Below are 72089 nucleotides of genomic sequence, written 5' to 3'. Positions count from 1 at the left end.
GATTGCTATGTGGGGCAACAAGTAGGGCCTACATGGGAGGGGGTGCCAGTGAGGAGCCAGAGTTGTGTTTGCTGTGTCTCCCCGAACAGCTGTCTTGCTTCTTTGTCCTTTGCTACATTCCTTTGTCCCCACGAAATACCTGTGGGCCCCCTTTTCTCCCTCTCAACCCTGTCTTCATCCAGGCCCTTTGTCGTCAGCTCTCTACAACAGCAAATTTCCTCCCCCACCAGTGTTATCCCTCCTGCACTAAAGCCAACCAGACCACTCTTCCCTGGGTGGTTGCTCCACCGGCAGGAGCTGGACTGGACTCCTGGCCTGTGGAGCCCTGCCGTGAGCTCCCCCATGCTGCCCCAAAGCCCTGTAAGACCTGGAGTGCAGGCCCGGCTCCCCCAGGGTGGTCCCTGCCCAGCCCTGCCTGATCCCCAGTAAAGCCTTACGCATCCTAAAAAAAAAAAAGAGTCATTTAATCAGACCAGGTGCTAATATCTAGGTATTGTAGCTTATTTTCAGTCTAGGTCAGAGAAAAAGTGATGGTGTTCTGGTGGGAGGGTGAAGGGAAGAAGTTGTAATTATCACTACAAATGCCCTCTGCATCCAACAATTATGTATATATCACAGTAATTTCCTGGATATTTATGTATATGAATATATAAATTATCTGGTAAACAGGTAAATTTCAAATTGTTCATACCTAAAATCATTTGCTTCTTAAGTGCTTCTTACCTGGATTCTCAGTGTCATGGACTTTGCTCTTTTGTTTTGTAGGCACAGCCAGTCATGAGAGACCTACCTTCCATAGAGTTTCAGTCAAAATACAATTATTTGTAAGGATGTTTGGATAGCATTTGGTTAATGGCAAAAAACCTTATAATTGCATTGTAAAGAAATTTTTATAATTTTTATTTTTTTTATTTATTTTTTATTTTTTTAATTTTATTTATTTATTCATGAGAGACAGAGAGAGAGAGAGAGAAGCAGAGGGAGAAGCAGGCTCCCAAGGAGCAGGGAGCCTGATGTGGGACTCGATCCCAGGACCCTGGGATCATGACCTGAGCTGAAGGCAGACGCTTAACCATCTGAGCCACCCAGGCACCCTAGAAATTTTTATAATTTTTAATTTAATAGTTTATTTTCAAAATAGTAAAAAAAAAGAACAGTCACTTATACAGGTAGCCCATACTTTTCAAAATTATAGTTGTTATAATATTGTTCGGATGTCTACAACATTAATATCCTTTGCCTCTGAATTGCTTTTCTTCCTCCATTTGAGATCTTAGCAATGCAGAGCTGTGCTTCAATATTTGTCTTATCCACAGATGCCCATAGTCATGGACAAGAACTTCTGAAGTACAAATAATCTTTAATCTGGGCTTAATCCCAAAATTTCATATTTTCCAAACTCAATCTTCTTAGAAAAATAATTTATTTGATGTGATAAACTGAGTAATGCTCCCCACCCACCCCAATATATTCACATCCTAATCCTGGAAACTTGTGAACTATACAAGGCTAAAGGCACTTGGATATGTGATTAAATTAAGGATTTTGAGATGGGGAAATTATGCTGGGTTATCTGGGTTGGCTCTGTATGTAATCACAGGTGACCTTGTAAGAGGGAAGCAGGGGGAGATTTGCCTATAATGGAAAGGGCAATGAAACAGAAATTGAAATCTGGTGCACTGAAGACAGAAGAAAGTGCTATAAGCCAAGGAATAGGGACGGCCACTATAAGTTGAAAAAGACAAGGAAATAGATTTTTTTTCCTGGAACCTCCAGAGGAAAAGAGCCCTACTCATACATTGATATTAACTCCAAAAGAGGGTAAATTCATGTTGTTTATATATCTAAGCTTTTCTGGTAATATGTTACAGCGGCAATAAAAATTTAGTGTACTTATTTTCCACAGGATTATTGCTCTCCATATTTACCTTGATAATGCACAAACAGAAAAACCCGCATTTTGAAATGTGTCAACATTTACTATTTATACAATGAAAGTCAACGTGTCAGTCCAGTTCTACTGGGAAGCAGACACCAAGATTAAGTCAGGAATGGAAGAGATTTATTGGGCAGAAGTCTGAAAGATAAAGGAGAGAAGGAGTCATAGTAGGGAGAATCTTCAAATCTGTGATGTGGGTTTGATACCTATGGAATTACAGAAGTAAAGAAGAAATATCGGATAGGAAGAGTTAGTTACTGATGCTGTTCTGAGACAGTCTCATTCATGCCAACAGGGAGCCTCAAAGAGACAGCCTGTTTGAGAAGCTCTATGTTGGGCAGAAACAACACAGCCCTAGCACTGCCCCTCACCCAGTCATTAGCGTGAACTCCCCAGGGGGAGTGTGTTCTTGGGCTAAAAACCTTTTGCAGATTCTAAGCGTATTATAATTGCAATTGCCAGCTGATTGCAATCCTGGTAGCAGTTTTCTTTTGCAGGGATATCCAAGTGGCCCACATCCAGTGGTGCCACAGTCAATCTGGCAGTTAACTGAAGCTCATTCTTACTGTCTCTCAAATAAGAAGTGTTGGGTCTTGCAGATCACAGAGAAGGAAGGGATGAACATAAAGTGTCTTAGAAGGTACACATATTTATTTAGGGTAAGAACCAATTCTGGTATCCAATAATTTGCAAAGTTGTTGTGTATCAACCAAATGTTTACATTATCAATTTTTATTAATCAGGTATTGCTTTTCTTCCTTTACTTCGAAAACTTAACTAATGTAGCTGTGCTTCAGATTCTCTGTCTTATCCATGGATGTACATTGTCCCAGGCAAGAACCTCTGAGGTTTGAGTTCTCTTCAACTTGGGTCTTACCTAGAGTCTTCAAGTTTCCCAGACTGTATTTTCTTGGGATATACCTCCCTACACCTTATTTTAGTGCTAGGAACGCTGTCTAAAACTTAAAAGATGAATGTAAATGCTATCATGACTTTTTTTAAATTGTAAATATATTCTGTTTATGGTTTCCTTGATTTAATGTTAAGGTTTAGGGGACACTATTATATTGTCAATAATTTCCGGGGTGAATGTCATGTCAAATAAAATAAAACCATGTGAGAAGAACAGCTGATTCTTTTCTTCCACCAGTTATTCAATTCTTGCACCAATACTCAATTGTCATGCTTCCGTTTCTTTTGTCCCCCTCTTTCACTATAGCAAACAAGCCAAATTTCTATCCACCGGTACAATATAACCTATTATGTTACTAAATGTGGATGACTAATGGTTGATCAAAAAAAGTTATGAGGGGCACCTGGGTGGCTCAGTCATTAAGCGTCTGCCTTCAGCTCAGGTCATGATCTCAGGGTCCTGGGATTGAGCCCTACAAGGGGGGGGGAAGGCCTCCTTGCTCAGCCGGAAGCCTGCTTCTCCTTCTCCCTCTGTCTCCTGGTTTTTGTCTCTCTCTGTCAGATAAATAAATAAAATCTTTAAAAAATATTTTGAACATTCCAAATTTAAATCTTAATTATTTCTCATAAGCATGTTTAAAAGTCTGGAAAACCATAGACTCAATGGCTGATATAAATACTTCTTTGAGAAATCTGAAATTATTTGACACATTGGTTCTCAAAAAATTCAATCTACCTTCAAATTTATTTGCACCATTGTTCATCTTTATTTTTTTTTCTCCATTCCTAAAATAAGGTAATGTTCTCTGTTTCAAGGCCAGTGCATCTAACTGGGCATTAATCTTCTGTCTTTTTCACTTATCTTCTTTTATATAGGACTTCACTTCGAACAAATGAAATCAAACAAAAAGCCTCATTTAATTCCATGTCTCCTAACAGCTACTGTCTGACATCTCTCTCCATCTTCTGTACTAAATTTCTTGAAGGAATTGTCTAAATTCACTTCTCACAAACAATGGGGTAGGGTTTTCATTGACAAAAAGCTACTCTAACTTTTCTCTCTGAGGATGCTCTCTGTTGCCACCTTTGACATGTGTATCTACCTTTCTCTTGCCTTAAATATCACTGGTTGCTCTCCTCTTCCTTTCCTTCCATGAGAACACAGTTTTTTTTTTTTTTTTTCATACATTCACCATTGTTCTATTATCTGCTTTTACTCTGCCTACAACTTTTCTTTTCTTTCTTTTTTTTTTTAAAGATTTTTATTTTATTATTTGAGAAAGAGAGAATGAGAAATAGAGAGCACGAGAGGGAAGAGGGTCAGAGGGAGAAGCAGACTCCCTGCTGAGCAGGGAGCCTGATGTGGGACTCGAACCCGGGACTCCTGGATCATGACCTGAGCCGAAGGCAGTCGCTTAACCAACTGAGCCACCCAGGCGCCCTAACTTTTCTTTTCTTTCTTTTTTTTTCCTTCAAAAAATTCCATTCTCACGCCATTATTGTGGTCCCAGGATTCTTGGCCACAGGAGGCACAAGAAGCATCTTTCACTCTTTCCTCCCAATAATGACAGATAGATGAAAGACTAAGATATTTATATTCTTAGTCCAAACTTCTTCCTGGCTTAAGTAACTATTATTTATCTTCTTGACAAATGTTCCACAGAAAACTCAAATCGAAAATTTTCAAATTTGAACACACTATCTTCTCTTGTTAAATCTATTCCTCCATTTGTGTTCTCTATCTGATTTGATAACCCCACCAGTTATTCCAACAATCGTGGATATTTTTGACTTGCTTCTCTTTATCCCACACACCAATTGTTTGCTAAATCTTGCTGCCATCATCTTTTACATATTTACTGTATTTGTGTTCTCTTTATTTCTACTGGCACCTAAACACATGACCAAAAATAAAGTCCTAATTTTCTTTTCCAAATTTTCTCTTCTATTTATCTGGAAACACATTGTCCAGTCCAGTGCCAGCACTAGTGTTAGAGTAGGCAGCTAGTTAGGTTTTAACAGGATGCCTAGAGGCCAGCAAAGGGGGAATCAGGGTCAGCTCTCAGGAAAGTTAAAAACTTGTCCTGGCAGCACACTCAAAACAAAGCCATAAGAAGCTGCATCAAACCAGACAAGCTGAAGGCAAAGCGGGCTATAGACCATGACTAAGTAAGGAAGAAATGGCTTAAAATCTTGCTTCCAAGAAATCCCCACCTTAAGTAATGAAGTCCTTGTTAACAACTGTCAATAAAAGATAGAGACCCAAACCCCAGGGGCAGGGTGCTTGCTTGTGCTCATTCTCTCTCTCTCTCTGGACCTCAGAGCTTACCTACTGTCACATCTCAAGAATTTACTTTCACTTAATAAACTGCTTGTGTCACTAATCCACCGTGTTGTGTCTGTCCTTGAATTCTTTCTTGTGAGGCCAAAAGGCTTCCGCACATCTTTGGGACTGGTTGGGCAGAGGCATTGGGCTAGGGGGTCTCCCCAGTTCACCTGGTAACACTAGAATAGAATAATTATTCTTTTTTTCTTACCTAATGCATCTTCTAAGTTACCAAGGCTTGCCATTTTTTCCCCCCAGTGGCAGGATGGTGAGGTGTGACTTGGCTTAGTCCAGTGTTTCTCAAACTTGTATAGTATTTAGACTTCATAAAGGAATATATTTCTCTTATACCCCAGAGTTGATTGAAATCGTTTTCCTAACTATGTTGAAACCAACACTGAGTATAAACCCTAATGTTTACCCCTATTATATGATTATCAAGCCAAAAGAGATGGACAAATTAATTACAAAGAACAAATATAAAACTATATCATTAAAAATAACAATATCAATGTAATGGCATGAGTGATTTTTTTTCCTGATGAAATAATATTATCTGAATTGCTATGAATCTTTTGAGATTAGCATGTCAATACTGCTTTGTGCTAAATGATTATTCAATTCTTCCACCACCTACATTTCTTTTTTTCTTTCTTTCTTTCTTTCTTTCTTTCTTTCTTTCTTTCTTTCTTTCTTTCTTTCTTTCTTTCTTTCTTTCTTTCTTTCTTTCTTTCTTCTTTCTTTCTTTCTTTCTTTCTTTCTTTCTTTCTTTCTTTCTTTCTTTCTTTCATCTTTCTTTCTTTCTTTCTTCTTTCTTCTTCTTCATGAAATGAGTGAGTATCTTCATTATGTGAAGTAAAAACAGTAAGAAAAAGTAATAGAAAATGTCATGGCCACTGTCTTACTGACCCTGGATTAACAACATATAGCTTACAAAGCAGAAGTATTTCTCAATGCAGTAATTTCTTCAAGAGAAGAATACAGTCTCTGAGCATAAGGTTGGGTGGTTCATTTCTATTCCAGCCTGAGCCAGGACAATTATAATGGTATTGATAATATTAGCTTCATTGGGAAAAAAGAACTGCATTTTGTGTTATAGACATATTTTGTAGATGAGAAAACATATTTTGGGATGAGAAAACAGACTCAGGGAAGTCTAGTAAATGTCACATTTTTCTTCACCTTCTTTACTAAATTTCTTGAAATGGTTGTCTAAATTCACTGCCTTTCTATCTCTCTCTCTCTTTTTATTTTAATCTCACTCACAGATTTCTCCCAACTCTCCTACCCCCCAGACTTTGGCAACCACCAATCCTGTGTTCTCTGTTTTCTGGTATATGAGAGCTTGCTTTTTTTTTTTTTTCTTAGATTCCACATATATAAGAGAGATCATACAGTATTATTCTCTGTCTGATTTATTTCATTTTGCATAGTGCCCTCAGAGTCTATCCATGTCATCACAAATGGGAAGATTTCATTTTTGTGGCTTAAAATATTCCATTATATATATATATATATATACATATACATACATATACATATCACAAGTTATTCATTCATCCATCAATGGTAAGTTCATGTTTTCAGTTTCTTTGGATAAATACCCAGAAGTGGAATTGCTGGATCATATGGTAATTATATTTTTAATTTTTGGAAGAAGCTTCATAGTGTTTTGTGTTGTGGCTGCACGAATTTACATTCCCACCAACAGTGCATAAGTGCTCCCTTTCCTCTACACGGCACCAACAGTTTTTACTTCTTGTCTTTTTGATAATAGCCATTCTAATAGATGTGAGGTGATAAGGCGTTGACCTGCTTTTCCCTGATGATTAATGATGTTGAGCATCTTTCCAAGTATCTGTTGGTCATCTGTGTTTTCTTTGGAAAAATGTCTATTCAGATCCTATGCCCATTTTTAAATTAAATTTAATTTATTTTTGCTGTTGATTTGTATGAGTTTTTTATATTTTTGGATATTAACCCCTTATCAGATATCTATATCTATGTCTATATGAGAGAGAGAAAGAGAGAAAGATACATATATATATGTGAGAGAGAGATTTTAAGTTTAAGGAATTGGTTCATGCCATTGTGTGGGCTGACAGATCTGAAATCTGTAGGACAAGCTGGTAGGCTGGAAATTCAGGTAAGAGTTGATGTTACATTTTTTTAATTCAGATGTTGGAAACAGGCAGAATTTCTATGTTGCAGTCTGGAGGCAGAATTCCTTCTTGTTCAAAAAAAAAATCTGTCTTTGCACTTCAGATCTGCAACTGTTTGAATGGGACTCATGCACATTATGGAGGGTAGTCTTTACTAAAAATCACCTAATTTTTAAAATTAATCACATCTAAAAAAAATACCTTTACAGCAATATCTAGACAAGTGTATGAACAAACTACTGGTTACCACAGTCTAACAGAGTGTACACATTAAAATTAGTCATCACTTGTGATAAATAGCTTTCTTTCTCTCACTTACCCATATTATTTCTATTTCTCTTCAAGATACAGCTGCTGGAAGTCTAATATGACTACGCTAAACTGTGTTTGTTGGCCCGAATCAATAAAACACTGTGTTTTAACATTTTCTGTCTAGATCTTCCTTTAAAAGAATATTATTATTTTGTCTTCAAAGTTTTACCTTCATATGATACAAATATGCTAGTATTGGATATGCGGTGATAATCATGTGATGCAAAGACAGAGGAACTACTGATTCAAAGGTTTAACTAACATAGTTCCCTATAATGAGTGAGGTCAGCCATTGTCACAGCACCTCATCCAAGATAACAACTATAAGAGTATGATGAAGGAGGGCACTTGTGATGAGAAATGGGTAGTCTATGTGAAACCAGTTTTACCATATATATTAACTAACTTGAATTAAAAAAGAGTTGGAATTAAAAAAGAGTTTCAAAGTTCTAATTAGGAGATCACATTTAACCACAATGTCTAGATGTCTAAATGTATGAATGACAACTAAATAGTCTAACTTTGTGAATCTATAGACAGACATTTGAAATATAAAGTCATTTTTTATCTAAGGTCAAATAATCAACATAACATATGTAATGATTGAAATAGAAAATATGAAATGCATTGGTTCAAAGCTGCTCAATAAAAGGAAATAATAAATTAAGGGTGGAGGTCATAGAGAATTAAAGGAAAATCACTAGTGTGGGTACATAATTTTACTGCAAAGGACCAGATAGTCCAATAGATTTTGTAGGCCACGTACAGTTTCTGTCATTTTTCTTTGTTTTTTCTTTCCTACCACACTTTAAAATATAAGTACTATTCTTAGCTCATGGCCAAACAAAAATAGGCTTCTGTCAGATTTACCTTCAATGTAGAGCTCTTAAGTAATTATGCAATTCTCTAAGAGATACGCAATAACAGTTGTCTCTTCACTCTTTGAAGTGTATTTATGATCTGTTCCTTTCTTTCCTTTATTGTGTAGGATTTTGTTTGGCTATGGTTAATAGAAAAATCCAAAATAAAGGTGGCATAACTAAGATAGAAATTTATTTCCCTGTTACCCTCAGAGGCACAAAATCCAAGTCTGATCCACGAATTTTGTATGGATCCAATCTCCTCCAAACTCACCAGTTCACTCTCATTCTCTTGGTTCAAGGTGGAATCTGTGTCCCAGGATGGATAAAGGAGGAACAGAAAGATGAGAAAGTGACAGCATCAGATGTATCTAAAGAAGTGTTCAAGGAAGCCTCTGTAAGCACGTACGTTTATATCTGTTTTGTCAGAACTTACTCATGTGAGTATATCTAACTGCAAGAAAAGTGAGTTGATCTATTGTCCTTACACTGGATAATAGTGTATCCAGTTAAATTTTCTCTTTCTAGGATAGAAAGTGAGAACAGATTTTAGGGGATAACTACTGGTTTCTGCCATGATTCTTCCTTATTTCAATTAGGAAGCCCAATGATGGCATTGAAATATTTAGTCACATGACAAAATAAGTGTAACAGATACAAATAAATTATTCATATTTTTTAAGTTTTACTAAGCTCTCTGTCAATATATTTTAACAGTCTAGTTGAATCATTCTCAGAAACATTATTTTGTGAGAAAAAAACATAAACCTAAATTTCTCTGAGAAACAGCTGTATACCACAAAGCCTAATTGATCATAAATACAAATTAGTTTTTCCTGGTAATGAACTCACTATTAGAACTTAAATGACCTTACTAATGACTATTAAGATACCATATTCTGAAAGGTTTTTTTTTAACTTGCCAATTTCTCATACTCTGGCATAATCCATGGAGAAATTTTTAAAATAAAAATGTATGAGAGGAATCCTTTTAAATAGTTCATTGTTGTAAAGGAGAGTTCTTTAATGATATATTTCACCCAAATACCTCTTAAGACAGTAACTTTACTATTTATCATTCCAACCACAATAATAAAAAATTAGCAGAAATACATTCCCTCATATTTATAGCTTTCTCATATCCATTGTTAAGTAAGTAAAGCCTAGCATTAAAAAGAGAAGTTGGGAGGTGAATAATATGATGTCTATATTACTCACCTTTGTACTTGTACCTATATACATTATTTTGATTTCTTACATTTCCTACACACACACACACACACACACACACACACACACACACACATACACTTTACAATATTTATTTCAACTCTACCTGGGAAGTAAACATTAATTTATACACATATCCATCGAAATTTTTGTGACCAAAACAAAAACATAACAAAAAAATAAATAAAATCAATAAAAAGATTGAAAATACTAATTTTGCAAACATGTATGTTTTTCATAAGCTCATAAAGAGGTAGAAACCATCCTAGAATCACTTCATAATAATAATATATAATACACTATATTAAATGAAGAATTTCTACAGTGACTCTACTTATGTTATTTGGATATTTTCTTCATAGACAACTGAAGCACAACTGGTACAGACATAACTCTTCTATTATTACTAGGTATTTATTAAGCTGCTATATTGCACTAGGTTTGATTTAAATTTATTAGAAATAAATTACATAACATAACCTTTCCTACTTCAATAAAAATAATAACCCTTCCACCAAAATTATATCTGGTGACAAAATTAGCATTTATCTAACTGAAGAGTGTTTCCAGGCAGGCTTGTAAATGCAGAGTGATTTATCTGGCGATCCTTAAATGTGATTATTTTAAATGCATAGGAAGTCAACCTGTGCAGTGTCCACTTCTCCTTTGCTGCAAGTTTTTTTTTTAATTTCAGAATTAATTAATAAGCAGTAATTCCATCCATATTAAAAAAAAAGAGAGAATTCAAGAGTGAGTATTGTGTAAATATTTACTTTGGTTCTAAGTAGGCAAAAATAGAACTTGTCGATTCCAAATAACATATGCCACTGAAATACTCATTGGTTTCATTTTGTGGATTATGCATTAGGTTTTATGTACTTGCGAACTCTTAAGAAGCTTTCAAACTCAGCACAAAGATGGGAAATCCAAATGAATCACATTTCTAGATTAAAAACGAATTAAAAAAAAAACAAATATGCTTCCAAATATTCCTGAAAACCAGGAAAGGAAACGTAGAAAGACAAAAAGTAGCAAATCAATTTGGCTGAAACTTTAGTTTTTTTGTGACATGTCCTTTATGAATATTATCTGATTCTTTTATCATGGTTGTTACTACCTACTACAAAATATTAATCCTAGGATGTGCCACATAGGTTATTATGATAGCTATAACGTCATTTTATTTATGTTTTAGAATGATGGCTGCTTGAATTTAGCATTTACAACTACTAACATAATTATTCCCCTATAGAATTCTTAGTCATACCTGAGTCAACTTTACTTTACTTTCTTTACTACAAAATAAGTTGTAATTTTTTAAAAGTGACAAAGTATTTTTCAAAACTTCATTGGGGTAATATAAAATATCTTAAAGTAACTTCTCCAAAGTATATAATTATTATTTATGAAAATAAATATATACAGTATAGTAAAATTAACACCAAAAGAAGTGAAATAATTAATTGGTTGTAGTTTGATAACTATAGCCAGGAATCTACTCTGACTCTGTTCTAGAGAGATTCAAGGAATTGCTACTTAGTAGCTAAAGAAAGTTATATACATTCATTTCATTTCTGTGATGCTTCGGGGTTCAAATAATGATTGTTTCTGGTATCAGATGGCTGATATTCACATAATGCTGGGCTTCTCATCAAATATTGGGTAAATATGATATTCCATTCACAAATGAAATATTTTAAAAAATAATAGTTGTTGAGTCTGATTTGAGACACTACTCAAAAACCATCATGAATTACATTGTTTCATATGTGTTTTCCTTACTGCAAGTTGAATCTATTAATTGTTTGGTAAAGTAGAAGACATTCACAAGATTTATAGCAGAAACAATCACAGCAGATATTCACTGTATTATACTGAGGTTTTGTTGAGCTCATGGCATCCTTTGATTAACTGCCATTGGAGGCATAGTTTGCAAGAGGGCTGTGTCACAGCTCTGTGTCACCATGTTTCATGAAGTTACTGGTAGGCCTTTAGGGAGGGTAAGTGTATAAACATTCACGTAACAAGAGACGTATGGGCAAGCTGTGAAAGTAATGACTAATTGACTGCCATTCGGGATTTATTTAAAAATCTTCTGAGTCCAGGTCCACTTCACATAATGATGAATGACGTCTCTTTCTCTAATAGAGGGAAACAGCAAGTTAGGCCCAGAGCAGACACTCCGAAGTGTGACTAGAAGTCATAGTGTTTCAGTCTGTGGAAATGAACAAATAGAGACAGAGTATATAAGAATTCCCGCTTAACTTTTTCAGTAGTGAATTAATAAATTAGGTATATAAAACACAATAATTTATTTATTTGAAGTCTTAAAATGTCAAATCAAATCAAAGCATATATGGTTGAAATTCAAAAGTTCTAATTTCAGAGATGTTTATTATTAGCTGAAGAAAGAAAGTATAGTTTCTGTTTTCTGTGAGGTGTAATTTATATTTTATTCATTCTGCTACAGTGTAGAATGGCCAAATGCCCACATTTTCTTCCTAACTTTCATGGTCTTAATAAAAAGGAGCACATGGGGCGCTTGGGTGGTTCAGTCGGTTAAACCATGGGACTTTTGATTTTGGCTCAAGTCGTGATCTCAGGGTTGTGAGACTGAGCCCTGCCTAGGGCTCTGTGCTCAGCGGAGAGTCTGCTGGAGATTCTCTCTCCATCTCCCTTTGTCCAGCCCCCTGCTCATGCTCCCTCTCTCAAATAAACAAACCTTTTTTTTAAAGGAGTGCATTTTATCACAATTCATTTTCTCAATAATCATTCCTATCCCATCAATGAGTAAAGTCTCTCTTATATTTGGGTTCCCTCTAATCTGCCAAAAGAAGACAGAGTAGTTGGACAGAAGAGAAAGGGGACTGAATAAGCATTGCTAAGATAAAAAAAATCCTTTAAACATAAAAACTATTTCTTTAAACATAAAACTGTCTTTAAATGTAAAACTATGTTCTTTAAATATAATTGTTTCTTTAAATATAAAACTATGTGTTTCTTTAAATATAAAACTATTGCAGGATACTAAACTTTTAGTTCAAATTTAAGAGGACGCCACATAGGTAAAAATGGGAGTGTTAAGAAGAATTTGAATGACAGCATGTAAATAAAACCTGTAATATACCTTATGGTCTTAGTCTCATCCATGGTGCTAGCTTCTTGAACTTACTTTGGATCCAAAGACATGAAAGACTGTAGTTTTTAAACCTCTGACTATTTAGGTAGATCATTTTTGTTCCATGACTGGAGAGAGGTTGTGATTCAGGGATTTAAGTGGTAGAAAAGAAGGATATTGTGCGCTCTCCTGGCTTAAATACAAAATATTAGTTTATAATCTACTTTTCATTCACTCTTTTCAGTCTCATCAATTTAAAGAATTCAGTAGTACATTTCTCAGTATTCATATTTTGGAAAGTCCCCTAAATCATTCTCAGGCTACATGTGGCTTTAGATATATTCCCCATTTGTTCCTCACCAACATTACAGGAGCTTACTTAGTCACATTTGGGCAAAAGTACAGTTGGTGAGAGTTGAACATTTCTGATCATAAATATATTACTAATGCATGGAGAGGCTACAGATGGTAGACTGTTGTAAAATCTTACATGCTTTGACAAAATAGTAATGCATAAACTGGAGAAAAATGAAAAGAAAAGGAGAAAGTAGAATAAGCTTATAATTGCCTGCAGGTAATAGATAGAGGGCAAAAGATATTTATGAGATGACAATGTGAATGGAAGTAATGTAAAGGTGAAAGAAAGGCAATAAATGTATTCATGTCAAAAACTATGTACACATGAAATTTTATCCTACTTGCAAGCGAAGGAGTTAGCCTGCCACAGTTTCACAGAAGAGAGCAAGAGACAAGTGACTCCTGATTGAGAGAAAAGGACAAGATTGTGGCACAGCAGCAAAGGAGTTCCTCATTCCCTTTGATATGAAAACGGGGTTCAGAATGAAGGGTCAAGAAGGGATTCTTAAGGCGTCTTCGGTGCAAATAGATGGTTTTATTAAAGCACAGGGACGGGACCCATGGGCAGAAAGAGTTGCACTGGGGTCATGAGGAGTGGCCTGTTATATGTTTTCCAGTTTGGGAGGGGTTTAGGGATAGTCTCAATCTCTAAGGACTTCAGAACAAGGTTTCCAGGATGTTGAGGGCCTAGCTATTTTTAGGAAAATGGTTTTTATCACTGTCTAGTAAAACCCTAATCATGAGATCCTTCAAATGTCTATCAGTGGGCCAAATGCTGGGAGAATGATTGCTAGCTAACATATATTATGGCAGCCAAGGGCGGGGGGCGGGTAGAGATAAAGGAAGTTTCCAAAGGAATTTTTGTATGTTCAAGGAGATTTACAGAATCCTGGGGTTGGGATAATGTTAAGCTAAGATTACCTTTTGCCCTTAGCAAAGTATTAACATCAAGGCAGTTGAGTTCCTAGAGGAAGGTCACTCTGCCTGTCTCAAGGACATGTCAATGGGCTGTAGGTTGTAAGGAAATTTAATTTTTGTTTTCTTTTGCCTTTGTTTCTCACAGCACCTTCACTTCCCTTACTCCCAGGTCCTGAGGGGGTGATGTTGAGAAGGGCACAGGTGGATACTGCTCATAGAGTAGGTTCAACGTCACAGGTGAGGAACCTAAAATTTAGGAAACTTTAGTTTTTTAATTTGGGCTGGTAGAATACTTGCCCAAACTTTGCCACAGATGGAGACACCATTTTTATTTTCCTAGTCAGAAAACAAATATGTTCACTTCCTGAAGATAGTCACGATCTCAATCTTCCAAGACTGTTTGCAATCCAAATGTCCTGAAAAAATAGTTGAGAACAAAAGCTTATGCAGACATGCAAAAATACCATGAAGAATTGTCTCCCAACAATTAGAAGAAAGGTAACCACCAGAAAAAATAAATAAATAAAATTTCCAAACTACCAAGACAAAACAAACAAAATAAAACAAAAAATATCAATAAAAATAGACCAGTATGTGAAAAATACTGCATAAATATGACACAAAGGAAATATGAAATACAATGATGGAAGATATGAGACTGAACATATAAGTTCTACCACCAAGTGTAAATGGAATTGCTCCTTTCTTAGAAGACAAATATTTTCAGAATGGCTTGCAAAGAAAAGTTCATGTGTATATTTCTAAAAGGTATACGCCTAAAAGAAAAAGATACTAAAATGAAAGAGAGACAAAAAGGTATACCACGTGAATACAGTCCTAAGTGAAATTGGCATTGGTACCTAAAAAGGTGAAATTCATAGCAACAAAATCAAGACAAAAGACCCTTCATAATACATTAGCACAATTTCCATAATGAAGACATAACAGTCATAAACATCCATGAACCAAGTAAGACAGCAGCCATTTTTAAAAAGCACCACTGACAAAATTGACAATAAATTAACAGAAACACAATAAAAATAGGTGACTTCAACATATCACTCTTGACCTAAGACAGGCCAAATTGTTAAACTGTAAGTAATAATTTATAATCTTATAATATATAAATGGTATAACCAATAAGGTAAATTCTATGGATGCATGGTGAACTTTGCATTTAGATAACAACTTATTTTCAAGTGCACATGGAGATTTCAAAAGAGGAAACGGGATAAGGATATAATAATTTGATTTATGTATATTAATTAAAATAAAATACATTACCAAAATGAAATATCGAAGAACGCGTTTATAATTAACTTTGTGACACATATTAATAAATCCCCTTCTTTCTTTTAAGCAATATTCTAGGCACTGCTGTGAATACATTGCTAAGTTCATGTATCTTCTCTTATACTTTGTGTAAATTGTGTATTCATGTATTGTTTCTCTGTTCTAATCCTCCATTAATATAACAATTGCATATAATTTTGATTCAGTTGCCAGAACCAAGGTATTTATTAAAACACACACACGCATACACAAGCAGGAGAACAGCACCCATTTTCTTCATGCATAACATTCCAAACAAACAAACGAACAACAACAAAAAACAGATTGCTGAGGACTGCTTCCTATACTTTCATAATTGTAAATAACTTCAGAAAAATTGAGGATATGAAATTAAAAGTAAAGGAAATTGTACTAAAGTGAGATTTTGGTTAAAACTGAAATAAATGGCAGAATAAATAAAGAAAAGGAAAGCACTGTTGATTGTACATAAAAGAGAAAAATGAGAAGGTAATGAAAGTTGATTGTCGATTGCTCTATTTCCTGTGTGTTGCCTTCTGTAATGCATCTGCATGTCTTTTTCTGCTTTTATGATTTTAATTTCATTTCTTTGCAGTATTGCTGAAGCATAGGCTATATCAATATCAATGAACTATTAGAACGCCTCTTTTGAATTACATTTTTTTCAGCAAACCTTTTCTAAACAGGAACTAGCTGAGTCTTTTGAATATTCCAAAAGAAATTTTAAGCAGTTACCAGGAAACAGTACTTGTGCAGACTTTCAAAATAAAAAAACAAAGTATATTTTAACTTAATTAAATGAACATTTATTCAATTAAGATAATTTATAGGATCAGGAAGTAGCAAGGCTAAAAGCAACTGAAAGACATTCAGAAACCAGGCTATATTCATAAAGATTTTCTGTGTTTGGAAAAGAAGAAAATAAGTTGTCAGCTAATTTATTTATTAACAATTCTAAATTCTATTACAATTCTTATATTATTGGAAAATATATAACAGTACAGCTGTGTAAATATCCAATGACTTCCCATACATCACTGAAATAAAAATTCAAGTCAACATAATCATATGAAAGGATAGATACTCAACTGAGAACAAGTAAGGATGAGAGTTATGTCACCTCTTTTTCAGTAGAATTTTAGCTTTAATTTTTCATTTTAAATATCCCAGAATGAAGGTTCTACTCACTGATATAAGCATGCGTACCTTATACTTTTATTATTTCACTATATGGATATATTTTATCCAAATGAAATATCAAAAATACCACTTAATTCTATACAATAGAAAATAGTATCATATTCATTTGGAATTTGATTATGGAAAACATAGGGGTTTGGCTGATCAGATTTATGTGTATGTGCCAAGCGTTACTGGTGGTATGCTTCAACTTACATGGGTTACCTATTTCACACTGCTCATGTCCTTTTCTGCTTCTCCTATGTACTTGGCTGAAGACCATTGACCTTCCTTTGAAATATCATGGAGAAAAAAGTTCAACATACAGATAAGTTTATCTTATCATAGAAAAATTTTCACTGTATTTCAATTGGGATATATGTTGCAAAGACATTGTTCTGGGGAAAGTAGATGGGTCATTAAGTGTGAAAAAGTAAATTCTGTACCTGTACATGTAATGGGTTAGTTATGGATGGAAGCCTGCTTAGATGTTTGTCAGTCCATTTCCACTGATTTCATATCTTCTCTTCCCTCCATATTAAAAAAAAAAAAAGACATTGTATGTTAGCAGAGGAAGATAACTTGAAGAAACATACTCAGAACTGAAGCAGTCAGAAAACTCCAGAAGCCATTAGATTGGGCACCTGATCTGTAGGAGTTTAATTGTCCAAATGATCCAATATTTTTTCGAGCAAACAATATAAAAATGTCAAGATCACTGATATTTGTTCACGTGTGGGCTAGCAAGTATGCTGATGCAATTTACAACCTGATACTTCAGAATATCATGTGTGATTCCTTCATTTAAGTTTTCTTGTTTTGATGTTTATTTCCTTGGCTCCTTTTATTGCTAAAATAATAATGGGTCCCAGACAATTGCCATCATCTATATATACCACACATATAGCTAAATGAGAGTGAGCCTACATATGATAGAATTTGGCATAGTGTCATAAGAACAAAAATAATCATCCAAATATCTATTCGTCTGAATCTTTCCTAGTAAAATAATCAGATTTTATTAAGTGATAATGGAGTTGTCCTATTTCTCTCTAGCCAAATCTTCTCTTCTTATCCCCAAAATAAATACTTAATATCCAATCTTTCAATATGATACAATAATAACTTAGTAAATTCTATGTAAATCTTAACAAAGTTCATACTATATGAATTTAAGAACTACAATACATCCAAAAGAGGAAACTAATTTTGTAGATTTTGCTCATGAATTATAGTATTAAAAACCTTTATTTCAGGGGTGCCTGAGTGGCTCAGTTGGTTAAGCATCTGCCTTTGGTTCAGGTCATGATCCCAGGGTCTTGGGATCAAACCCCTCATTGGGCTCCCTGATCAGCTGGGAGCCTGCTTCTCCCTCTCCCTCTGCCTGTACCCCCGCCCACCGTGTGTGATCTCTCTCTCTCTCTCTGTCAAATAAATAAATAAAATCTTTAAAAAGAAAAAAAAGTCTTTATTTCAGAGTTAAAAATAAATGTAGATTTCTTACCATTTGGACAAGTTGTTCTAAATGGGGAAAAATTACCTAAAATTACATATATCAGACTCCTGTGAAATTTTCTGAAATATTTCAAAATAGTTCATAAATAATAAAAATATATTAAGGATAATTTTGTTAGGCATGAGGTTGTATCAAAACATTCCATAGCATTACCCCATGAAAGAATAACACTCAATACCTAAGGAAGGATGACTGCTGTAGAATCATCCCTAAACTTTATATTTTTCTTAGAAGAAAAACTATACTTTAGGATTCCAAACACTCTAAATTAGAACTTTTTCAAATTCATTTTCTCAGACCTCAAAACCAAATACTCATATACAGTATATCTAAAATAAGATGTAAGACTCTGCATTTTTAAAAACATCCATATGATAAGAACAAAAATGGTTTGTGAGCCATGTTTTGTGAAACATTACAATTATTTTTTTCTTGCTTTTTTTTTTTTTTTTTAGTTTCGAAAAGTGCCTGGGTTGTCAAAACTCAGACTTCTAATGTTTGATGTTATAAAGTGTAGCTCCCAGGTTGTGGTGAGGAGAAGAAGGCAACTGATCAAGGGACCTTCATTCTATGGCAGAGAATTACATATTCCCTCACCACTGACATCAAATTTGGCCTTCAAAGATGCATAAATATGTTCATCAGTGCTCTGGGCAAATCAACATCAAAATCCTGCCTCATTTAAGTTGGTTATCACTGGTGACACATACTAGAACTTTCAAAATAAGTTTAAATATTTCAGAGGAATAAAGATGTATGTCTCTTTAAGAATTCTAAAGAATGTTGAGCAATTTGCAGTTGATGATCTGTACTGATCACAAATGTATACCCTGTACAATACTGAGATTCACTATAAAGCAAGTAACTTCTCAGGTGGGCTTAGACACAGGTCTTGGTCCCTCAACTATGTGAGTCACTTGCAAATTGCTAACACAGAAAGAACTCACAACACTGCATCATTCAGAGATTTGTAACAGTTTTTGTTAGAGTATAGAACCAGTTTCAGGTCTGACATGTAAATTGCTTAGAAGTCTTCACTCCTGTCCTCACAAGAAGAAGAGTGAACAAACTGAATCAATTCAACAAATCTTAGTTCCATCAGAAGATTGAGTTGCAGAACAAATGGTTGTCCCCTAAACTGGAGAGCCAGGCAGATAACAGATAATCATAGCTTACCATGAACAGAAAACGTTGCTAGAGCTAGAATTGAAAGAAACACTCCAAGGTTAATTAACTAATTGTTGGAGACTGGCCATACACTAGCTTGAGAGATAAAGTTCCTGGAGACTGAGCCTTAGGAAATGCCCTACACTTTTGTTACTTTACTTCCAGGATCCTTACCACATTCTTAAGGTGAAGCTTAAAACAAAACAAAACAAACAAACAAACAAACAAAAAACAAACTTTGTTCCTGCGTTAGCAAGGTGAATGGAAAAGTAGCCATTTTGTAATTGCCCAAAGTTCTCTATTCTCTTCAACCAAGGAAAGACTATTTTACCAGAGCTTAACCAACCTAGAATAAGGGTAATATCTAACTTCAGCCATCACTAGTCTTCCATTCTTACTTAAGGACTAAATAAAGCTGAGAAGCCCTTGTGAGGATCACAGCCCATGGCTATAGGCTCACTAAAGTTCTGAGATCTAATCATAGAATTATAGAATGCTTCCTTTCTTCCCCCAAACTTCATCAATAGGGTGTATTTATCTCATGTTTATCAGGTATTATCTTACCTGATACATCCTGTCTAGCTTTCAACAAAAGTTACAAGGTATAGTGAAAGGCAAAAAACAAAAACAAACAAAAAACAAAACAAAACAAAAAACAAAAACGGTCTGAAGAAACAAAGCAAGCAACAGAAACATATTCAGATATGCCAAGGATTTTGAAATTTATCAGACTGGGTATTAAAATAACTGAGTAATATGCTAAGGACTCTAATGTAAAGAGCAGACAACATACAAAGAGAGATGGGTAATAGATGCAACTCTAAGAAAGAATTCAAAAGAAATGGTAGAAATAAAAACATTGTAGCAGAAATGAAGAATGCCTTTTGTAGGATTGTCAGGAGATTGGAAAGAGTGAAGGAAAGAAAAATGGAGGTTGAAAACATGTCAATAGAAACATCCCAAACTAAAAAGGAAAGAGAAAAAAAATAATGAAAAAAAGGGGAGATGGGTAACAGAATATCCAAAAACTGCTGGACAATTTCAGAAAATATAACATATGTACAATGATAATACCAGATAGAGAAGAAATAGAGAAACAAAATATTTAAGGTAAGTGGCTGAGAATTTTCCAAAGTTAATAACAGAAAACAAACCACAGATCCAGGAAGCTCAGAGAACTGTGCCTAATTTATAAATGAAACTTCATGATTGGTATGTATTTACAGGAAAAAAACAGCAAATAATAGGGTTTGGTACTATCTGCGGCTTTAGCTCTCCACTGGAAGTCTTGGAGTATGTGCCCATGGATGGGTGGGTGGGGGGGCTACTGTACAACATTAAATGTTTATTTTAGAGAAGAAAAAGCTTATCAAATCTATGATTTAAACTTCCACCTTAAGAAACTAGAAAAAAGACAAATTAAATAAAAAACAAGAAGAAAAAGTAATCAATGACATTGAGGAGAAAAAATAGAGAAAAATTAATGGAACCAAATTTAGTTCTTTGAAAAGATTGATAAAATTAAAATACCTCTTGGGTGCCTGGATGGTTCAGTCGTTAAGCATCTGCCTTCCACGCAGGTCATGATCCCAGGGTCCTGGGATCAGAATCAAGCCCCATGATGGGCTCCCTGCTGAGCCTCTCTCTGCCTGCCCACCCTCCTACACCCTGCTCTTGCTCTCTCTCTTGCATTCTCTCTCTCTCTCTAATATAAAAAAATTTTAAAAAATTGAAATACCTCTACACAGACTGATAAAGAAAAAGGGAAAAATCACAAATTATTCGTGTCAGGAATCAAAGAGGGGATTTCCCTACAGACTCTATGGACATTAAGAAGATTAAAAACAAACACTAACAACTCTATGACCAATTGCTTGATACAATCTACCAAAATTGAAGTCATAGTTTAGAATATCCCAACAAAGAACACTAGTTCTGGAGGGTTTCATTAGTGAATTCTACTATTTATGGAAAAAATAATGGCAATTCTACACCATCTCTTTCAGAAAACAGAGGAAGAAAAATACTTCTCAACTCACTTTATGAGGTCAGCATTACCCCCATATCAAATCGGACAAACACATTGAAGAAAACCATAAAAAGCCTTTAACACTTGAATTGCTAGATAACTGTTCTTTTGCATTCCACAAGCCTTCTACTTCAATGCCTCCTGAAAAACAGCAACTAAATAAAAAAAGAAAAGAAAAAGGAAGAAAAGTAAGAAAATTAAAAGTCCTCAGATATATCCATGTAGTTAAGGACCAAAGGAAATAATTCCTCAGCTTCAGGTCTCACACTGTATGCCCTCTGGTACATGGCATGAAGAGTGGAGCTTGGACTAATTTTAGATCCCATTTGTCCTGTGGTAGGCTGAATAACAACTCCAAAGATATTTTCTAGATTGTAATCAGTGACACCTATAAATAATCTCTACATGGCAAAAGAGACTTTTGGAGATGTAATTAAATTGAGGCTCTTGAGATGGGAAGGTTATCCTGGATTATCTGCTGGATTCTAAATGTAATCACAGGGGCTTTGATAAGGATGCAGAGGGAATCAGTTGCATTCTATAAACTAGCAATGAACATCTAAAGATGAAATTAAGGAAACAATTTCATTTACAATAACATCAAAGAAAAAATAAAGATAAATTTAACAAAAGAAGTGCAAGATATGTATTCTGAACACTGGAAAACATTGTTGAAAGAAGTTAAAGAAAACTTTAATAAAAAAGAATTCTTCCCATGTTCATGGATTGGAAGGCTTAACATCTTTAAGATGTCAATACTCCTCAAAATGATGTACACTTTCAAAGCAAACTCATCAAAATCCAGCTATATTTTTCAGAAATGAAATAGCTTATTCTAATATTCAAATAGAAATAAAAGACATCAAAGTACCTAAAACAATCTTGAAAAGGAAGAATAAAGTTATATATTTCACAATTTCAAAACTTACTACATAGCCACAGTAATCAAGACATTGTGGTATTGGTCTAAGGATTAACACATAAATCAATGCAGTAGAATTGAAAATCAGAAAAAAAATCTTAAAATTTATGGTCAATTGATTTTATACAAGTTTCCCAAAACAATTTACTGGAGAAAGAATAGACTTTTCAAGAAATAGAGTTGATACAATTGGATATCCACATGTAAAAGAATGAAGCTGGAACACTCTCTTACACCATACACAAAAATTAACTCAAAATGGAAGAACTAAATGTAAATGGAAGAACTAAATGTAAGAACTAAAACTAAACTTTTAGAAGAAAATATAGAAGAAAAAATAATATATATATATTATACACACACACACACACATATATAAGGGAGAGAGACATTTCTCGAAGGTAAATACATAAGTAGCAAATAAGCACATAGAAAGATGATCAACATCATCAGTCATCAGGGAAATGTAATCAAAACCACAATGAGATACAATTTTATACCCACTGGCATGGCCATAACAATGAAAAAGATAATAACAAGTGATGATAAAGATGTGGAAAAACTAGAATACTCTCCTTGCAGTTACTATAGAAAACAGTTTGGCAGTTCCTCAGAATGGTAAGCATAGGGTTAACTTATGACCCATTGATTTTATCCCTAAGTATATATCCAAGAGAATTGAAAATATATATCTACTCAAAAACTTATTCACAAATATTTATAGCAGGATTATTCATGATAGTCAAAAAGTAAAAACAATTGTCCATCAACTGATGAATAAACATACGTTCAAAGAATTAGATATTCTTTATAATAAAAGGGAATGAAATAATGCCAACATGCGACAATACGCAACAAGGTGAAAGATCCTTGAATATATAATGCTGAGTGAAAGTAGCTAGTCACAGAAGACCACATAGTATATGATTCCATGCAAATAAAATGTCTAAAATAGGCAGAACTATAGACAGAGAAAGTGGATTAGTGGTTGCCAGCGCTGAGAGGTGAGTGACTGCTAATGGGCATGGGGCTTTTGGGGGGTGGTTAAATGTTCTAAACTTACATTGTGGTGTGATAAAACAACACTGTGAATATAATAAAAAACATTGAATTGTACAGTTTCTATTGGTGAATTTTATGGTACTTGATTTATAGATATTTAAAGATGTCTTAAAAAAAAAAACAACTACGGTAAATAATACCACATTGGAGCATTGTAACAAGAAAAGCAAACTACTTTGGGGATTTATTCTTTAGCATTAGCTGTCCTTACTTATTTATTTATTTATTTATTTTAGTTAAAAAAGGGCTTAGAAATAATATACTGCAGTTTCCTACTTTTATAGTAAGAAAACCAAGGCCTAGAGGGATTACTTACTTGCACAAATTTTTTTTATTATCAGCACAGATTTTTACTTGAATTCAAAATCATATGGTTATATCTAGAATAATATAATAATTAAAGCAAATATCATGGCTCTGAAACAGTTCTATATATGTCATTCTTTTGAAGTAAAAAAAAATTCCATAGTAAGAATGTATAAGGAAGGAAAAATATAAAAAACAAGTTTGCTGAGTATTAGAAGTTGTTACAAGAGGGACACACTAAAATAATATAACAGAGTCCAAATTATAAAACATGAAGCAAAGAGTTCTCTTGCTCTATCAACTCCTGGAAAATAAATCAGTAACCTCTGTAATGTAAGAATACCACCACTTGGTTAACAGGACAAACTTCCTCAGGGACACAGGTAGTAATTAACTATACTACCCCTTTTTCTGACTCCTTTCCTCACACCAATTTCTTTTCTTTAAGATAGGTTTCATCCTGTTGAAAAAAATATTTGTTTTTATTTGTAAAGTGGAGTAAATAAAAGCCTGATTGAAGTATGAAATGATGTAGTTGAAGATACTCAGGGATCAAACTTTTGAGAAAGGTCAGTCAGCTAGTTAACAGAGTACATCAGGGGCTTGCAAAGAAAAAAAATAAAATCAGATAATACATGTTTGCTAAATAGATAAAAAAATAAGCAATTAAAAATGGGTGAAGAACCCTAGAGTTTACTGGGACCTAGACAATCACAAGCAGACAGGTGACCTTTGACCCATTTACTTGGGGAGAGAGCTATAAGGATGCTCCAAGATAGAGTTTGGTTTTCATCAGTGTCCACAGACAAAGGGTAAATTCAGAAGGTCTCATAGAAACTGGTAGACGCAGGAAAAGTCTTTCTTTGGGTAACCCTTTGCACACATCACCGTGTAGACCTGATGGGCTTCACTCTCCGGAAGGACTGGGCTCTTTCTGATGGTGGCAGAGTCTTGCACTAACTCCAGATCCTTAGCCATGAGTGTTGCTCCAAATCTACCCTAATAGTTATTAGCAGATGGAACTCCATCCCTCACCCCAGGTACAGGGTTGTAAGTGTCACTTGACCAACACCATACTGAGATCATATTTAGGATTTTAGCCAACAGTTTTGGGTCAAGCCCTAACCTGATTCCAAGATTCATAGCTTCAGCAGTTCCAATCATCCTAGTAGTTAACAGCATGTTGTTGCAGGTCTTTGCAGTTGACCTGGTCCCTATGGCTCCCCAGTACACCACTTTGAAGCACATGCACCCCAACAACTCTTGGGCAGCAGCAAATTTATCTTTGACTCTTCCCACCATAAACGTGAGGTTCCCAGATGGAGCAGCTCCCATACCACCAGAAATGGGCATCCATGAAAACTGCTCCCATTTTCTCAACTTCTTTGGCCAATTCTTTTAAAACTGCAGGATCAATAGTACTGGAATCTATTAATAGTGAGCCTTTCTTCACTTTTTTTAGAATTTTATTTGCTCCAGAATAACTTTCTGTTGCATTGATACTGGTAAGCAACACTGTAATAATTCTGTCAGTTTTTTCCACTTCGTCTGCTGAGGAATACACTACCTCTTTGTACGCATCAGGGAACACATCATAAATAATGAATGGATAGCATGAGATTCTTTGCCATTGAATTCTCCATGTTGCCCTCTCAAATGAATCCAACTGGAGTCTTAGAAGCCACTGACCTAGAACACACCACTGCAAGGCTGGCCACTGCCAGGTGCTGACGGTGGCTCCAATACCAGAGTCTAGAGACAATTCCACAGATAGAGCCATAAGGAGCCTGACATGCTGCCCCAATCCCACCTCCCCAAGGTGACCTCCCCACTCCCGGCTTGCCCACTCACTACTTACACAAGCTATTAAAGGCAATATAATAGCAAAGCCTACTCACATCATTGTGTAGATTAAATTCTGTAAAGCCATTTGCAATCTACAAAGTGCTATATCAATATATGTTATATATTAATGTGTTACATATTATATATAATAATAAAACAGAATGTTTTGTTATTATTTATGACTTCATTAGAGTGAAGTCTAACTTGTTTAATATTCATTTTGAAAGAGAATAAATTATGACATATGAATTGATACAATTTCAATTTATATTCCTCTTATCCCCTACTGTTTGCCTCCTGCATCTACTGAGAACTTTTTTTAGTGTTTGGAGAGTTTCTTCGTAGCAACTTAGGGGATACAGTATTTTTTGATCATTTTAAACTATATTTTTAGAAGGAAATAAACTCTCTCTGGGTTTAAGATAATATAAAAATCAAAATCAATAGAGAATATATTAGTCTGGGATTGGTTTTGAAAGTTCTCATATAGATCAGGGGGTCAGAGCAGTGAATTGAGTCTCCTCTCCTTAATGGGTTTTCCCTTATATTATTTAAAGTACTCAAAGAGAATTAATCCTTGTTGTGGAGAACATTAAAGGAATGGATCAATTTTTCCCTCAAAGGAGCTTTCAAATAACCCATATGACCTTTGCCTTTTTGATTGTTCAAATCCTAAGATATCTTAGTGTGTCTCTTGAGGTTTCTTTTTTTCTTCTTCTTTTTCAGTATTTGTGTTAGGCGTTGGTTTTTGCCTGGGGCAAGAACCTAAGAGAGGAGAAATAGTAATGTTTTAAAAGCACAAGAATCTAATATGCATTTTTAAATCTAACAATTAAAAAGCTATTTTTATTCTTAAGCAAAGAAGAATCTAGGGAGAAAATTTGAAGGACTTGAAAATTGCAAAAATTAAACTTCTATAAATATTTCAAAAAATGTTTCTATTCAAGTCTCTATTTGACCATGATCATGATCACTTTCCCTATTTTCCTGAAGAAATTTTTCATCAATTTTGCTTTACTTAATCAAGGAAATATATGTACATTCTTACAAATATGGACATATTCTTGCTCAAATCACTTTTCTAGCACTCATAAAAAGATACATTATTTCATTAAATCATCTGTCTAGATGCTTTTTCCATATTAGGAAGAAAAAAAAAATCCTCTAGTTGATTGAAACTTGGCCAAACCTATTTATCCTGGTTTTAGAAAGATTACTAAGGAATTTAATGTCAGATTTTTATTTCTAATCATAATTGAAGAGGTGATCTCAGTTATTCAGTTATTCAGTTCGATATTATTTAATTTCTAGTATTATTTTATTTTGCTTACTCTACATCCATGATGCCAGAGTGGAGAGTTTTGAGGCAATCAAGTACGATTTGAATAATGACAAGTCACATGGGGTTAACAGAGATTTTTTTTTTTAAGATTTTCTTTATTTATTTGACAGAAAGAGACAGCGAGAGAGGGAACACAGCAGGGGGGAGTGGGAGAGGGAGAAGCAGGCCTCCCACCGAGCAGGGAGCCGGATGTGGGACTCGATCCCAGGACCCTGGGATCATGACCTGAGTTGAAGGCAGACACTTAACGACTGAGCCACCCAGGTGCCCCGGGGTTAACAGAGATTTTGACATTTTTGAGTGATTCCTTTTTCATTAGAAGTAACTTAAAAAAAGATAAACTTATTAAAATGACATAGCCCTTCTCAAAAATTATTTTTGAAATATTATATTTTCATACTTCCTATTTAAAAAAAATTCCAAATATGTTCATATGGAAATAGCAAAATTATGTTATTTTTACTTAAGATCCAGTTCATTAATCCCTTTGTGCTAAGAATTACTACTGTACCTATGCCACCTGCAAGATTGCCTTACTCAAAAGTCAGATCAATTTTTTATAATTGGTAAACTTCCTTCTTCCTTGGGAAAACACACATAATATTCCATTATTAAACTTTTGAAGTCTTTATGATCTGCAGTGATGTCCACTTTCATTTCTGATATCGGTCATTTGTATCCTGTATTTTCTCAAACAGTTTGGCCAGAGGCAAAGTAATTATATGAATTGTATCAGTTTGGGTCCTCCTAAAAGCAAACACCAAGATGGGATTTGTTGCTCAAAGGATTTACTAAGGAGATGCCTGCAAAAGATAAAAGGGGAGGAGGGGACCGAAATCAACTGGGAAAACCTCCAGACCACATTGTAAATTTGACAGCTATGAAAAAAGGGGAAAAAAAAAAAAAGGAAGAATTGGGTGGGGAAGACCCTCGGACACAGCACAGTTCTGAGGAAGTTTTGACCAGGGCACCTGGGTGGCTCTGTTGGTTCAGTGACTGCCTTTGGCTCAAGTCATGATCCTGATGTCCCAGGATCCAGTCCCACATCGGGATCCTAGCTCGGCGGGCAGTCTGCCTCTCTCTCTGACCCTTCCACCTCTCTCTCTCTCTCAAATAAATAAAGAAAATGAAAGAAAGAAAGAAAGAAAGAAAGAAAGAAAGAAAGAAAGAAAGAAAGAAAGAAAGAAAGAAAGAAAGAAAGAAAGAAAGAAAAAGAAAAGAAAGAAAGAAAGAAAAGAAAGAAAGAAAGAAAAGAAAAGAAAGAAAGAGAAAGAGAAAGTTTTGACCGTAGCAATGGATTTCCACATTAGAGAAATCCTGTGTTGGGAACGGGCCAGGACTGATCCCTGGTGCCTTGTCTTTGAGTGGTGCCTGAGTGAATACCTACTAGTGGAGCTAAGACCATCAATCAATGGTACTCTTCACATGAAGTTTCTTTTGAAAGGGATCTGAGCAGAACACTTCCACGGGTATCATAGTCTATAGCTTGCATGAAGAAGAGACACATATTCATGCAGCTCTTCCATGGATCCTGTGTCTCTCTTCCCAAGAAGAAGCTGAGCAGAGTGAAGTTAGTAGAATAAATTATAGCACCTATACCAAGTTGGTCTTGGGGCCATAGCTGATACCTCATTTTTTAATTCCTACTGCATTCTGATCTCCCTTCATCCTCATCTATATGTTGGCAAGTCTTTGTGGCTCCCTAGGTGGCATGACTCTGATTCCTGTTCCCCCTTGTCATCATATTGCCTTCTTGGTCCAGGTTACTGTGCATGTTCATTTACCTTTATAAACAGGCAAGGGAAAACCAAGAAGCATCCAGGTAGATAACTTGTGTTTTATATTTCTCTTAGTTTCCATTTGCAAAGCCAGTGCAACCTCCTTCTGTTGATCAGGACAAATTACTCTTTCTAAGATAGTAATTCTTTTCTCACCTGCTGTTCCTGGAAAACTAGAAGTCCAAACTTTCCTGCAGTGGTGGTATCTTTCAGTCCAAAGAAATCATCGCAGTATTCTCTAGAAAGAGGGTGACTGCTTTGTGGACTAAAATCGCTAACCCCCAGAGTTTTAGGTCAAGAAGCAAAAAGTCCTCAGTGGGTCATGAGGAGTGATGGCATCTGGGGCCACTCTTGTTTCCACTGATTAGTACCTGATCTCATGTATTCTTCCTATGGGGGAAACAGCTCCATATAGAGGTCTCCGATTTAATGTATATACTGCATCTTGAAGAATAATATACATTCTCTCAGAGCATTGCTTCTAAATTGTTGCTTTAGCTGTGCCTTCACTAGGCTATTCCAGTGCTCAGTGAGGTGATTGTTCTGTAGAGCGCATGGTCATGGAACCACTTCCACACCTCCTTATATGAATTTGGTCCTTGCTGGATGCTATATTATATGCAATTTCATACCTGTGGATCAGGTCTTTTGTAAACACCAGTATGTCAGTACTTGCTGAGGTTCTGCAGACGGATTAGAAAACCCATCTCCAGACGAGGTATCTTTGCCTGTGAGGAAAGAAAAAAACACTGAGCCTTATAGGATGAAAGGATCCCAATATAGTCAGTTTGCCACCAATGGGCTTGTTGGTCTCCTTGAGGAATAAAACCCCATGTCCCAGGACTCAGTGCAGGTCTCTGTCACTGGCAAGTTGGACATTTTGAGGCAGCAGTAGCTGGATAGGTAGATGATAGGTAAGTTAGACAGGCAAACCTTGGTAAGTGATAAGCTGATCAGTTCATATGTAGCTTCCATCTTTGCCATGGTGGCAAGACTATGTGCCCGTTGTATTGTCCCATGGTGACTAATAACAAAGCAAGACCAGGGTCAGTTGTTCAAGTCATTTTGGTTGGTTAGTGCCCCTGCCATGGTGGATAATTTCTGGTAGGTATAAATGTGTGTCTGTTCACATGCCTTTAGCCCCAACCCCCTTGTCTTCATTCTTACCCTGTTCCTTCCAGACCCCAGACCAGCCAGTCTGGCCCATATGGGGTAAAACTATAAGTAATATTATTGTTAGTTCTAATGCTAATTATTTCTGGTCTTGTTTTCTCATATGAATAGAAAAGTACAAACACATTGGACAAATGAGCAACACATATAATGTCCTGGGGCCTTATTAATCTGCTCTAGCAACAGTGCAGCTTCTAGTAGAGGAGCTGCAGTTAGGGCCACAGTTTGGTTGAGTTTGTTGTAGTCTACGGTATTCTCTAAAATTCATTGAGTGTTCTATGGGTCACATGGAATTTTAAATGTAAACATGTAGGGATCAGCAACCCTGTATCCTTTATCTTCTTAATGGTAGCATTAATCTCTGTCATTCTCCTCATCCTGGGAGATATATGTGTTTATATATATTTTATATATTTTTTTTTAATTAAATATTTACTTATTTATTTTTAAAGACTTTATTTATTTATTTAGAGAGAGGGAGTGAGAGCAGGGGGGAGGAGCAGAGGGTGAGAGAAAAGCAATCTGAAGCGGACTCTGTGCTGAATGTGGAGCCTGGTGCGGGGCCCCATCTCACCACCCTGAGATCATGACCTGAGCTGAAGCTAAGAGTTGGTTTCCTGTATCTTTTAAATGTCTGAATCACTGCATCAGTGAGGGCATTCCCTTCCACCAGTACATTTCTCCAAGTTAGAAGCTGTGAAATCTTCATTATCAGGCCATCAGTGCCGGGAACTCTCAGTACCACATATACTTTTCTGTATGGGTCTTCTTTGCCAGCCAGCCAGAGAGAAAGCCGAGTCCCAAACTTCTATCTTACCTCTCATTTTCTTGCAGGACCGAAGGTATTACCTATGCTGAATGGGAATAACTATGTGAAAGTTTTATTGAGGGGAATGGTCATGAAAGATAAAGGAAGAGGGAGCAGGATAAGTTATTTAACTTTTAAAATTTATCAAAACCAGATACATGGCCCCCACATGACCTATATTGGTAGTATAACATTTGCTCTTGAAAGAGTAATTATTATGCTCTTGTTAGATACAGTGTTCTATAAATATCAGCTAAGTCAAGTTACTTGGGAGTGTTTAAAGTTTCTGTCTTACTGGTTTTATTCTTGTTGTTCTGTAAACTGCTTAGAGAAGAATGTTAAAATCCTACCTGTTATGAAAAACTGCTGTACTCAGATTAGAATTCAAATCTATCATTGTCAGAAGCAGAAATTGGAAAAATAAATCAACAGAATATGTTGGTAATCAATATTAAAATGTAATGTAGTATAGAAATTAATAATATAGAAGCTAAAACATGGATCAAAAGTAAAATTTCAGAAGCAAATATCTAAAACAAAGCTAAACCGAACTCTTTAAAAATCATAGATACAGGAAGTTTGACATTGGTTTAACTCCATGCTTCTATATGAAAAAAAATCACTTTTCGTCTTAATGTAGTATAAATTATCACTTTTTAAGAGGGTGCCTTATTTAAAATTACTTAAAGCATACACAAATGCTCTCATAGAGAGGAAACAGAAAAATAGTTTCCTCTAAGAGAAAACATCGATGTGAAACTAAGAATGATTTTAAGAGAAAGATAAGGTTGTCTTGAAATCGCAAAAAATATTTAGTGGTTTATGTTCTCATTATCAAAGCAGTTAGACACTGATTTTATTACTTTCAGGGAGGGGACATTCCCTGCCTAAAGCACAATGTCTGATGTCTAATATATCATCCCTGTGAACTATCAGGATTACTATTGTAACATTTACAAATCTTACATTTTTGACCTTTTAAGCTAACCTAGATTTTTGTCTAGGGGCCTATAGAATAAATGTTAAGTATAGGTTTATGCAAATATACACATTAGTTGGCAAGTTAAATGTTAAAATGAGGGTGGAAAAAAGACCAAATCAAAGAAAATATGATAAAAATTGATCAAGCTTATAAAGTTGGATATATTTACTTTAGTTTTGTTATTTTTCTTAGGGTTAACTTGAGAATTATCATCATGTGAATAAATGTAGATGATTAATATCAGCAAATGTTAACATCTTAGAATACTTGATTTTATTAAGTTTGTGCTTAGTTTTTAAATGAAGAATGTATATTCTTCAATAGTAACATTAACTTTTGTCTTACATCTAAAGAAATAACACAATAGGTAATGTTTTGGAATATTACTTCCTTGCGGTAATTCAGTACATCAAGCAAATATCAAAGCTAAAGACTTCTTTTTCCACAGCAACATTCTACACTGAAACTTGGTAGAGGGAAAAATGTTCAAAAAATTATATATACTTTCATCATCAGTTTCATAGAAAAAAAGATTACTATTGAAATAATTGAAGAAATAAAAATCAATGAGAATAATAAAATCTTAGCTATTTTTTGCATTCCTAAGTACATTTTGGAATTTTTACTATAAAGAATTATGTAAGAATACTGATAAAAAATATTTCAAACTTTTGTGCTCGAGGAAAAGTTTTATGTATTCCCTTGTAATGCTTGTCTGAGTTTTCTTCTATCGAAAATCCATAGATGTTTGGATGTTTTATTAAGGGCAAATCCAAACAGGAGAAGAAGAAAAGTGATGTTTAAGTGGATTGGAGGCATATTTAGATCAAAAGAAATTAAATTCTTCATATGTTGCTGACACCACCTCCTTCTGTAAAACTTAAATTCCACTTTAAAAAAAAAATCTTATGGCCCTTACTGAATATAAATAGTAGCCAGTTTGATTTGTCATTGTAATATAATGGAAACTAAAATCCACAACATCAACAATAGGAATATGGGAAATATTATATCTTAACATATGAACAGAGAGCTACTAGGGTAGCATACATGCTTCATTTGTAATAAAAGTAAAGTATTAAGACAGAAAGGGATTTATTCTGTGGATTAGATGGCAGAGAGTCCTATCTGAGCTAAAAATAAACCTTAAATTCTTGGGAGATAATCTGGTAAGAAAAGAGTTTTGCATAAAAAGTGATATTCATTTGGCATTTGAAATAATTATTTGCTAAATTTATAAGTATGCCATGTATGAGCATAATAGATATTTCTCTCCTAATATGCAGTATATATAATCTGCTCATATTTCATTTCCCTCATTACTAAATTAAGCAACAGAATAATTTACATTGAAATAAATAGAATAATTCTGGTTTTGCTGTTGTTGTTGAATAGCTGAAAGATACTAAAATTGAGTTGTTTTTATAAATGAATTTAATTTCCATTACTAAAAACTTTGGAAAAGGTTGCTTTCTGCTATATATATATATATATATATATATATATATATATATATATATGTATATATACATATATATATACATATGTATATATACATATATATATATATATATATAGTATTTTATATCCTAAGTTGTTTTTATTTTATCAACTAGACTCCATAGTTAATTTTCCCAGCCTTTAACTTGGAAAAAAACTAGTCCCTGTTTGAATTAAGAATGCTGATGAATAATCTCAATTGCAGTGCTAGTTAATAAGTCATTTCTTGCTGAAGTAGACCATGTAAGGCTTAAAATCTTGTCTTTTGCATGATACATTATCATAAGGTCATATTCACCTTTTAAAAGATTGATGACACTACTCTGAAAGACACTAGTGGAGTTAGGTTTAGTTTTATGGCCAAACATTCTGATGTGACTTTCACCCAATCAAACACAGACACAAAGAGAAATGACTTCAAAATGATATAATGGAAAGACATTTCAAATTTGTGACCTAAAACAGTCACACTGATGCTACTTATATCATATTTCATGTGGAGGAGTTATATGTAAAATTGGTTGGCTCTACGAAAATCATAAATGTATCAAGGATATAATATTCTGATCTATGTTATTCAATTAAGCTTAGCAAGGACTACCTTTCCATTTTCATGACCAAATAAATCAAATAAATGGTACGTGGGAGTGCCTGCTTGGTCAATTTCTGCTACAAGTTTATTTGAATCTTTGTTAGTTTTAGAGAGCTCCTTTAGTTGGAAAAGTACCTTTCATAATCATGAACTAATCGGTAACCCTCTTATTTTTATAATTTTAAATTTTGAAAGGGATCATCTGGAAAAAATATCACTTTTAATAATCATGATAGAAATTCTATTATGCAAAGGTATTAATAAGTGAAAAAGCTGAGATAGCATCTTCTTATTAAAATAGCTCACCCTGTATGCAACTTTAATATATTTTTTCTCTCCTCGCCATGATTGAAGTTGGCAGTATTAAGACCAATTGTGCATAGGGCCAGCCAAATTAGCGACAGGAGGCAATTAGATTTGACCAGATCAACTGAGAATTTTCATAAATTTTTGTCAGTTTATAATAATGAATAAACCTGTATGAACATCCAAAGAAAAATGTTGACATGAGAAAAATATTTACATTTTAATATAGTGGAAATTTCCAATGAAATTATTCAAGCCTTGTTTCATCTTTTATATTTATTTTTGTATGGAAGACTGAAAAAGCTTCACAAACTAAAAATGTCTGTTGATATCTCCTGAGAATGAGAACTAGTGATTTCTAATTTTTCTAGGCACTGGTGTTCTGTTGGAAGACTTTATCCCATCACTTTCTTTCAGGTGAAGTAATTTTTGACCCAAGTAGAATATATTTGATGAATGTGCAAGTTAAATAATGAGAAATACAAATACTGTAAATATATGAGTTGTTTTCTCCCACGTACTTTATCAAACTCCACCATTTCTTATACTTGAAGGAAACAATAGAGTATTTTTTAATATTAAATTTTTGAAAGAGCAGACCGAAAAAAGAATCTTGATGCCTCTTCTTCTCTCTAACCATATGCCCAATCCACCAGTTAGATCTGTTACTGTACTTTTAAAGTACATCTCAACAAAATTTTTAGCGCCACCTTCACCACTAGCACCAAATAAAAAAACCACCATTGTCTCTTGCCAGGATACCTCAATACCTATCATCTGATCTTCTGGCTTCCTGTTTACTCAACTCACTTTGTACTTTCTTTTTCTTCTCTTTTAAAGATTTATTTACCTATTTGACAGGAGTAGGGGGAGGGATGGAGAGAGAGGGAGAAAGATAATCTCAAGCAGACTCTGCACTGAGCCTGGAGCCGGACACAGGGCTCAATCTCACAGCCCTGAGATCATGACCTGTGCTGAAATCAAGAGTTGGACACCTGACTGAGCCACCCAGGTGCCCTCCAACTTCACTTTTTAAATGGAAATAGAAATATGTTATCATTCAATGGTTTCCATCCTTCTCCATTTCCATCTAGAATAGGACTCAAAATCCTTATTCTGTTCTACAAATCCTGTAAATTGAATTCTGGCTCACCTTAGACCTCTCCTTTCTTACCAATCTCCCTCTTCACTCCCTTGCTTTTTGCATACAGACTCCCTCTATGTCTCCTGGACCTAACAAGTACACCCCCACATCTAGGCCTATGCAATTACTGTCTCCTTTGTCTGCTGCCTTCTTCATACTGGTTTCAGCTCAATTACCACCTTTCCTGAACATACTATCTAACATGGCAAACCCAGTCACTTTTGATTCTTTTAACTTATTTTTTTAAAGTTGTAACTGGTATTTCTTTATATGTGTATCTATTTATCTGCAAATTTTCTGTCTCTTCTTTGGTGAAGAGGGCTTTTATTCTCTTCTGTTGCCCCAATTTCCCCAGCACCCAGACAGTACCTGAAACATAGTGTGTTCTCATAAAAAGTCAGTGAACTGAATGAATATGAATGACCAAGATGAGAAATAGTTCAAAGACTTCTGAAAATTAAAATGTATTGAATAATATTTTGAATTATTTAGGGATGACATTTCTAAGAGTATAAGTCAGTATTAATCAAGAATATTACAGGGACTTCAATTTTGGTGATCCCTTGTTATTCATGCAAAATATGAATGCTTAATATTTTATTGCCAATGTGTTTAACTCTGAATTGAAAGGTGTTTTCACAAAACTGTGAACTGCAACATTTATTTAAGCATGGTAAACTCAATATTATTCTCTTATATTTAGTAATGAAACAAGTATTTTCAAAAATTTAATACTAGTAATACGAAAGTTTTAGGGATATATGTTGTTCTTTGGAGCTATTCGAAATGAAAGTAAATGTATTCACCACTGTCTTATAATTGTTAGCATTCTGTGCTCTTCATTTAAAAGTATATGAAAAAATAATGTAAATTAAATCAAATACCTAAATTGTGGTAAAAAATACAAATTAGTAACTAGTCATGGGAAATTAATGTTGTCATACAAAATTGCTAGATAATACATTTTGTATGATAATGTTCTGCTCATTTAAGTATGAATATTTCCTAGAAAAATAAAAATAAAATTCTTACCAGCTGCTGATTAAATAACTTCTTTTCTTGAGTTTTTATTCATATTTTTGGACAAAAGCATCCCTGAAATTCTTTACATTTTTGTTAAAAAATTAGCATATTCTGAAAAATTAAAAGAAAAACATTTGGTTTATTGCTGTACATATGTTTTATTATATATAAACACTACCTTGGTAAAGGATTACATTGATAAAGTATTCTATTGTCTTACATAATAGACTTAAGAGAATCCTTGAATATTCATTTTAAGCATATGGTTACGCTTTCCAGATAATTCTGTGATCTCTAAGCACTCCTGTTCCTTCAGTACTCTGACCACAGATTTTTTTTAATCATGGATAAGAATGATTTATCATCTCTAATCAGCACTCACAGCTAAACAAATATTAAAACTACATTTTTATACTTTATAACAGACTGGTTCAAAAATTATCTCAAAGACAAATCTAATTTGAGCAGCAGATTTTAAAAGATCTCCTGTGTTGGCATACTATGAGGAATTGTGAACATATTACACACTAAAAGTCAAGAAACAAATAACTCATACCATCAACTACATCAGTGGAGTACTTGCTGAGCCCTGAACATGCTGGGGAGTTATCAGGTTATATGAAAAAGGTTATTTACTCTCAAGAAAATGTCATGTTTGTTTTACATATTTTTTTTACTTTCTCTTCAGAATGCATATGTAAATTTAAGAATGTTATGCAGATTGTATTTTTAAATTTTTAATTGAATTTTATTTTTACGGACATGTATAGTGTCTCAGACTCAGTGATCACATACAGTAACATCTAAAGTCTGAAATGGGCAGTGGTGGGAATCTATAACTCTTATTTTAAATAAGAGTCTGAGGTATAGTGAGTCAGGTAATTATGCTAATGAGAGTGTTATAAGCCTGTTGGTTTTCCATGACCGTGTATGAATAACTCAGTTTTTGACAGGCCCCAGAGTGAAGAAATTTATTTAGGATTACTTAGTTATTGATCAGCTTTGGAATCAGGGGTTTTTGATAACTTTGCCAAATTGCCAGTTACTGGTTACTAACAATTTAGGTAATAATGATACAACGCTAATATTCTGAATTAGACATTTCTGGATTTCCCAGGTTAGACAATAAAACAATAGACCTAAAAGGACACTGTTTTTTGACAAAATTTGAGATGAGTCTCATCATAATACATAACTTTAATGTGTTTACATGAGTAATAAAGATTAATAAGACATACTATACTCCACTTGTTTTTAATAAATATGGGACCGGTAAGATGATAAATTAAATATGCATTATTTTCCAAGGATTTTTATTTTCTTGACAAAATTTATAGGAAAAATATATACTCCTTTATTCTTTTTTCTTTTCTTTTTTTTTCTTTTTTTTTTTTGACAGAGAGAGACACAGTGAGAGCGGGAACACAAGCAGGGGGAGCGGGAGAGGGAGAAGCAGGCTTCCCGCAGAGCAGGGAGCCCAATGTGGGGCTCGATCCCAGGACCTTGGGATCATGACCTGAGCCGAAGGCAGATGCTTAACAACTGAGCCACCCAGGCGCCCCACTCCTTTATTCTTATTTAAGAAAAAAAGGTTTCCTTTTCCTGCTCACTGTTTTTTCATTGAACATTGTTTAAAATGATGTTTAAAATTATATCTCCATATAAGGAAAACTTGGAAAACAATGAAATGCATTTTTTTTCCAGTGTATTCTATTCAAACCAGGGCCAATTGCCTAACTTCACTTAGATTCAAGGCATAAAAAGTACAGTATTACTTTCTCCATAAAAGGAATACATATTTCAAGTTTTTGGGTAAATATTTAAAAGCATCTCTGGAAACACAGGCTCAGTATCAGAATTACTGGAATATTTACTCAAAGTTAATGGAAAGGCTTTTAAAATACGATATGTACTTAAAATATATATAAATATATACAAATCCCTACAGACATATGGCTCCTTAAAAATATTTATATTTATATTATATCCTTATTTCATTTTGAAGAGAAAAATTTGTTCATTTAGACTCAAATATTCATTGTGTCTATATGAGAGAAGATCTATGCCAGGCACTATAGTTAATGATTTTATTAAATATACATGCCCCCTGACTTCAGGAAGCTTGCAGATTAATTAAAAAAAAAAAAGACAAATGATCTTTAACAAATGCATGATTACAAAAGTACAAATTATCTGCTCTGAAACAAAACTAAAAGTGTTATAAGACATTACAATGGTAGGTCTAATTTTATATGGAGTCAAGAAAAGCATTTTCAAGGAGGTAACATTTAATTTGAGAAAGGGTTGGTGGAATGAGGAGCCAGAAGGAATATCAGGGAAGAACATGTATGAAAGCTGTGAGTATCGCTGAGGAGGGAAGGCAGAGAGAGAGAGAGAGAGAGAGAAAGAGCCTGGAAAAAAAGAGGAAGATCAGTGGGGCTGCAATGTAAACATTGAGAAAGAGGGGAAGAATGACACTAGATAAAGTTGAAGAGGTTAAAAAGATGAGATGATGCCAAGTTTTCCAGTGGAGAATACTCTGTTGTGGCAGGACCCAGTAAAGAGAGTGAAGCAGGAACACAATTTTATTGGTACTAGAAGTAAGCAAGTACAGATGGAGAGACTACTCAGGATGTTTGTGGCTATGGCAAAAACCCAGAAGCCATGATGGCAACTCGGAATAGGGTATCAGTAGTGAACATGGAGGGAAGCAGAAGAAGCAAGGATATAAGTGTGTGTGTGTGTGTGTGTGTGTGTTTAGAGAATTAATTTAATCTGTTTACCTATATTCCACTGATCTAAAGCATAACTATGTAGAGTTAGATCAACTAAAAGATGGAAGAAAAAACAAGTATGGTTTTAAAGTGAATTTGGGAATGACATTAAGATGCTTACCTACTTTAGGTGGACCATAGATTATCAGCTTTCAAGCAGTCAATTCATTAACTAAAGACTTTTTAGTTATAAAATTCACCCTATCAGGCACCTGGGTGGCTTAGTCAGTTAAGCATCTGCCTTCAGCTCAGGTCATGATGCCGGGATCCTGGGATTGAGTCCTGCATTGAGCTCTCTGCTCACCAGAGAGTCTGCTTCTCCTTCTACCCTTCCCTCTGCTCATGATCTCTCCCTCTCTCCCTCTCAAATAAATAAATTAAAAAATAAATAAAATAAAATTCACCCTATCTACAAAGTAAAACCAAACTGCTTTTTCAGGTGTATGACTAAAGATAGTAAGTCTAGTAGAATCTAATCAGACTTCCTTCTGGAATATTCAGGTGATTAAACCAAATACATTGAGGAATGGGAAAGTAATAAAGTCATACCTTTATACCTTTACAGGTGTGTGTGTGTGTGTGTGTGTGTGTGTGTGTGTGTGTGTGTGTGTGTGTATGACAGAGAGAAAGAGAGATGGAGAGAATAATTGATAATATCCTTTAACTGATTATTGTAGAAATAGTCACACACATACTAAAGAGTTTTAATAAGATACTCAGCTAATATTTCGTTATTCACTGTAATAAGAATGCTGAAGATCAACAGAAGGAAATAAAGTTGAATACTGCTTTAAATGTGAAATAATGTTATATGCATTGCAAGTACAAAGTAACATGAATGATATTAAACAGGTCACCTGTAGACATTAAAAGATTTCCTTTTGCAAGATTAACTCGATTAACTCATCAATAAATTATAAATAGAGCTAACTGGATTATTTTTAAGGAACAAACAAGGAGATAAACACTTTAGAATCAATACAGGTAATTAAACCTGTTACATGTTACAGTCATTAGTTTCATAGTTTAATAGATTACAGAAACTTCTATTGGAGCCAAATCAAATGTGCCTGTTAGTAACAATGAGTAATAATAAAGTACAAGGCTATGTAACAGAAACAAATGAAGTGTAAAGTAAAATAATAGAGGAACATGACAAGTTAATTTTTTTTGTTTTTGCTATGCAATGTTCTTGGAATAAAATACATCATAAATAAAAATTTACTTTTATATGTGCTAATTTCATGGACGAAAACATAATGAATAGATCAGATGATCTGCTTTATAAAGTTTTTTTTTCTTATCAAACACAGATTCCACAGCCTTCATGTAGCAAGCATATCATTCATATTATATGAAATAGTTAGGTCAGCCACAAATGATCCCCTTTAAACTGAGCACTTTTCGAAACTCTGTTTTATATTTCTTCTCATGTAATAAAGAGGCTATTTATTCACTATTTTACTAAAAATATGGAACTCTTCCTCAAAATATGCCTGTCTGAATCTTTAGCTTCTAAACTGTTTGCTTTTGATCTATTTCATGCAACTTTATTTAAGTGATTAATAATAATTATACTAAAAAATTGAATAAACCAATACAACCATTAGACGAAATAATCAGCAAACATTTGGGAGACACTAAATGCAGCAACAGAATCTGGTATCCAAAGAAATAGGACTAATAAAGCAAACAGAAAATTCTGTATTAGTAATGTAATAACCTTATTATAAAATTTATAAAGATTTAAATAGTCAAAATGGTATCTATCAAACAGGAATGGATGCTGTGAAAAAGAAATAATGCCTGTTCTTTTATTTTTAAATTTATTCATAACCAAATCTGTTCTGAAGGGGATTAATATGAGTTGGTTTTGCGTTTTCTTATAGCCCTTTACCTCTACCTCCCCTGTCACACAGAACTCTCTTGACTTTGCAATGATGGTCAGGCACGGGGCTCACATCCCCACTACACAGCAAGCTCTTTGAGGGCACGTCGACAGTGTTGTCTTTGCATCTTCAACCGTATCTGGATAGGAGTTGACAATATGGACAAATAGGAAGAGTAGGCGTTTCTTTAGCCAGTTTATCTAAGAGTTTTCTAAAAAGTCCCAAGTCAAGGGGATAAAAAAAAGATATCCAAAGTAGAGCTGAGGTCAAGAGCCGAGAAATCCTAGTTCATGTGTAAACTTCAGTCGCCAGGATCAATGTAAGTGGGTGGTGTGGCATGGAAGTAGAGAAAGAGGATCAGGAGAATGAAGGAAAGATCAAGGTAAGAACAGGAGGGTCGGCCAGCCAAATCATTCCTTGGCAGCCTTTCTGCTGCTAGGACATATGGCAGCGCAGGTGGTCTGCTGTAAGGTACGACAAGAGACCACAGAGAGTTCCTGACTCCTCACGAGTGCTTATTAGCTGGATAAGCTAGAAAAGAATATCTGTAGTCTACCATGCCTGTTATTTTAAAACTAAATTTAGTCTTCCTCCCCTTAACAAAATATATTATTAAGTTAAATAGGGAAGAAGACCCTAACTAAGGTCAAATTTGTTAGTTGAAAGATAGTCAAGAAATTTTCCTAGCACATAGAGTTAGAGACAGATAGATAAGAAGTAGAAATGACAAGTTAAAAGGAAGAGTAGAAATATTCATCAGTTCCAGTATTTATTGGTCTAATAGGAGTTCCAGATGGAGATACAGAGAAACCAGAGATGACATTCATCAGTCATCCGGCTCACAAATATGTGTGCCTACTTTCTTCCCTTCAGTGAATTGTGTCAGTGATCATAAGGGAGACCCCTTCCTTAGAGAAAGCAGATGGACAATAATCATAGAAAAGTAATCAGATAATTCAGATACATATAAGTATTAAATTAATAGATAAAACCCATAATGTAATAGAGAAAGATAGTGTTGGGGATGGTGTAGCTGGAATTGCTTGATATAAGACTGTCAACACTGTGAATGACATTGGAATTAAATTATATATATATATATATTTATATATATAGAAAGGGGATTTTTTTATTTTTTTAAGATTTTATTTATTTATTTGAGAGAGAGAGACACAGCGAGAGAGGGAACACAAGCAGGGGCAGTGGGAGAGGGAGAAGCAGGCTTCCTGCTGAGCAGGGAGCCCGATGCAGGGCTCGATCCCAGGGCCCTGGGATCATGACCTGAGCCAAAGGCAGATGCTTAACGACTGAGCCACCCAGGCGCCCCTAGAAAGGGGATTGTAATGTGAAATCTAGAACAGATCAGATCAGCAAATAATAAGAAGATCTCTAAAAAGAATGAGGTTGGCATGTTTGGGAGAATGAGAAACAGTGGTCTGGGAGTGGCAGGGCATTATTGAATGGGAAATTTTGGACTGGCCTAAGGAGATAAGATCTTATTTGGGTTGCAATGGGAAGTCTTAGGAGGATTTGGGCTTTAGGTTTTAAAAAGATTGGATTCTGTTTCACAAGAATCATTTTCCTTGGTAAGTAGAAATGCTATTATAGCTTTAAGTGGGCAAAACTGAAGAGGATCGGTTCAAGTAAGAGATGATGGTGTCTGGCAAGTGCAAGTTGCCTGTGGGCAGTACAGAGATGGGATCTTCTTAGCTTATCCCCACCACCTATCACTGCAGGGTCAGGTGTCTGAAGACATACCACTTTTTGATTGTCTTATTCGGTTGGTCATCCATTGGCACTAATTGTTTTGATTGTATAGACTGTATTTTAGTTTGCATTTACAAGTTACCAATTTTTCTAGCATGTATCTGTAGACATTTGGCCTAAAGTTTACACAGGAAAAATTTTTTAGCAAAAATATGTATGTCAGATAATTTTGTCATTCAATTTTTGCTCAGAAACAGAAGTTAGAAAATGCAAAACGAATCTCAGAGAATGGAATGGTACGTTAATCATCAACTGAACATTTTAATTTTTTTAAAGATTTATTTGAGAGACAGAGAGAATGAGAGAGGGAGCATGAGAGGGGGGAGGGTCAGAGGGAGAAGCTGACTGCCCGCCGAGCAGGGAATCCCATGTGGGACTCAGTGCCGGGACTCCAGGATCATGCATGATCTGATGCGAAAGGCAGTCCCTTAACCAACTGAGCCACAGAGGCGCCCCAATTGAACATTTTTAAATGGAACATTTTACTACCATTACCCAATTTATTTTATTTTTTTATTTTTATTTTTTTAAAGATTTTTATTTATTTGACAGAGAGAGGCACAGTGAGAGAGGGAACACAAGCAGGGAGAGTGGGAGAGGGAGAAGCAGGCTTCCCGCAGAGCAGGGAGCCCGATGTGGGGTTCAATCCCAGGACCCTGGGATCATGACCTGAGCCGAACCAACCAATTTAAAGTGATTCCTATTTCTGTTATAAGAAGATTTATTTGAATCTGTATACATCATGAAGAACTTTAATAAAATTTCACAATTTTGGCTAATGTCATATGTCATTAAAGTGAACAAGGAAGTGCACTGAAATTGCGTATAAAAGATTAATAAATTGTATTACTTTTAAATATCATTACTAAAGAATCTGAGAAAAATATGCAATTCTTTGGAGCCCATGCATGGCCAGTAGCTAATTTTTCAAGTTTATTGTGTCAGAGTTGTGCTTTCTGGATTTCAAAAGCAATGAGTTTGACATAAATGAATGGCATTAAGTTTGGGTAAATGTTTTTAAAGAATTTATTGAAACCAAGAACAAGGAGAAATTCAACTTTTCAGTTGATACATACATTGCTTTTCAAAAAGAAAGTTAAAATCTTAGCATAAAATACTTCTTTATTTCTTTTTTATTTTTAGTTTTTTTATTATGTTATGTTAATCACCATACATTATATCATTAGTTTTTGATGTAGTGTTCCATGGTTCATTGTTTGTGCATAACACCCAGTGCTCCACGCAGAATGTGCCCTCTTTAATACCCATCACCAGGCTAACCCATCCCCCCACCCCCCTCCCCTCTAGAACCCTCAGGTTGTTTCTCAGAGTCCATAGTCTTTCATGGTTCATCTCCCCCTCCGATTTCCCCCCTTCAGTTTTCCCTTCCTGCTATCATCTTCTTCTTCTTCTTTTTTTTTTTTAAACATGTAATGTATTTTTTGTGTCAGAGGTACAGGTCTGTGATTCATCAGTCTTACACAATTCACAGCGCTCACCATAGCACATACCCTCCCCAATGTCCATCACCCAGCCACCCCATCCCTCCCACCCCCCACCACTCCAGCAACACTCAGTTTGTTTCCTGAGATTAAGAATTCCTCATATCAGTGAGGTCATATGATACATGTCTTTCTCTGATTGACTCCAAAATACCTCTTTATTTCTGATTAATGCAAATTTAGGCCTTAGTTCAGAGCATATCCCGTCCCTCTCCTCTTTTTAGATAACACTGAAAAGTATGCCTTTGTTTAGGGAATTATTAATGAAAATGCCAACTTATCTACTCTGTGAAAGGGGTCCAAAATACAGTGACCCAAATAACGAAAAATGTATTTCATCATCATTTAGCATTGGGAAGGGAGGAAGGTCATTACTTGGCACAGTGACTGCCTTTCTCAATATGTGACTTCAGTTTTGGAGACTAATGGACTCAGTACCTTTTTATCTCTCAAATATTTTTGCATATATACTTCATTTTTTGAAAATTTCAGTTGATTCTCAGCTTCTGTCCTTGTATCCTAGAGATAACATTTTAGGCTGAACAGATCAGTACTAAGATATAAAATAATTATTTTAACAAAGTTAGGTGTCCAAATACTTTTACATGACTTATTTGGAGATGGCTAACTATATTTATATTACCCATAGATATTTCTGTTAAAGTATTTGTTGTGTAATATATCCTCCTCATAAATTGATCAAACACAGATTTACTATAAATTAAGTAGTAAAATTTCAATATGCCAACTGCTTAATACAGAGTTAAATGTTCCTAAAATGTCAGATATATCTCTATATACTTAGATATACATGTGTGTGTGTATTCTAATTGCTCATACATGTATAAGCATACATATATATTCTCCACTTACTATAATTTCATAGAAATAATATGCTTTCTGGGCGCCTGGGTGGCTTAGTTGGTTAAGCGACTGCCTTTGGCTCAGGTCATGATCCTGGAGTCCCGGGATCGAGTCCCGCATCGGGCTCCCTGCTCGGCGGGGAGTCTGCTTCTCCCTCTCACCCTCCCCCCCTCATGTGCTCTCTCTCTCTCACATAAATAAATAAAATCTTAAAAAAAAGAAATAATATGCTTTCATTAAATAACAGTTAAAAGTACAGAAATAAGATAAAAAGCTAATATTCTTTTTCATATGTCTTTCTCTTTTCCCTAATCCTGATTCAAAAGTCCTCTTCAGAGGACTTTCTTTGCAACCAACAGTTTTGTATGTATACTACCAATATCTTTACATATCTTTAAATATGTTTCTGTTTGTGTGTGTATAAACTGCATGGTTTTCCTTTGTCATTTCCTACTATGGAAATCATACTGTCATATGAAACTTTTTAAAAAAATTTAAGGTGCCTTGGATGCCTTTTATTTTAGTACACATAATTTCCTTTTTTTGATTATTTAGAAATGTCTTAAAATTAACAATTGCACGTGGTAAAGAAAAATAAATAAGCCATGCAAAACTTAAGCCGTATATAACCTTCTCTTGAACTACTATTAATAGTTTTCAGTATTTCCAGTATAAGACAGTATTTTATTACATTTTATTTTTTTATTAATATGTTATGTTAATCACTTATATTACATTTTAACTTGATTTTAGTTTTATTTAAAAATGTAACATGGAATGCTCCTTATTCTTTGTAAGACTGCTTAAAATATGTCATTAACTGGAAGTAACATTGTTATTTAAGCAATCCACTATAATGGGAGTATTTTTTCAAGTTATTTTGTAATTAAAAATGGTGTTTTAATGAACATGTGTATATACATCCATATTTTAAATGCATTTATCTGGTTTAACTTAAGGGCTTTTTAAACTTGAGTTTTTAGCACTATCACAGAATTTTTAGATGGATCACATTTGATATAGTGAAATCTAAATCCTCCTTTATAGATAAGGGAACTCTGGTTTTCCAATATCATACAGTAATATCACTGACACCAGAAAAAAACATTTTTTTTCCTCTTGGAATTACTTCTATATTTTTCTGCTTTATAAATTCACATTTGTTGATCGGGAGGTCAACTTTGGACCTATGACAATCCAACATCCTGCCAAGTTTAACTTGCTTCATACTTGGAGCAGTGATTTTGCTCTGCAGATTTTTTTCCTAAGTTTTTCAATTCTGAAATTATAAACTCTGCTCATCCCTAATTACTGTACCCTCATCAATCCTTATCCTATGCAGATTTATTTTCATTTATTACCTTCTCTGCAGATTTTATTTCATTTATTACCTTGAATTACTTATTTATTTTTGTTATATATTTACTTATTTTATTTTTTTGTTCATGTTCCTTTTTCTTCACTTAGAATACAAGTGTCAAGGTGTCATGAAGAAACTGATATTTGTCTTTAATCTGCAGGGATAGCTCTAGCATTTAAAATGATGCCTAACATGGAAGGCACTTAAATATTTATTGAACAAATCCTTTTCTGCCTTTTTTACTGATACAAGAAACATTTTCCTTTCATTTGTCACAAAAGTTATCATACACTGTATCATGTACCCATTATTATTATTTTTAGATGCTTTCCTGGGAGTCCTATGGCTAAATGAAAGGAACACATTTCATTTATATGTACTCTTTGCTCTTTTGCTTTTTTTGTTTTTCTCTGCTGGGCAATTGGAATGTGGTTTTGGTCAAAATTTTTTTTTATTTTCAGGCTTGGGCATTTTCTCCTATTATATTTATGAGCACTTCTTCCCATTCTATATATTCCTTTTATTTCTATTTATTTACTTTCTGGGAGACCATATTTTGCTTTTTGCACTTAAACTCCTTTCTCTTACGTTTTCTTTCATTCCTTTGATACCTTTGTCTTTTGGCTTTCTGACCTTGGAGCCTTCTTTGGTGTTTTATTTTTATTATTTTTGCTTTCATTATATTTTAGTTACCAAAATTTTTATCTTGTCTTTTGAATATTCTTTTTTTTTTTTTTGGTAGCTGTCCTTCCTTATGTTTTGGATGCACTATTTTCTCTAACCTGAAAATCTTGAGCAGAATTTTCTTCAATCATTATTATTCCCTGAATTATCATTGTTTCATCCATGGTTAATTTTGGTTCTAAATTTTGTATTTTTATTCCTTTTCTTTCTTCAGTTGTTTTATGATCCTTGGTTGTTGGTTTGTATTTGTGAGAGAATGAGAAGATGGGTTAGTATAGATAGTTGGGAGGCATTTCTTCTCTTTTGGGTAGGTTCACTTCTCTTCCAGATTCCTCTGAATGGGATGTGAGTCCTCTATACATAAGTCAGGGGTTTCAGCAGACAGGATTCACTTTAGTGCACAAGTTCCTGTTAGTCAACACATGTACTATGCTCAGAGAAGTTTTACATCTTGCTCTAACGCTCTCACTAGGAATGTTAGCCAGACTCTGACAACTTTTTAGAATGCAAAATTTCTTTTTACTTTAGGAGACAGCAACGCTTCTGCTCTTCTCTCAGAATGTGTGGTGCTGATGGTGATATCGGATATTTGGCCCGGTTGTTCCAAATGTGATTACTTTGGTTACTGTCCTATGTCTCATCCCCACTCTCTGGACGTGCACCATCCAAGTTTGGAGACTTTCTGAAGCTGCTCAGGGAAGGCCTTTCAGTGTTGAGAACCATAATCTTCTCCTCTCCTCCCCTGTCACAGGCTCCTTTGTCACACCATTCGCAACACCTACAGATACTCTTACCTCAGGGTTATTGTGGTTATATCAGGGCTATCTCTACTCCATTTTGATTATGCTGCTCCACTTCCAGTGAAATTTTGGGAGAAAGGAGTGAACATATGTATGCCTAGGCATCATCTTACCTTGGAAGACATGAATCTCTTTTATATTTTGCCTTAATGTGCTTTTCTTAAAGTACTTGATCAGTCAAACAATGCTTCAAATCTATTTTCAAATGATTGAAATTGTAAATATCAGTCAAAGACTCTATGACAATGAGATTTTTTTCCCCTCAGTTTTAGAGGTATCCAACATACTGTTTTCTACATAATTCTTTCTGAATATTAAAATCTATTAAAATTTTATGTAAGTCCACTTTAAATCTAAATGGTCTATAGTTTCTTCTATTTCTCAATAGTTTCAGCCTTATCCCATTATTCCTAACTCTAATGAAAATATAGTGTCTATTTATTAGCAATATTTTTAAATAACTACTGATAGTTTTAATTTATTTCATACTATTATATTTTATGTAAAATGATCTGCTTACATGCGTCAGAACAAAAATGCTAGTGTCTTATGTGGAACCATATTAATTATACAATAGGTTCTTGGGGCAACACAGGGGTAGTGATTGATTCTTATAAGACAGTCCTTAAAAGAATGTTGTGGCAAACTGCAAGGGAGTTTGAGCTTCTGTTTTTCACTTTTAGCATTTTACCACACTTATTTTGGGTTGCTGATATCTATAACGAACAGGGTTTAGTTCTACATTTTTTTCCACTGAGAAGAGATTTGATAATAATTTATTTTCTAAAGTCAATTGTCTGTTATAGCTTTAGTGATTTTTCTGTGGGCCTGGCTATTACAAATTGCTGGGAACTAGGTGGAAACGTTGTGCTTGATGTTGTTTCCATAGATTTTATGCTTAATTTTTCTGTAGAAAAATGAACACAAGCTTTTCAAATGGCCGTATCTTGCTCAAATGTGTTTTTAGGACCTAACTCTAAAGCTCTCCAGTACTTTGGCTCACCATCAAGAGTAGAGCTGTGAGCAGCAATTCCATAATATAGTATTGCTTTTGTTATTTTATGACAATCTGCAGGCACTCAGGAGAACCGGATTGGCAATTCATATAATTCTACCACATAATGCAAATTTCCTTGAACTACAAGATAGCATTTGTCTTAGTAGTAACATGAAAGTGAACACCAAGTACTGTAGAAAAGCCAGTGATTTATGATCCATGGGAATGATTCTGCCCCACCGGCTGGTTAAGTGTGGGGCTTTAGCAGCTATAAAGCATAAATCTACCGTCTATGAGGCTGCTCAGTTTTATTACTATTTTTCTAACTTGAGAGTTTTCCTGTTGGGGATAGAACCACCTTGTCTCATCATTTATTACTCATGATTAAAGCTTTTGTTACAGCATGAGTCTGCATACGGTGGTATTAGAATTTCCTAGTTGTACAAGGGATAACTTGCATCGATTCTCTCAGGCTCTCTCGTTCCCTCTTTTATAGTTTAAGGAAGGAGGCTGGTGGTAAAAGGAAGTAGATCAGTACAAGATTCAGGGACATGAAGAATCCAATTCTGAGAAATTGGAGAATAACGCAAAGAAAACCTGAGGTACTTTTGACAACAAGAGAAAACAAATCAAAACTTTCAAAGGTGATGGGAAAAGCAAAGAGTAAGAAAGGAGTCCTAATATAATTCTTCTTAAAGGTAGGAAAAAAAGGAAACAAAGGGAAAAGAGATGAGATCTCTTTTGAGATCTCATTCATCTTTTTGAGATGAAACACTGAATGTGAGGAACAACAGTTGAGTCCTTTCTTGCATACAGTTAATGTCTTTTTCTAGCTAGTTATTTTTACTCCTGATTTATTTTTCTTCCACTTCTGGTCTATTCCTGGCAATTTATTTGTGCAATCATACAGCTTCTTTATTTATTTCATCAAAGAGGAAAATGCATTTCTTGTCTGTATAACCTTCTGCTTCACAAATGAACGATGTGTATGTACGTGTGTTTGTGCAATTGTCCTGTAGGTACTAATACTTTTCAGATTGGCATTTTGAGTCTTGTAGAGTCTGGTGCAGAGATGTTCTATCCTAAAGATCGCTATATGTTACTCCACAGTCGCTATTAGCTTTAACTAGAAATAATCTCCTGGAATGGGCAAATCACAAGGTGGGTGTCAATGGTTAATACCAAAGTGGAACTAACGTTCACTTTCAGCAGGTTTAGTGGTTTTCTCTGCATGAGCATCAGGACGCCAGCAGTCTTTGGTAGAAAAGTTTTCTTACAGGAGTCTGGTGGCCTATGTTCTACTCCAGCTTCACGACTTGCTCGTTCTGTGACTTGGAGCATGTCCCTTTATTATCTTATCCCATTCTTCCCCCAATCTGGAAAGGACAAATAAAGTCTCCCCAGTTGCCAGATACTGCTATTAGGAGTACAAAGAGAAATACATTCGAGAGCCTGGACAGACTACTTGATACCGAGAAATGTAAGGAATCATCCTCAGTGTGGGAGACTATCACATATGCACAGAATTATATCTTCTTTAGATTTTATATAATATGAAGGAGTGTTTTCTTTGGTTACAGTATTCTATAAGAGGATTTCCTACTAGATTCTTCTGCTATTGATATAACATTACAATAATGTTTCAGGACAGATTTACTCTGTAACAAATCCCAAATTGTTATCAAATTATCCCCATACATCATACAAATAATCACCTTGTCGTATGAAAATATAGAATATGTGTCACTAGTAAATAGTCCAAAGAGTAAATGATCATTTGCCATGCTATGATATAAATTTTCATTTCTTAGCAATAATAAGACTTGTCTACTTACACTGGGGTTTTCATTACTAAAGAAGTGATAGAAACATAAAATATATATTTACTACAGTTAATGTCAGTCTGAAAGGCTCCATTAGATAACTTTCTAATTTAACACTATAGGCAAGGCTTGAATATAATTCAGTGACCACAAAATTAAATTTGAATAATCTTTATTGATCTTAGATTACATGTTTCAGTTTTTAATTTAGAAAAATGATTAGACTGAATCATTCAATCAAAGATAACCGTAACCAAGGTATATACTTGATAACATATTATCATTATCTTAAGTATACACTGCTACCATGTTTTAAAATTGCAGGAAAATAAGGTTAGAAGTTTGAGGGAAAAACATTTCTTAGTAAAGTGAAAGTTTGTTATATGTCATGTTTTAAATGTTGAAAAGTTTAACAAAGACTTAAACAATGGCAGCAAATCACTCAGTAAGTCTGCTTTGAGAAAAAACAGGAAACACTATAAAGTATGCAACTATAATGATCATATGATTATAATGCTATTAATAGAAAGTGTCTTCCAGGAATAATTATGAAGTCTGAAAATGCACAGGTCATATGCATTATTTATGTCATCTAGGTGATTCATACGAATGCAACCATGTAAGTGAGGTGCCATATAATTGAGATCAGTATGAATTTCCATTTTACTGAACTCATCTCAGTTTTACTAGCAATATGAATCACTTTGCAACATAGATCTACGTTTCACTGATCAGCTGATTGGATTTGAGAAAAAAAAAAGGGGGGGGTTGCTGCTTTGCCCAAACCAGTCACATGCTGACACGTGGTAAGCAAGGTGATTCAATACAACCCTGTGTCCCAAACATTCTTCCTGGAGATCTGGGATGCCACGCAGCTATCACGGAAGAATGAAAAGGTCACTTGCTTCGTTATGAGCTTTAGCGCCTGGCTAACATTCAAAGTTCATACATCAGACAACAGGTTGAAGCATTTATCTTCTCTACAAAACAACAACTTTTCAGAACTAGGGCCCAATGAAAAAAGTTCAAAATCAAGACAATTTTCTAGGCTTGTGTTTTTTTCCATAGGCTATTCCTAAACTAATCATCTAACCTAATTAATAGAAACCCTTGAAGCATGGCCAGGACCCAAATATAGAATTTCTTTGCTGTCTAAGAATCTTATGTTGAGGAGCATTTCCAGGTCAACAATCTGAACGCTTTGGGAAAACTGTGGAAGAAGTATTGTTTTAGGAAAGACGAGAATATATTCTGATGTGAACAAGTTTTAACATGTTGAGAGTAGAATGTCTGCAACCGAGTGGGCAGAATTTGCTAATGGAATGTTTTCTCACTAATATCATCTCCAGGGTCTGAATATTTCTGGGCGATATGTAAGTTGATCTTTCCAAAATAATATAGCTGAATAATATGTCAGAAAGAAGGACGGGGTTGTTCATGATGAACTGGTTATGGCTTTTATAATTCAGTACATGAAGAAAAAACATGTTATTTATAAAGACAGTTGTGAATGCACACTGCACTGAATTCACTCAAAGTTTTAAATAATTTACAATGACATATTGTGCTACAGTTTAGAGTCTAAATTTGTATTGGATTTTAGAGAGTTCTTCTCCAAGGATTCTCGCAACTCAAACACTTGGGTGAGAGGGACAATTGCTTCATGTAATTCTTGTTCCTCCCTCTACGTTCAAAGTATATTGAAAGTTTTCTCTGCCCTGCCAAGTGTTCTCCAAGAAATATAATGAGGTTACTTATGGGTTTGTACGTTCCATTGATACATAATGTTATCCTACACATTTTCTGACATATATTAGTGTAAATATACCATCAGTTATCCCTAAGTCTCCAATTTCGTTAATTCGAACTGAAAAGGGAGCAAATTTACTGGCAATGCTACAGACTTCTGTGCAGGTAACAATACTATTTATAATGATCTATATAGTTTCACAAAAGTAATTGTAAGTGCACTGTGGTTCCAGTTCTTCTGATTTGTTCTATCATTTCAGACTCACAATGTTTTTTTTCTTCATCCTGGCTAATAACATTTATTTTACCAGTAGTTTTATTTCGTAATAAGCAACCGGGAGTTAAATAACATTATTATCCGTTGTCTCATGCTGTACATTGGAATTCTGGTTCTGAAGTAGAAATGATGAACATTTCCATTCACAGAATGTAGCATCAGTGGACAAGAGGGTAGTGCTTTTCTACTCCGTGATTTTTACCAATAAACACACCTTGAAGTGTTTTTGGAATTCCTATGCTAAGAGTCACTACCCTTGCACAAAAAAAATAAAGATACTGCCCACAGCTGAAGTAGATTGCAGCTTTTGCAGTAACTGAGGAGTACTTTTTACTTCAAAGGTTGAGTGAGAATGAGTTAAAAATAACCTGGTGCTCCCAAAAACTCCAAATGGGAGCTCATAGGAACATCTCCAACTTGCTGTGCTGATCCTTCTAACTTGATTTTCCCACAGGCAGACCTCAGTTTGCTGTTTTGTCCTCTTATCCTTCCTTAAGGATAGAAAAGAACATGACTAGGACTTCATTCACTCTCAGGGTAAAAGAGAAGTAAGGCAGCAGAACTTTAGGAATGAATAATGGAAAGTGATGGGAGTATGATATGACAATGCAGTAGAAATCATTTAAGGGACTGCCAGGTAAAATGTGGGGGACCAAGATAGCTCAGTACCTCATTGTTAATGAATGAAAATCATGAGCATTTCCACCTACTCACTTACACGCCTACCTATCCATCCATCCATTTATCCTTTGTTTATCCATTTATTATTTATCAAGTAGAAGTTGTTTTTGTTTTACGTTGCTTTGCTTTGCTCTACTATTTGCTTGAGAAATTGTTCTTTATTACACTGATTAATAGTATTGGATTTTGAGAAATTTCCTAGAGTTTATGTGACTTGCCATGGAGTCTTGAACTAACTATTGATAAACTGCACTGTAACTCAAATAACTTGCTTAGTTTCATGTCTAGGAAAGAAGCTTTAATAACTAAAGGTAAATGAACTGGTCAGAAAAAGACTTGAATTTCAGTTTCGTAATTTCATTGTGTTGTCTTTATTTGGGATGCAGTATTTGCAAACATAACCATTCTAATGATTACCAGAGTGTTTTGCACAAAACGTGCCTATATGCCACCCCACAAAAATATTCTTTACATTTTAGGCTAGGAAGAAAATAACTCACTAACACTGCTTTGCTCCTTCTCATATTCTTTCCTCCAGTATATTCTTACTCCAGCAATCCCTAAAAGTGGCTTTTCTTATTCCTATCTTTTGCCTCTAATTTTACCAAAATATCAAAAAAGTTTAAATGCTATATGGATTTGTGTTTTTACTGGTCTATGGCTTATCCTGATAACACAACTACTTTAGTTTTCTGGCCCCTGGAAAAGCCTAAAACAAACTCTTTTCTCTTTCAGCACAGTAAGAATTTGGAAGGGGGCATTTCGAAGGCACAAATTGCATCCTCTTGTGGAATACATAATGGACATACACAGGTTTGGAGTTGTCCCTAAACTAACTAAATCGGTTTGACCCATTCAGTGTATACTTTCTGTGCTGCTACTTACCACAATTGTAATTAAAAAACGGTGGTGTGTTATTTGTTAACTGCCTATGTTTCTGATGAGGGCAGCTTCTGGATCTGCATTGTTCGGCACCTCTCCCTAGTACCTAAAGGAGTACCTGATATTTCATAGGTGGTCTTTATGACTATTTGGATTAACGATTGTGTCTTGGACATGTGGCCTTAATAATGAGTTCGTGTGTCACCTTCCAGAATCAACTGGTTAAAGTGTTGGATTTTTAATTATGGAATTAAAACTACATTAATTAAAACACTTTAACATTTTATATTTAAAGCTGCATTCTATTAAACAGAATAAAATCATGAAAAAATTCAGTTAATACTTTTTAAGTTTCTTTTTAAATAGAAACTAGTGATATTAAATATTTTATGGTATATTTATTGCCTCTGCATAAGGCACACCTACTTTGGTGCTGCTCTGCTTTTATTCTCTATTTCTTACTATTGGGCTAAATCTAATTGATTTAATTCATATTTTAGCCATATGAAAACAATTGAAATATAATGAATTTAATAAGAAAAGAAAACACATTTTACTTTTATTATTATTGTTTTTATGTTTTCAGCCACAACTTTTATGGTTAATTTTATGTGTTAACTTGGCTAGATTATGGTTCCCAGATATTTGGTCAAACATTATTTCAGATGTTTCTGTAAGAGTATTTTTTGGATAGGAACAATATTTAAATCAGTGGACTTTGAGTAAAATAGATTGCCCTCCGTAATGTAGTGGATCACACCCAATCAGCTGAAGGCTTTAATAGAAAAAGACTGACATCTCCACATTAGCAAGAAGGAATCCTGACAGCAAACTGCCTTTGGACTTGAATTGGAACTCTTCCCTGAGTCTCCGGTCCGCTGTCCTACCCCATTGGATTTTGGACTTGCCACGCCTTGTAATCACATGAGCTGATTCTTTAAAATCTCTCTGTCCTTCCCTCATTCTCTTTCGCTAGATTACACACACACACACACACACACACACACACACACACACGCAAACACACCCTGTTGGTTCTATTTCTCTGGACAACTCTAACACAACAGATTTTACTTAGAGTCTATTTTTCTAATATTTTTCCTACCCCTTCAGTTCTATTCATGTTTTGCATTTTGATATGAAGAAGAATAAACCACAGTCTTAATGCATTTCTTGTCAATAATTCAAGTAGTTTTTTGAGGACCCTATATATATAAGTTTAAGAATCATTTATATGTGAAAACATACTGATCATTATTTTGGAATAACATTGTAGACCACCATTATTTTATCGCAAGCTGTTGTTTTTACATTTCTCTTTAAAGTAGTACACTGTTGACGAAAGCCAGGAGTATCATGAACACTTATTACTCAGCTGTATCCTTGCTGCCTCTCTCCTATCCCTGGTAGTTCCTGAAGCATCCTCATTAAACACTGTGGATTCTGTGTGGTAGCTGCTGCTGCGCTTGTTACTAATACACTGGATGTAATGTCCTCATGTGTTCTGAGTGTCTTATTTATCAGCCTTGGCCATAACAAGTGCTCAATAAATATTTTATAAAGTATTCGAATCCAGCTATAGTTTAAAAATACGCTCTATAGGCGCCTGGGTGGCTCAGTTGGTTAAGCGACTGCCTTCGGCTCAGGTCATGATACTGCAGTCCTGGGATCTAGTCCCGCATCGGGCTCCCTGCTCAGCGGGGAGTCTGCTTCTCCCTCTGACCCTCTTCCCTCTCATGCTCTCTGTCTCTCATTCTCTCTTTCTGAAATAAATAAATAAAATCTTTAAAAAAACACAAAAAAGCATGGTTTATCTGTAAGTCACGTGACCATTCCATAAGAGGATTAGATTGATCCAACTTAAAGGGGAAATAATCACAAATGAAATAAAAAAAATGAAATAGCAAGGAAATTGGGAAAAAAGGGGGTTGGGAAGCATTACAAAGAAGGCTGGAATTGTTTAAAATTTTAATTGAACATATTAGGTATGTGGACTATAAATTAATATAATTGTTAAAATTAGTATAAATTATATTTCTTTGCTAACGTGTCTGCCCTATAAGTCTTTAGTGCTTAACTCCTTCAGTAACATCTTCTTCACTTATTTAGTAATAGAGTCCTTCATCTAAACCTTTTTTGTAAGCCAGGTGGACATCTGTTTGAACTGTTGTTGTGTTTATTTATTTATTTTTTTATTAACATGTAATGTATTATTTGTTTCAGGGGTACAGGTCTGTGATTCATCAGTCTTACACAGTTCACAGTGTTCACCATAGCACATACCCTCCCCAGTGTCACTCCAGCAACCCTCAGTTTGTTCCTGAGATTAAGAGTCTCTTATAGTTTGTCTCCCTCTCTGCTTTCTTCTTGTGTATTTTTTTTTCAAATTTTTATTTAAATTCCAGTTAGTTAACAGGCAGTGTAATATTAGTTTCAGGTATAGAAATTAGAGATTCGTCACTTACATATAACACCCTGTGCTCATCACAAGTGCTCTCCTTGATATCTATCACCCATTTAACCCGTCCCCCCACCCACCGCCCCCCTGACAACCCTCAGTTTGTTCTCTATAGTTAAGTCTGTTTCCTGGTTTGCCTCTCCTTTCCCCCGCAATTTTCATCTGTTTGTATCTTAAATTCCACATATGAGGGAAATCATATAGTATTTGTCTTTCTCTGACTGACTTATTTCATGGAGCATAATCCTCTCTAGCTTGGTGCTGTGGTTTTTGTGATGATGTCTTCTTCAGGGTACTGTATAAGGTATTTTGGATCCTTCAATAATTCTGAAGGGGACTGTAGTTATGATTCATTTCTATTTGATACAAATACCAGTTTTTGACTGAAATAATCTAGTACTCCATCATTAATGATGCAGACTAAGAGAGGTGACATTGGATAGTTTTTAAATTGTAAAATATCTATCATGCTACAGAGATTGAATTCTCATAATAGGTGATAACAGGATGGCAGGATATAGTGGCATATTTTTATCCATAGAAATATATATGTTTTCTTGATATAAACATTGATTCCCAATTTAGCCTTAGTCACTGTGAATATCTGAGTCAATGAATCTTGGTATTGACTTCAATAGTAATCAATTCCCACTTCATGTTGCTGAAGTCATAAATCATAGTTATATGGCACTTTGGTGTTACTGTTTTCTAATTTCCCATGACATTCTCAGATCAATACCTCACTATTTACTAAATGAAGAAAACAATTTATTCTGATAAATCATTTGTAGTACATAGCATTTTCAAATTAAGAAGCTGATATTTTAACTTTTGTAATTCCTAAAAGACATTGCAAGATGAAAAGTGATCAAGGGAACTTATGTTCTTGACACCTTTGAATCTTAAATAACTTGATTTATAATTGATGGTTGATGCACATTTTTATTTCTAAGTATGAAGGCTACACAAACAAATAGGTAGTTACATTATTTTATTCAGAGACATGTCACTTAAAGCAATATTATAAATGCAAAATACTTGAAACTGAATTAAGCATTTTAACCTGAGCCATAAAATTAGTTGTTGGAATGCAGAGTTAGAAGATAATTGCCAGATTTCAGCATCAGTATGTACCATTTTCTAAAACTTTAGAAGTGTTATGACAGTCGTTAAAATATAAAAAGCTGCACCTAGATGAAATTGACTCATCAAAAGAAATATACAGCAAAGAGACTACAGAATGGGCCTGGAAAATTAACAAGGCCTGGTGCTCTCTGCCTAAATCATTGTTACACACTAATTAGTGCTGTGCTCTGATTTGAGGCTTTAAATTTGTTCCTTTGAAGATTTTCTTAAAATTGTATTCAAAGGAAAGGCTCTTCTTTAATAAAACTGTATAATTCTCATTCACTTGGGAAACATAGCTTCCCAGCATAATGCTGCTGGAAACCAGGAGCTGACTTCTAATAGAGGTGCTAATTATTAACATTCCAGCATCAGCCAAACACTGCATTCTTTTAGACTAAAATAAAATAATAGTGCACAAATATTTCTCTCCTATTCCAATAAGTACTTGAAAAATTCAATAATGTTCATTAAATACATAAATGTGACTATTAAAAATAAAGATTTTTCCCCTGTGATTTTATTATGTACTGTCTGAAAAGCAAAACTAAAGGAAGGGATCATTATATAGCATAAAAAGGAATTCTTTGGCTGTTAATTATAATGTAAATTTATCCTTATACCAGGGGAAAAGAATGACTTCATAGTTAAAACCATCGGGCATGGCTGGTCACTCAAAATAAAGATGCATTAATCCTTCATAATTCATACAGTACAATATGGACAAGGATAATATAAAATGATGAGATACCTTAAAATGATTTAAAATAAATTTCTAGTAATGGTCTGTTATAAATGGAAGCTTGACAGAAGAAAAGAGGGTATTTTACATTGTCTTCTAGAAGACAGAGTAGTTAATAGGGAAATTTACACAGACGTTAGCTCTACATAATCTGCAAAATACCTTATTTACTACCGTCTTTTTCTCCACCAGTTTTATAATGACACTGAATGTAATCTAGAGTCCTGTTCCTAAGTGAGGAAAGTTATCATTGTCATGTAGAAATGGAAAGACCTTGGATTGGCAGTTAAAATAATGAATTTGTTTATTTTTTATTTTTCTTAAGATTTTATTTATTTTTTAACAGAGAGAGAGAGACAGCGAGAGAGGGAACACAAGCAGGGAGAGTGGAAAAGGGAGAAGCAGGCTTCCCGCCGAGCAAGGAGCCCGATGTGGGACTCGATCCCAGGACCCTGGGATCATGACCTGAGCCGAAGGGAGATGCTTAACAACTGAGCCACCCAGGCGCCCAATAATGAATTTGTTTAAGCATTAACTCTGTGTGTCGTTGGGAAATTAACTTATGCTCCCAGGCACTCTGTTTCCTCATCTGTCCAATCAGAGAGTCAGAGAAACTGATTTCCAAATGGTCATAATTCATCCAGTTGAAATCAAGGAAGCTTTCACCCTGAAATGTGGCAGCTACAGGGAGAGTGGGTGATTTTTTTTTATCATGTCAATTTAAATACACGGTACTTCCAAGATTTTCCTTTCTTGTCAATAGTTCCAAGTAAGGATTGGACACAGAGACATTTGCGTGAGACTGGGGAGAAGATGAAACGAAAATCACTGCACTGTGGACACTGTCCTTATTTTAGGCAGTGAGGGACAGGTGCAGAGTTGCAGCTTGTTCTTATTTTGCTCCATGACCAGCTCTCATCATCAATTTCTGGCCCTGCTGAACTACTAGATGCTTAGGGGTCAACTCACAGAGACAGGAATGATACAGAGCCACCAACCATTCACAGACGTCTACCTTGCCCAACTTGGGTTCCACTCTAGTAGCTTTCTGTGAGTTCTGATATTTTCATCAATATCAGGGCTATTTAGTGACTTTTTTTTCTGATCCCTCTAACCCTTTAATTCTTCAGGTCTCCAACAATCGTGTAAGACCTAATTTATATAGTAAGTTCCTGATTTTCTAATACCTACTGTGATCCTGCTTTCTTTTTTTTAATTTATTTTTTATTTTTTTATTATGTTAATCACCATACATCACATCATTAGTTTTTGATGTAGTGTTCCATGATTTATTGTTTGCATATAACACACAGTGCTCCATGCAATACGTGCCCTCTTTAATATCCTTCCCTCTAGAACCCTCAGTTTGTTTCTCAGAGTCCATAATCTCTCATGGTTCGTCTCCCTCTCTGATTCCCCCCCTTCATCTTTTTTTTTTTTTTTAACATGTAATGTATTATTTGTTTCAGAGGTACAGGTCTGTGATTCAACAGTCTTACACAATTCACAGCACTCACCATAGCACATACCCTCCCCAATGTCTATCACCCAGCCACCCCATCCCCCCCACCCCCACCACTCCAGCAACCCTCAGTTTGTTTCCTGAGATTAAGAATTCCTCATATCAGTGAGATCATATGATACATGTCTTTCTCTGATTGACTTATTTCACTCAGCATAATACCCGCCAGTTCCATCCATGTTGTTGCAAATGGCAATATTTCATTCCTTTTGATGGCTGCTTAACATTCCATTGTATATATATACCACACCTTTTTTATCCATTCTTCTGTCGATAGCAACCTCTTTAACCTCAGCCGCAGCAAGTTCTTCCTAGAAACATCACCAAAGGCAAGGGAAAAAAGGCAAAAATGAACTATTGGGACCTCATCAGGATAAAAAGCTTTTGCATAGCAAAAGAAACAGTCCACAAAACCAAAAGACAACCGACAGAATGGGAGAAGATATTTGCAAATGACATATCAGATAAAGGGCTAGTATCCAAAATCTATAAAGAACTTATTAAACTCAACACCCAAAGAATAAATGATCCAATCAAGAAATGCGCAGAAGACATGAACAGACATTTTTCCAAAGAAGACATCCAAATGGACAACAGACACATGAAAAAGTGCTCAACATCACTCGGCATCAGGGAAATCCAAATCAAAAACCTCAGTGAGATACCACCTCACACCAGTTAAAATGGCTAAAATTTCAAGTCAGGAAATGACAGATGTTGGCAGGGATGCGGAGAAAGGGGAACCCTCCTACACTGTTGGTGGGAATGCAAGCTGGTGCAGCCACTCTGGAAAACAGTATGGAGGTTCCTCCAAAAGTTGAAAATAGAGCTACCATATGACCCAGCAATTGCACTACTGGGTATTTACCCCAAAGATACAAATGTAGGGCTCTGAAGGGATACGTGCATCCTGATGTTTATAGCAGCAATTTTTATAGTGATCCTGCTTTCTTAATGGAACCCTGATTGACATAGTTGGTCAATGTATGTATGAGGTTACTCTAATAGATTCATAGATAATATATATGTAGTAGTTGAATAGAACGTAAATGCCTACATGCCTTCAATTTTATAGGTCCGAGAAAGTTATTAGAAAATTACAGAATTCCTAAATATATTTTAAAGTTGAAAGAAGTACGAAATCCATGCACTCTAGATTTTACATCATTTCACTTTCCTGGATTTTGCCTTATCTTTTAAATGCTATTTAAATTTAGCTAGTCAGTATATTAAAGAAAAATTTGAAATAGACTTGAATCTGATGTTCGTATAAGCTAACTGAAGATGGAGAAAACTCTGAATACAAATTTATGGAAATTTTACTAGTACTGGAATTATTATTTTAGATAGATTCAGAGCTCATCTGACATGAATTCATTGAGGAGTTCAATTTTCTCTTGGTTTCTAAACTCCAAGTGAACATTTTTTATTATCTTAAACATCATTTTCCAAAAGCATTGTTTCAAGTTTCCTTTCAAGGAGTCTGTGTGTGTGTCGGAGGGCGGGGGGAGGAGGTAGGAGCAATTTTTGAAATTTTCCCACAACGTAATTCTTTATTCTTTCCATCAAAATGTATGTATACAATTCACTTATGAGGAAATGGGATGGGATACATTAGACCCTTTCCTGGGAATGTTGCTATCAAAATTTGGGAACTTGTGAAGGCTATAGAAACAACAGAATGATGTGTATATACATATCAGGCTGTGTGTTTGTCTTAACTATATATTTTTATCTACACTTTCAAATTTAAAGCTAATGTCTGTTTATAAACTGTGACTTTCAGGAAAACTCAAGTTCATGAATGAGGATTTCTCAGAGATAGTGTGCATATTGGCAGATCCTGAAATATCTGAAAATTGAGTTCACAGTTAAGTTTCTATTTAAACTGAGGGAGTCAAAAAAAGTATCTTTTTGGGGTGCCTGGGTGGCTCAGTCAGTTAAACGTCTGCCTTTGGCTCAGGTCATGATCTCAGAGTCCTGGGATGACCCCACCCCACGTCCACGCCCAATCTCTCTTTCTCTCTCAAATGAATAAATAAAATCTTTAAAAAAAAGTATCTTCCGAAGGTCCCAGCAGAGGCAATGGGGTAGAAGAAATAGGAAGACTGACTGCCTATCTTTTTCCACCATGAACAGAAGAAAGGTATGCAAGACACTTCTAGAAGGTTAAGAAATTTCAGCTTTATCCTATCTCCTATAATGCTTATTTTCATTTTACTTTTTTGTGAATTAAACAGTGTATCATTCTGGAAGTATTGAAAGAAGAGATGAACTAGAACCCCCTTCTCCCCAAACAATCTAAACGCATGCTTTACATATATTGTGGCCAATAATCTTGTGTAGATTGGGGAACTAGATGGGAACTAAAGCGAGAAAAAACAAACTGGAGTGGGAACAGGGAAAATGTAATGTAAATATTTTCTCCCAAGTATTTTTGACAAAATGCCAATTTTTCATGACTTAGAGCCAAGGCAGAACAAATTATAAAATATTTTATGAAGCTAATTCCAAAATAGTAATTAGTTCCATAGTCAAGAGAAAAAAAACCTACATGTGAATTAGCTAACTCAGATGGGTTATCCAACAAAGAGCTAACAAAGTCACAGGCAGAAGAACTCAAGATGAACAGGGTAGGGAGGGCCAGAAGATGGGGAGACAAAGCTGTTTGGTGTTGTTATCTTTTCTCTGTCATAAAGGGTGGGAGAATAGCTGCTGTATTCATTAGAATTAACTTTGACTGTAAATGTTCAAAACACAAATAGGATAAGTAAGTTATAAGTAAGTATATCTTAAGTAAGATATAAATTTCTTTTTTGTGTAGAAAAAAGCCACGTTTCAGCAGTTCAGGATTATTTTCATAATTTACTTTGTGGTTTCACAAAATCGTCAGTTTGGTAGGCAGAATTCAAATGTGACCCCTAAGAATCTTACCCCCTACTCTACACAGCCAAATAATCCTCTTGTGTAGACAGAAATTGTAACATTTTTCTAACCCATAAACTATGGAAAATATAAAGGGATTTTGCAGATTTGCGGATAGTTAGGTTCCTAATCAGTTGACTTTGAGTTAAGAGTAAAAAGAAACTTATCCTTGGGAGGCCAGACTTAATTAGGTGAGCCCTTTAAAAGAAATTTCGGGCTTTCCCTAAATTAGAGACTTGAAGTAGCAGAGACATTTTCTTTTTGGCCTCAAAAAGCAAATTTCCAGGTTGTAGTGAAGGGCACAGAGCAGGGAAGGACGGGCAGCTGTCAGGAGCCGAGTGTCTCAGTCCTGCAACTGAAATTTTGAACTGAATTTTGCCAACAACCACATGGGCTTAGAAGAAGATCTTGAGCTCAAGAGCGGACCACAGTCCCAGCTGACACCTTTATTTATGGCCTGTGTGACGCTGAGCAGAGATACAGCCTAAACCATGCCTAAACTCTTGACCCCCAAAATTGTGAGATCATAGATGATTTTACCCACCATTCAAGACTCCTGGAACATTTGCTCTCATATCTCTTACATAAAAAGTAACATGAAGGAAGGATTTTTAAAAAAGGAGGAGATTGAAAAGAAAAGGTAGTGCCTCACTACAAGAACTCTTTCTAAATTACACACACAATTCTGCTTATTTCTCACTCACTAGAGCATGGTCACGTGACCACCTTTAGCTGCAGGGCTCCTTGTTCTGGATAATTTTTGAGGGTTCTCTGTCCAATAGAGAATGTAAGAATGGGTATTATGGAAAAACTGAGAGTCTCTACCACAAAATTAGAATAATTAAAGGTGCTAATGGGGAGCAGGCAGTGGGATAGCTGTGCCCATCCGGAATGTTACTAGAAGAGAGACCTGCCTGTATTAGAAGAGATCCATGTTCAATCTGGTCAGAAAATAATAAGATACAGAGCAGTAAATGATCTTAGAAATCACCAATGCTAAATTCTACCCCTGATAATAAAAATAAGACCTGTGGTAGTTTTTAACTTAAAAATACATAAATCTAGATGATAAAATATTTCTTATGCTTACTACTATCTCTGTATGATAGCCATACTTATATTCTTTTTTTTTTTTTATGAAATTTTGGCTTTTCTCTTTTTTTTTTTTTTAAGATTGTATTTATTTATTCATGAGAGACAGAGGGAGAGAGAGAGAGAGAGGCAGAGGGAGAGGCAGGCTCCCAAGGAGCAGGGAGCCCGATGCGGGGCTCGATCCCAGGACCCTGGGACCATGACCCGAGCCGACGGCAAGCGCCTAACCATCTGAGCCACCCAGGCGCCCCAGCCATACTTATATTCTAAGTATACTTTTCTTCTTATAAGTTAAGGAATATATTGTAATAGAGTGAAATTCAGAAAAGTTTTGTGTATCCACATCAATTGACATCAAACCTAATGCTTGTAAATAAATTGAACAGTTCATCTAATTGCTTATTTTAAAGACTGTCAAGAAATAAATTAAATACCTTTGTATTAGTGTTCTAGAGTTGCCATATCTAATTTTCAAAAACTGTGTGGTTTAAACAAAAGTTTCATTCTCCCACAGTTCTGGAGCCTAGAAGTTCTAAATCAAAATGGTTGGTCTCATCTGCAGGCTCTAAGTGAATCTGTTCCATGTCCCTCTTCTAGCTTTTGGTGACTGCTATAAGTCCTTGGCCTTCCTTAGCTTGTGGTAACATAACCCCAATCTCTGCCTCCTTCTTCACGTGGCTGTTATCTCATTATGTATGTCTGTGTCCACATTTCCCTCTTCTTATAAGGACATTGGTCATTGATTTAGAACCCACCTTAATCCAGGTTAACCTCATTTTAACTTGGTTCCATCCATAAAGATCTTATTTCTAAACAAAGTCACATGCATAGGTTCCAGGTGGAGATTAACTTCAGTGAGGGGGGCACTATTCAATCCATTACAACTTTCCAGAAGTCATGAAGTCAAATATATGCAAGTGACGATTAATAATATATCAATTGGTGGGAAGGTGGCTGGGCGGGGCGGGGAGAAGAACAGGCAGGTGTAAGGCACTAAAGAGTGGTGGAGGCTAACAGGGTTTCAACTAATGTCTGAAGCCCTGCAGGACTATCCAACATGGCTGCCTGCCACATTGGCCCCCTGGCTGGCTGAAACCAAACATTCTTTTCCTTTATAACTACAGTTTCCAGGCTCTCGGGAGTTGAAGAGAAAGGTCTAGACACTTTAGGAATTGAAGGATCAAAGTTTAGAGTAAAAGAGAAGATAAAATTCTGCAGAGATTTGGTGAATGGTAGAAGGGCAGTCATTTGCCCTGATACATCTATAATCATCATCAGAGTTGAATTTTACTTCTTTCTTGCTCTTACAAATCACAAACTACCAGTCTTCATTTCTCTTATCACCCATCTATCTATCCTTCTCCCAGTGTCTTGATGTGTTTCTGCATATGAATCCAGTCACTTCTCTTCATCATATTTCACAATTCCTAACACAATACTTTTATAAAGTAGATAGTCAATAAAAGCTTTTTTGAATAAACAGAATTATAATAGTTTTGAATTGCAGGTAAAGGAAGTGGATCCTAAATAAAGTATCTGTTCTCTGAACCATTTATTAATATTTACATTATTTCCGCTGAGAGATTTTTTTTAACACTGTCAGTATCTGCTGAGAGATTTTATACAGTCTGAAGTTAATTCTCTGACACTGTATAATTTCATTGTTAATATGAGTAATATCTTAATTTATAGATTGCATTTTTTGAGGTGAATTTTACTTATGAAGAGAAAGATCTTCCATAAAATCAGTTATTTAAGACTTTGAAATATCCAATATATTATTGTTATATCTTTACATATTATAATTATGTTGTCCTGTAGTTAAAATATAATTTTATCTTTGATATCAATCATAACTCAGAGTATACCTTTTTGTTCTGCTTCCACTTATTTCAATTAACGGCATAGTTGGACTTTTTTCTAATATTTTATATCATTTTATAATTTAAAATGAAAATAAAGTCCTGATTCCACTGGATAGGATACTTTTTTATTTTCTAGATTAAAAATTTTATGTTCCTTTAAAATTTCTTCACATGATTGAACTTGAACATTTTATTTATTTTTATGAACATTTTCAAGATGTGCATGTAAAACTTGAATCCTTGAAATCTTATTGCTCATATATGAAAAATATTTGATAGTTGTTTTTCCAAATTTGACAAAAAAAGCACTAAATTTTACATAAATTACCATTAGAGCTTTAATGTTCTAAGAAGTATTTAAAATTGTATTACTAAAGAACCAGTGTTAATCAACCATGTTAAAAGAAAGACTGAATTATCAATCTCCACATTCTTTTGGAAAAATATTGTAATGTTGTCATATGAAAAGATGGTCAGAGAATATGTAGACAAAAAGTATAGGGAAATAAAACTGTTCTGGAAGTTCAGATGGGTAACTAAACTAAAGTTGTACATAAAATTATGCTACTTTTTAAATTTTGTGATATTGGTGGCATTTCCTCATTCTAAATATTTATTTTATGTGCAATTTTAAATTTTTAATTCTGTAGAAAGAATGTTCCAATATTTAAAAACATCAGCCTATTAAACTTGAGTTTCTCTCTGATATTCTCTTCTCCATTTGAGTGTGTTTGTTTACTGCAAGTTGATCTTTGCATTCCACTCATTTTAAGTGCTATGTGTCCTCCAGTTAGTTGTCTTTCTTTTGAATAGAGACTGTGTCCTTTACGTGTATGTTTGCTTCTATTCTGTCCAATAATACATGTTGGGAAAAGTGTTATATCCATGCTATGTCCCTCAGATGATGTGAAGCATTGTGGATACGGTGAGCTAGTGCAGGGAGCTCCACATACCACAGGAGCTTTGTTTATCCTGCTACTTTGCTTTTATGCCACAAGACCACTTTTTAAGGGCTTCACGTTTAAATCATAGAAAAGAAAGTGTTGGAAAGACACAGATGTTGACAGCCAACCTTGGCTTGTGGGCAGAGGAACAACGCTCAGAATTTGTTGTTCCAACCTGATTTTGTTTCATTCAATTTCTAACTCCCAGCAAGACTTCTATGTGTTCTAAATGTTTCTTCCTGAACACCAATAGGTGGGCTGTAGCTGCAGATTTCTGGGGTAAAGAAACAAGCAATAATTGTCTCTGTGCAATGACAGGGAGAAGTGAAAGCAAGATTTCTTTGAACCATCGTGTGATGACTGTCTCTGGATTCATGAAGGCCCAGGCTGCATCAAATCCCCACAGCCCACTCTGCAACTCATGGGCCAGATCAGAACACCTTCTATATTCCCAGGGATGTCTCTGAGTTGTGTGTGTGTGGCGGGGGGGGGTGGTTTGCAAGTTTTTCATATACAAACTGCTTTCTGATTTCTGCAGTTTTGCTAGGGTAAACATCGGAAACTAATTGAACAGCCTAACCAGTTGAATGTTATTCTGTTACATTAGTTCTTTATAGTAATTCTTTGCCAAGTATATTTTCCATTTCTTTATTTTAAACTTTCCTGTATCTTTATATTTAACAAATGTATTTTAAGTAGGCTCCACATGCAGAGTCCAACACAGAGCTTGAACTCAAGACCTTGAGATCAAGACCTGAGCTGAGATCAAGAGTTGGATGCTTAACCAACTAAGCCACCCAGGTGCACCTAACATATGTATTTTCTATATACTGCACACAGCCATATTCCGTACATATACCATATGCCATAGACACATATGCCATTAAATTCAATAAAAATTTTTCTGACATGTGACTTTTTGTATTTTGACAAGTTAGTCTAATCTTTACACTAATTTTATAGATTGCATTGCTCTTTGGATATATTTCTATAATCTATGTTTTTTGTTTTTAATTTGTCATTCTCTTTGCACTTTAGTTGTTACTATTATGACTTATAAAATGTTTGCTATTAAGGGATTTTGTTCAGTAAGCAAGAAAAGGAACACGCAATGAAAGAGGCGTTAATAGCTCTAAATCACTCAACCACATAGCCCTCCGTTAACTCGTGTAAAATAAAGATTTAGAGCCAAGTTATACCAAAATTAATGTCTATTTCTAAAATTTCTTAATGTTGTAAACAAAGGCAATAAATTGGAAAAAAACCGGTAGAGTTGGTCAAAGTAAGGATGTTTGTGTAACAGGCATGGGGAATTTGAACTTGGACTTGGGTACAACTCTGACACTTAGTAACCACATGACTTTTGCAAATTGTTTAAACTTTCTTATCCTTTATATCTTCAAATGTCAAATACTGACAATAATACTCATGTAAAGGGGCACCTGGGTGGCTCAGTCGTTACGTGTCTGCCTTCAGCTCAGGTTGTGATCCTGGGGTCCTGGGATTGGGCCCCACATTGGGTTCCCTGCTTGGCGGGAAGCCTGCTTCTCCCTCTCCTGCTCCCCCTGCTTGTGTTCCCTCTCTTGCTGTCTCTCTCTCTGTCAAATAAATAAAATATTAAAAAAAAATACTCATGTAAAGGAGGTTTTTAAAACTATCAGTGACATTTTAATGGAGGGAAACAAGATTGCAAATATTGGGAACATGATAGTAGATTCCAGATGTTCAGGAGAGATATTGTATGGGATTATGTATGATAAGACTATATTGCAGAGAATGACAGTTATAAGAAAATGTTCCTGTCTTTGATATTCTTACTCAAAATTTCCAGCAGTTAAGTTATTGAAGAAAGAGAGTCAAATCTTTACCCCTGTTTATGTTAGGGTTTGGCTACCAAAATTATAATATGCATTGTGTAGTTCCTAAAATTTGTAAAAATATATATAAAATAATTTAGAGGAAAAATTTCAGTCCTTACATTGTTTTTAAAATTGATTTGTATATAACAGTTGCATCACTTTTGAATCTCTACTAAGTTTTATTACTGTAGCTCCTTTTATCATTACTCCACTTCTCATGCTCTCATTATAGCACATGTTAAACTCAGTCAAATATTATTTAATGGCCTTATTTAACAATTGTAATATATTTTACATACATCTATTTTATAACTTTATAATATGAGATGGGATATTAATCTTTTTAGTCTTTTAGTTTAAAAATCAGTATCCTTGCAAATAATCAGTGTAACTAGGTCATAAACCTGCTATCAAGTTCTTACAATCAATGTGTGGCTTTTCAGTTTCACATAATATGTTTTATATCTTGCCCTTTTAATTATATTATAGAAACACAAGTTACCATTTTTGGATTTGAAATGTAAAGTAATGGTTGTGACAATTATTTCCGTAATCTCCAAGAAAACCATATTTCAGTTCTTTTTCACATAAATTGACTATCTTAGCTGTGAAAATATATTTTGCACAGATTTTTATATTTAGTTGTAATACATTGGACAAGCTATTATAAAATAGCTATCAGTTTAGATCATTCTGACTTAGTATATTGGCTCAACAAATAGAGGGGTGTGTTAATTTTCTGATGTTCTTAAGTTTCTCTGAAGTTTTTTTTCTGATCTAAACAAACTACTTTCTCTTTATTAAAACTGAAGGACAAAGGGTCGCAAAGATTGAACTCAATTGGAAAAAAATTAAACTGACTTTAGTTTCAGCTAATATAATGTGGCATGGAGCTGGCATTTAATTCCCATTTGTTTACAAATACTAGACACTATGGAGCTTCTGAAACCTCAGGAGGAACTCCTCTTAGAGAAGGGAAATATATTAAAAGAAAAGTAAAAGTCTCTTTTATCTTTTCCATTTCTGTACTCAAACTGTGACATTGAACTTATTTTATCTAATTCACATTCTCTGTGTTAGAAAAGAAATTTGAAAACAAATTTTTATTTGATAAAATAAGTAACCTACAGAATTAAGGACGTCTAAATAGATAACATAGTATTGATCTATGATTGTTAGATGAATTTGGAAATTACATTATTCGTATTTATTTTAGTAAGAGGCTATCATATCTTGAAACAAATGGGAAATCACTTGGGACTACAGAGAGGTAGGATGAAACCCCAAAACTGGCACCTGATAACTTTCTCCGTTCTTTACAAGCAGGGCAGATCTGATGAGCCACACCAAACAGGGAGGAATGAGCCTACAGCCATCCATGAGGGTTCTATTGCTACTTCCTGTCTGTAGCCCCACCACTTCCTGAAGTGAGTGTTTTGACTTTGGAAGTTAAAGAGTTGCATACACTTTGCCAGGTAGAACATTTAACTTCTGGGTTGGAAAATGACTTGAAGTCCTGTGATAATAAAGGAATGATTCCAAAGGCACTGAAAAGTTCCTGAGATTACTTTGTAAAGTAATCCTAACTCCCTATCTTTTAACTTCAGTTTGTCTGGGACGACATCTAAAATTTTTTCATAACTTGCCATTTATGGATCATGGGATATAATCCCAATGTTTGAAGTTAAAAAAAAGAAAAGTTTATCATGCTTATTGACAACAATAACACATATTTGGTTTGTCATCTAATATAATCTTATTTTTAGACATTTGATTTTGGGGAGTGACTTTTAATTTTTTAAAGTTTTCTCTCCTTTGTGATTTCACTCAAATATTAGTCTAAACTACAATGATTTTTTTTTTCCCTGACACTCTAAAGGGCTGTAGTAATTTTGAAACCTCATGAGGGATTTTCAGGAACACAAAGTACATCAAAATTAAGCTGATTCTTGATTTCGTTTATGTAATTCTAACAAAATACATTGTAAAGAATACTTTTTTATACTAAAACTTCCTATACTCTGATTCTGGATATTGAAAATGTACCAAATCCCTAAATCCCATCCATTCTCTAATGTAAACATGTGAAAAAACACATTTGATTCTGAACTCATGATCATGTAATTATTTTTATCAGTCCTCTTTTTATTTCACATTTCACAGAATTATTTCTTTTTTTAAGATTTTATTTATTTATTTGAGAGAGGGAGAATGAGAGACAGAAAGCACATGAGGGAAGAGGGTCAGAGGGAGAAGCAGACTCCCCGCTGAGTAGGGAGCCTGATATGGGACTCGATCCCGGGACTCCAGGATCATGACCTGAGCCGAAGGCAGTCGCTTAACCAACTGAGCCACCTCATAAATGTGCTGTGTTTTAAATTCAAAGAGTATTTAAAATTAGATTTACTTCTAACATTAAGAGTTTATTATAATCATTATTATTCCCACATTACAGATGAGGTTACTGAGTTTCCATCAGGGTACCTAATTTAATCCAGACTACATTGCCAGTGGGAGGTAACAGGTGCTCCAAAATGTAACTCCATTTATTTTCTGGGGATAGTCTTCATTCCACTGAAGTGGCTTCAGTATTCTCTCATTTTACTGTTTTGATTGTCTTCAAGCATTAACCCAGCACCCTATTGAATCAGCAATGTATAAGAGACTATTCAAAGAAGTAAACCTTACACCACAAAATTATAATTGCTTGTTTATGTAAGCATGCATGAAATCAATATCTTTTTATTTATAAATTCCTTATTCCCTAACTCTTAAAAGCAACCATTTGATACTAAATAGATGTATGATTGCAGAACAGATGACCGGAGGAAGGAATCTACTTAATATTTGTTTTATAACTGACACAAACTACTTTATCACTTTTGGGTGCAAATAGAATCCTATCACTTCTATTGTCCAAATAATTGCTAGAGTTCTAGATGTTTTTATTAGCAAGAGGCACAACATGTCCCTCCTGCCGCATCTTAAATGATCAAAGAACCAAGAGCATGAATGTCAAGTCAAAGGTATTGGCCCATCTTTCTGACAACAGATATGAGGCAGGTGAATGATTATAGAGGGTGGTTTGTCCTCCAGGAGCTCTAATTTGGCTGCCGCTCCGCCGCATCCCTGTGGAAGACCCTTTCCAAAGAATTCTGACACAACCTTCATAGCTCCATTTCATTTCATATTTGCAACTTTGTACCATGCTTCAAAGTGAGAGCAATTTTAGTTCACCTTCATGTACTTAACCTATCCTCAAAGCAGGGCATTTTGCCAGGTAATTAAGCCTGGAGATTCCAAGTTCGTCCCTCGATTGTGTCTGAGAGTAGCCACCAAACCTGAAGCCCTTCGTGTTATTGCAGATCATCAGCCCACATGGCAGCTTC

At 34.8% G+C, this 72089-nt stretch overlaps 2 pseudogenes; one reads left to right on the top strand and one right to left on the bottom strand.

Moving 5' to 3' along the window:
- Positions 1–25, top strand: part of LOC114208245 (glutathione S-transferase Mu 1 pseudogene) — a 656-nt pseudogene extending 631 nt beyond the window's left edge.
- A 24429-nt stretch (positions 26–24454) lies between these two features.
- Positions 24455–50097, bottom strand: LOC114208184 (3-hydroxyisobutyrate dehydrogenase, mitochondrial pseudogene; annotated as a pseudogene).
- Between the last annotated feature and the right edge of the window lie 21992 nt (positions 50098–72089).

The sequence above is a fragment of the Eumetopias jubatus genome, unplaced genomic scaffold (assembly GCF_037043125.1).
Source record: "Eumetopias jubatus isolate StellerSeaLion01/CBP00866 unplaced genomic scaffold, mEumJub1_p1.0 scaffold_2, whole genome shotgun sequence".
Lineage (NCBI taxonomy): Eukaryota > Metazoa > Chordata > Mammalia > Carnivora > Otariidae > Eumetopias > Eumetopias jubatus.
The sequence above is the reverse complement of the archived record's forward strand: the minus strand, read 5'-3'. Positions and strand labels throughout refer to the sequence as shown.